Raw genomic sequence first — 71,621 nt, 5'->3', positions numbered from 1 at the left:
TGACTTGCGCCATCATTTCTTGTCCCCAAGGCTTAAAATAGCTAAGCTAAAGTCTTGTAGGCCTCATCCAGCAGGTTCTTTGTGTTTCAGCTTATCTTATTCATGTCTACTACATAGTTCCTCTAAATACTGATCAACCTTATACTTTGATAATCCTACAAATCAACTCTGATTAACACTGTATTCCTGTAATATATGTAATATAACATATTGATTAATCATTAACATCACACAATAAATGAGGAGTCTCACTCTGTTCTTTTAATGATGTTCCTTTGTGACACCTTTTGTCTGAGGATTTCACAGCACTTTACAGACATTTATTAATAATTAATTAACTAGGAGATGGGGGAAAGCCGACTGCTGCAGAGGAGCATGTGGATCGGACAGAGACTTCTCTTAGGGGAGAGTCTAATGATAGAGAATCTCCAGGTTATAGTCAGGAGCAGAGGATGGAAGAGGATAATGTAAGGGCCAGATCAGATGATAAGCATTCACATAAAAAAGAATCTGACACATCAAAAAAGGGCAGACAAATAAACAGTGACAAGTTTTTAAAGTGCTTGTACACAAATGCTAGAAGTCTAAATAATAAGAGGGGTGAACTAGAGTGCCTTGTGATAAAGGAGGATATTGATATAATAGGCATCACAGAAACCTGGTGGACTGAGAGCAATCAATGGGACACAATCATTCCGGGGTACAAAATATATCGGAAGGACAGAACAAGTCGTGCGGGGGGGGAGTGGTACTATATGTGAAAGAAAATGTAGAATCAAATGAAGTAAAAATCTTAAGTGAATCCACATGTTGTTATATCCTTGGGGCAGCCGGTGTAGGAAGCAATCACTTGAGGCCAGAGAGCAGGCAGCTAACCAAAACCTCCATTTTATTTACAGATATACAGAGAGCTCCCTCAGCCGGTTGAAACCGGCTGAGCTATCCCTTAATAGTCTAACTCAGTTGCCATAGTAACAAAACCCATGACAACCAAATACACAACATATTCCTCCCCCCCCAATAAGAGCATCCCCTAAATAAAACACACACTAAACTAGAGAAGGAGGGTAGACTGCCTCCATTCCCGGCTAAACCCTGGGGATTATTTTGCCCCATACCCGTGGGTTCACCCGTGGGTTCATCCAGCCGATGAGAAGGCCTTCTGTCTCTAGGTGGATTACGGCGAACTTCTGGTGTTGTTGCACCTGAAAGTACTAGGGGCTCAAGGTCCGCAGCACGAATAGGTGAGGAGGTGGTATCAGCTCGTGCTGGGCAAAGGGGTGTCTCAGCTGCCGGCAGTAATGGAGGAGAACAGTCAGGAACAGGTGACTCATGATTCGGTGTCTCACCAGGAGGGGTGAAGTCAGACCCCTCAACTGCAGATGGGTCCTGAAGACTGGCATGACCTGGCAACAGCTGATCTACATGTCGCCGCCAGGTAAGATTCTCTGCAGTCCAGACTGTATAGGAAACAGGTCCTGTTTGAGTGATGACTGTGGCCGGGACCCATTTAGCTCTGGAAGTATAATTCCGAGCCAAAACTGGCTGTCCTGGGCTAAAGGTTCGGTCTTTTGCTCTGGGTGCCCGTCTGATGACTTGATATTGCTGCTGACGTTGCACAGTTTGTCTGGGTTCAGAAGGTTTCAGCAGATCAAAGCAAGTGCGCAGCTGTCGTCCCATCATTAGAAAGGCTGGGGAAGCCTGGGTCGTAGCATGAGGTGTGTTTCTATAGGAAAGTAAGAAGGTATCCAGACGCTTTTGAATGGAGTGTTGTCCCTTTGCTGATTTCAAAGCGTTTTTCATTGTCTGCACAAATCTTTCAGCTAATCCGTTGGTGGACGGATGATATGGTGCTGACGTGATGTGGTGTATCCCATTTGCCTTCATAAAATTTTGAAACTCCTGAGAGACGAACTGCGGTCCGTTGTCACTCACAAGTTGTTCTGGCAGACCAAAACGACTAAAGAGTCCTTGTAGTTTTTGGATAGTACTCTCTGCAGTAGTGGACTGCATTATAGAGACTTCTGGCCATTTAGAATGGGCATCTACTGCCACCAAGAACATGCTTCCTTCAAGGGGGCCAGCAAAGTCAACGTGAATAGGTTGCCACGGGTTTTCAGGCCAGTCCCATGGGTGTAGGGGTGCCCACTGGGGTGCATTTCTTACACCCTGACATGACATACAAGCTTTTGCCTTCTCTTCAATAGCACTGTCCAATCTAGGCCACCAAAAATAGCTTCGTGCAATTTCCTTCATGCGCACTATTCCACAGTGACCGGAATGTAGCTGTTCTAACATCTGTGATCTCAGTGGTGGTGGAATAATGACACGCCTCCCCCACAACAAACAACCAGATTGGACCGATAACTCCGTCCACCTGGACATGTAGGGAACAAGGTCGGGTGAGACCGGAGAGGTTTGTCGAGATTTTCCATGCATCACCAGGTCCATAACTTGGGATAATACTGGGTCAACGCGGGTTGCCTTCTTTATCTGAGTAGCAGTGATGGGTGTATTCTCTACCTGTTCAAAGTAGAAGATTTCCTTTTGGGCACTACCTTGATGTTTGACCGGTAAAGGCAACCTTGAGAGGCCATCTGCATTGCCGTGCAGAGTGGATTTCCGATATTTGATTTCATATGTGTGTGCAGAAAGTATCAATGCCCAACGTTGCATACGACTAGCAGCTAATGGGGGAATGCCTGTGTAGGGTCCAAAAATTGATGTCAGAGGTCGATGGTCTGTAAGAAGAGTAAACTTTCGCCCAAACAGGTACTGATGAAACTTCCTAATTCCAAAAACAATTCCTAATGCCTCACGTTCGATTTGGGCGTAGTTAGTTTCTGCTTTGCTTAGAGTGCGTGAAGCAAAAGCAATAGGTCTTTCTTCTCCCGAAGGCATAATGTGTGACACGACCGCTCCCACTCCATAAGGGAAGCATCGCAGGCCAATTGCAGGGTAAGGATGGATCAAAGTGCGTTAGAACTTCAGAATTTAACAATGCATCCTTAGCTTTGTTAAATGCAACATCACAGGCTTCAGTCCACTTCCAGGCCTTGTTCTGCCCAAGGAGCTCATGAAGTGGTTTTAGCAGTGTGGCTAACTGTGAGATGAACTTCCCGTAATAGTTCAGTAGTCCTAGAAATGAGCGCAGCTGGCTTACATTTCGAGGTGGGGGAGCCTCCACAATAGCTTTAACTTTTGCAGGGGCCTTATGAAGACCTGCAGAATCGATGATGTGTCCCAAATATTCAACAGAGGGCTTGAAGAATTCACACTTGTCTTTGCGAACTCGTAGGCCATACTCTTCCAGTCTTTGTAGGGTAGCCTCTAAATTCTTTAAGTGATCCTCTTCATTTCTTCCAGTGACCAGGATATCATCCAGATAGCACTGAACTCCTGACAAGCCACACAAGATCTGGTCCGTAGCCCTCTGGAACAGGGCGGGAGCCGATGTGATTCCGAAGGGTAGGCGACAGTATCGATAAAGCCCCTTATGAGTCACAATAGTCAACAGCTCTTGGGACTTTTCATCGACGTGCATCTGTAAATATGCTTGACTCAGATCAATCTTACTGAACTTTTGTCCCCCAGCCAGGCCTGCGAAGAGGTCATCGATGCGGGGAAGCGGGTATTGCTCTGCACACAACACTGGGTTGACAGTGACTTTAAAATCACCGCAAATCCGGAGAGAGCCATCTTTCTTCACGATTGGAACGATAGGAGTGGCCCATGAGCTATGGGTAACTGGTATTAGGACTCCATTGGTGACCAGGCGCTCCAGGTCTGCTTCAACTTTTGGCCTGATGGCATATGGCACAGTTCGGGCTTTCAGATATTTTGGAGGACTGCCAGGTTTAATGTTCAATGTCACACTTCATACTTCCCAAATCATCTCCAAAAACAGCAGCATGTTTCCTTAGTATAGGGGTTAGACTGGTTTCTTCTTTAGTCATCCGGTGCACTTCTGCCCAGTTCAGCTGAATCTTCCCAAGCCAAGACCTACCCATTAAGGCTGGGTAGTCACCTCTCACCACAAACAGTGGCAATTTAGCCGCCTGTCCATTGAGCTCCACCTTAACATCAATAGTGCCCAACATGGGTACAGCTTCACCTGTATACATCTTCAGAACAGTTTTTGTTGCCTTAAGCGGAAGATGCTGTAGCTTTTCCTTATACACAGTCTCAGGAACCAGCGAGACAGCTGCACCGGTGTCTAGTTCCATGCGTATAGGTTTGCCCTCCAATAAGGGGGTTACCCAGTATTCATGTGAGCCCGCTGCCAAAGACAAAACATGCAGTGCCACTTCCTCTTGTGAGGAGGTGTCACCTTGATCATCCTGGGTCTGCTCTAGGGTATGCAAGGTTCCTCTTTTTGTCGGCCAGACCACAGGCCTCTTTTTCTTTTGTTTACAGGCATACTCAATGTGTCCCTTTTTGCCACAGTGTCGACACACCAGGTCCTTACACCAGCATTCTGATGCCTGGTGACCCAGCTTACCACAGCGGTAACATTCTTGACTCTGCACCGTTTTGTGGGTCAGTTCTTGTGACACTTTTTGCACCCTAGGGGATACACCGATGTATTGTGCCTCCCTTGTAGCCAGTTCCATGGAGACAGCAATATCAACAGCCTTCTGTAAGGTAAGCTGAGCCTCTGTCAGTAGGCGCTTCTGTATAGCTTCACTGCAGAGGCCACACACTAACCTGTCACGCAGGGCATCATTTAACATCTCTTTAAATTCACAGTGTTCTGCTAGCTTTTTTAAAATGGCTACAAATTGTACAACTGTTTCATCTTCCTTTTGGTCTCTTTTGTGGAACCTATATCTTTCAGCAATTACCAGTGGTTTGGGGGAGAAATGAGACCCCAGGATTTCCACAATGTCACTGTAAGATTTAGTCTCAGGCTTAACAGGGTGCAGTAAGCTGCGTAGCAGAGAGTAGGTTTTAGCCCCTACAACAGTTAAGAATATTGGCACCTTCTTCGCTTCTGTAATGTCATTTGCAATACCAAAAAGCTCAAAACGCTCAGTATACACATGCCACTGCTCTGTATTCTCATCAAAAGGCTCCAGGGGCCTGGTCAGAGTAGCCATGATTTTTAGTTTCACTTTCACTGTCAGTGCAAAAAAGCAGCTTTTTTTCTTTGTTTGTTCTTTACCTTAACTTCTACTTCCTTCTGTTACTGGAGCAGCACCGGAGTCTCACCCTCGTCGCCAGTGTGATATCCTTGGGGCAGCCGGTGTAGGAAGCAATCACTTGAGGCCAGAGAGCAGGCAGCTAACCAAAACCTCCATTTTATTTACAGATATACAGAGAGCTCCCTCAGCCCGGCTGAGCTATCCCTTAATAGTCTAACTCAGTTGCCATAGTAACAAAACCCATGACAACCAAATACACAACACATGTTCCATAGAATCTCTATGGATAGAAATTTCATGCTCTAATAAGAATATAACATTAGGGATCTATTATCAACCACCTGACCAGGACAGTGATGGTGATGATGAAATGCTATGGGAAATTGGAGAGGCTATCAAAATTAAGAACTTAATAATAGTGGGGGATTTCAATTATCCCCATATTGACTGGGAACATTTCACTTCAGGAAGAAATGCAGAGATAAAATTTCTCAATACTTTAAATGACTGCTTCATGGAGCAGCTGGTATGGGAACTCACCACGGGAGAGGCAACTCTAGATTTAATCCTGAGTGGAGCACAGGAGCTGGTCCAACAGGTAACTATAACAGGACCGCTTGGAAATAGTGACCATAATACAATAGCATTCAACATCCCTGTGGTGGGAAGAACATCTCAACAGCCCAATACTGTGGCATTTAATTTCAAAAGGGGGAACTATGCAAAAATCAGGGGGTTAGTTAAACAGAAGTTAAAAGGTACAGTGATTAAAGTGAAATCCCTGCAAGCTGCATGGGTGCTTTTTAAAGACACCATAATAGAGGCCCAACTTCAATGTATACCCCAAATTAAGAAACACAGTAAAAGAACTAAAAAAGAGCCACTGTGGCTTAATAACCATGTAAAAGAAGCAGTGAGAGAAAAAAAGACTTCCTTTAAAAAGTGGAAGTCAAATCCTAGTGTTAGTGAGGCAAATAGAAAGGAGCATAAACACTGCCAAATTAAGTGCAAGAGTGTAACAAGAAAAACCAAAGAGGAGTTTGAAGAACAGCTAGCCAAAAACTCCAACGGTAATAACAAAATGTTTTTTAAGTACATCAGAAGCAGGAAGCCTGCTAAACAACCTGTGGGGCCCCTTGATGATTGAGATAAAAAAGGAGAGCTTAAAGACGATAAAGTCATTGCAGAGAAACTAAATGGATTCTTTGCTTCAGTCTTCATGGCTGAGGATGTTAGGAAGATTCCCAAACCTGAGCCAGCTTTTGTAGGTGACATATCTGAGGAACTGTCACAGATTGAAGTGTCACTAGAGGAGGTTTTGGAATTAATTGATAAAATCAACATTAACAAGTCACCGGGACCAGATGGCATTCACCCAAGAGTTCTGAAAGGACTCAAATGTGAAGTTGCAGAACTATTAACTAAGGTTTGTAACCAGTCCTTTAAATCAGCTTCGGTACCCAATGACTGGAAGTTAGCTAATGTAACATCAATATTTAAAAAGGGCTCTAGAGGTGATCCCGGCAATTACAGACCAGTAAGTCTAATGTCGGTACCGGGCAAATTAGTTGAAACAATAGTTAAGAATAAAATTGTCAGACACATAGAAAAACATAAACTGTTGAGCAATAGTCAACATGGTTTCTGTAAAGGGAAATCGTGTCTTACTAATCTATTAGAGTTCTTTGAAGGGGTCAGCAAACATGTGGACAAGGGGGATCCAGTGGACATAGTGTACTAAGATTTCCAGAAAGCCTTTGACAAGGACCCTCAGCAAAGGCTGTTACGTAAATTAAGCTGTCATGCGATAAAAGGGAAGGTCCTTTCATGGATTGAGAACTGGTTAAAAGACAGGGAACAAAGGGTAGGAATTAATGGTAAATTCTCAGAATGGAGAGGGATAACTAGTGGTGTTCCCTGATAGTCAGTCCTCAGACCAATCCTATTCAACTTATTCATAAATGATCTGGAGAAAGGGATAAACAGTGAGGTGGCAAAGTTTGCAGATGATACTAAACTGCTCAAGATAGTTAAGACCAAAGCAGACTGTGAAGAACTTCAAAAAGATCTCACAAAACTAAGTGATTGAGCAACAAAATGGCAAATGAAATTTAATGTGGATAAATGTAAAGTAATGCACATTGGAAAAAATAACCCCAACTATACATACAATATGATGGGGGCTAATTTAGCTACAACGAGTCAGGAAAAAGATCTTGGAGTCATCGTGGATAGTTCTCTGAAGATGTCCACACAGTGTGCAGCGGCGGTCAAAAAAGCAAACAGGATGTTAGGAATCATTAAAAAGAGGACTGAAAATAAGATTGAGAATATATTATTGCCCTTATATAAATCAATGGTATGCCCACATCTCAAATACTGTGTACAGATGTGGTCTCCTCATCTCAAAAAAGATATACTGGCACTAGAAAAGGTTCAGAAAAGGGCAACTAAAATGATTAGGGGGTTGGAGAGGGTCCCATATGAGGAAAGATTAAAGAGGCTAGGACTCTTCAGCTTGGAAAAGAGGAGACTAAGGGGGGATACGATAGAGGTATATAACATCATGAGTGATGTGGAGAAAGTGGATAAGAAAAAGTTATTTACTTATTCCCTTAATACAAGAACTAGGGGTCACCAGATGAAATTAATAGGCGGCAGGTTTAAAACAAATAAAAGGAAGTTCTTCTTCACGCAGTGCACAGTCAACTTGTGGAACTCCTTGCCTGAGGAGGTTGTGAACGCTAGGACTATAACAGCGTTTAAAAGAGAACTGGATAAATTCATGGTGGTTAAGTCCATAAATGGCTATTAGCCAGGATAGGTAAGGAATGGTGTCCCTAGCCTATGTTTGTCAGAGGATGGAGATGGATGGCACGAGAGAGAGCACTTGATCATTGCCTGTTAGGTTCACTCCCTCTGGGGCACCTGGCATTGGCCACTGTCGGTAGACAGGATACTGGGCTGGATGGACCTTTGGTCTGACCCGGTACAGCCATTCTTATGTTCTTATGTTAATAAATCACCATGTCGCTTGTGTGAGGGGGGTATTATTATCATCATCATTTCATTAATAGGGAAACTGAGGTACAAAGCAAGACCATAGTCTGCTCACAATCACACTGCACATCAGTGGAAGAGCTGGGAACAGAACTCAGATTTCCTGCCTATTTGAGATCCCCCTGCTCATTTTCTCCTCCACCTCACATGGTGTGAAGAATGTGAAACCGGCACTGAGCCAAAGTATGACCAGGTTGAGACAGGCAGAATCCAAGGCCCCTTACACAAAATGGTTGTGCGCATGCATGTGCAAAGTTCACTGCCCGGTCTAGAGCTCAACCAGCAACTTTACTAACCCCCCTTACTCCTTAAGGTATTCAAAGAGCTGTGGGAGAATTTCCCCTCCCTGTCACTTTAGCATTGCAAATTGGAGCAGGTGCATTTTAGTGCCCTTTGCAACTTCCTCTAAAGCATCCACATTGCCAGTGTGTGTGATGCTAGAGAGGTCTCAGATACAGTTGGTATGCACCCCTGCACCAATCATACCAGCACCTCTCTGAAGTTACTGTCTTGTTCTCCAGAATCTCTGCTTCCATTTTTTAACAAAAGGTAAGACTCTCAGAGATTTTCTTTACAACCATAACTGCTAAAAAGAACCAAGTGCAACTGATGCAGAGACATCTGTGTCTGCAGAGAACATGGAAGAACAGCTCTGAAGGGGTGAATTGCCCCATTCATGATGGTGAGGTGTTAATTTTGAGGCCTGGATATGTACATCAGTGCACACCGTACCCACCACAGTCTGCGTCCATGTTTCAACCCTAGAACAGGAATTCATAATTAAAGAAAACTTTGTTAATAATCAGTGTTCCATTAAATTTATTTTAAAACGTGTGTTGGAAGGGGGGAAACCTGGAGAACGGGGTATGTAACCGCAGATCGAAGTCAACAGTCACTGAAACAGGCTCAGGTTCAGCTTCTCTGTAAATCAAGTGGACAGTCATAGGTTACCCTGCTCTCCGAGGAACCTAGCTTTCAAAGCCTCCCGGATGCACAGCGCTTCCCGCTGGGATCTTCTATCGCCACGGCTGTCTGGCTGAGCGTAATCAGCAGCCAGGCGATTTGCCTCAACCTCCCATCCCGCCATAAAGGTCTCCCCCTTGCTCTCACAGAGATCGTGGAGCACACAGCAAGCAGCAATAACAACGGGGATATTTTTTTCGCTGAGGTCCGAGCGAGTCAGTAAGCTCCGCCATCTCCCCTTGAGACGTCCGAAAGCACACTCCACCACCATTCTGCACTTGCTCAGCCGGTAGTTGAAGAGTTCCTTCTCACTGTCCAAGGCGCTTGTATAGGGCTTCATGAGCCAGGGCATTAGCGGGTAGGCTGGGTCCCCGAGGATCACTGTAGGCATCTGCACATCCCCAACCATTATTTTGTGGTCCGGGAAGAAACTACCTGCCTGGAGGCGTTTAAACAGACCAGAGTTCCTGAACACACGCGCGTCATGAACCTTGCCCGGCCACCCGACGTAGATGTTGGTAAAACGTCCCCTATGGTCCACCAGTGCTTGCAGCACCAGAGAAAAGTAGCCCTTTCAGTTAATGTACTGGCTGGCCTGGTGGGCTGGTCCCAGGATAGGGATGTGAGTCCCATCTATAGCCCCACTGCAGTTTGGGAATCCCATCGTGGCGAAGCCATCTCTGACGACCTGGACGTTTCCTAGAGTCACTACCTTTGAGAGCAGTTGCTCAACGATTGCGTGGGCTACTTGAATCACAGCAAGCCCTACGGTAGATTTGCCCACGCCAAAGTGGTTCGCTACTGACCGGTAGCTGTCTGGCGTTGCAAGTTTCCAGAGGGCTATGGCCACTCGCTTCTGCACAGTCAGGGCTGCTCGCATCCGGGTGTCCTGGCGCTTCAGGGCAGGGGACAGCAAGTCACAGAGTTCAAGGAAAGTGCCCTTACGCATCCTGAAGTTTCGCAGCCACTGTGATTCATCCCAGACCTGCAGCACTATGCGGTCCCACCAGTCCGTGCTTGTTTCCCGGGCCCAGAATCGCCGTTCCACACCATGAACTTGACCCATTGCCACCATGATCTCCACTGCGCGTCGTACCCGTGCTTTGTGAGAGGTCTGCGCCACTCTGTGACTTCCTGTCCTCACCGCGCTGACGGAGCCTCCTCACCCGATTTCTCAGCAGCTGACTGTGGAAGAGGAGGACGATAAGGTGCGAGGAGTTGACAATGGCCATAAGTGCAGCGATGATCGCAGCGGGCTCCATGCTCGCAGTGCTGTGGCGTCCGCGCTGTAACCGACCAGAGAAGGGCGCGAACAGATTTCCCGCCGGCGCTTTCAGGGAGGGAGGGCGTGATTGACGGTTCAATGATGACAGTTACCCAAAACCACCCTCGACACATTTTTTCCCCCAGCAGGCATTGGGGGCTCTACCCAGCATTGCAATGGGCAGCGGGGAGTGCAGGAACTGTGGGATAGCTTCCCACAGTGCACCGCTTCCAAAGTCGACGCTGGCCCCGTTACTGTGGACTCAGACAGTCGAATTAGTGTATTTAGTGTGGATACACAAATTCGACTTCATAAGGTCGATTCCACAAATTCGAGTTAAGTAGATTCGAAATAGTCTTGTAGTGTAGACGTACCCTAATTCGCCCTACGTCCTTCTGGGTCAGTATCACTATAATCACACTGCAGTGAAGCACCGAGGGACTGATTCTGATCTCACTCAAGAATGGTGTAATACCTGATTACATCAGTATGAATGAGAGCAGAATCTGGACCAAAGAGGTAAAGCGACTTGTCCATGGTCACACATAACAAAGTGTCAGAGCTGAGAATTGAACCCAAGAGCCCTGACTCTCAATCCCCTGCTCTAACCACCAGAGATAGCTTCACTGTAGTTTTGTATTACCAATACCAGGGCCGCCCGGGGGGGGAGGCGGCAAGTGAGGCAATTTGCCCCAGGCCCCAGGCTCCGCAGGGGCCCCCACGAGAATGGCTGAGGCTCCCTCCCCAGCCCCGTCTCTGCTCCTCACCCGCAGCCTCAGCGCATCCAGCAGCGTCCCTGGACATCGCTGCAGCCGCATGGCTCCAGCGGGGCCTGAGCCTCTCCCCGCTCAGAGCCCTGTGATAAGGGGGTGAGGCTGCGAGCTCGGGACAGTGCCACTGTTGAGGATCTGGGTGAGGGGGGAGCCAGGGGTAAGGGGCCAGGGCCTGGGGGGTTGGAAAAGGGGCAGGGAGTCCCGGGGACAGTCATGGGACAGGAAGGGACAGGGAGGGGGGCAGAGGTTGGAAGGGGCAATCGGAGGGCAGTCAGGGGACAGGGAATTGGGGGGTTGGATCGTGGGCATTCTGGGGGTCTGTAAGGACTCAGCGGGGGTGTGGATAGGGGTCGGGGCAGTCAGGGGACAGGGAGTGGGGAGGGTCCTGGGGGTGGGGAGTCTCTGTGGGACAGTGAAGGGACAAGGAGCAGGATGGGTCGGGATTCTGAGGGGGCAGGCAGTTGGGGGCAGGAAGTGGGTGGGGTTGGATAGGGGGCAGGGCCAGGCTGTTTGAGAGGCACAGCCTTCCCTACCCTAAAGCTCATTCAGCAGTTTGAGGCTTACAGAAGAGCCAAGCTGTTAGCTTTTCCATTAGGGCTACCATCCCTTTAATTTCTCAAATGCCAAATTATAGTCTCTATTTAATTTCAGTGCCATAGGGAGATTCATGTCAGGGGAGGGTAGCTTCATTTAAAATTAGCCACTGGGGAGGGATCACATGAGAAGAGCAATATCCTACACCACCTACCTCCTTCCCAACCCTACCAAGGGAGATCCCTCCTCCCCTGCATTCCCTGAGGCTTCAGAGGGGTTAATTCAGTGGTTCTCAAACTTTTATACTGGTGACCCCTTTCACATAGCAAACCTCTGAGTGCGACACCCCCCCTATAAATGAAAAACACTTTTTAATATATTTAACGCTATTATAAATGCTGGGGGCAAAGCAGGGTTTGAGGTGGAGGCTGACAGCTCGCAACCCCCAGTAATAACCTCATGACCCCCAGTTTGAGAACCCCTGGGTTAATTTAATTTTAGCACCCTGTGTCCATTCACATGCATGTGCTATTTTGAGCATTTCAGTTTTCACAACATAGGTTCATCCCAGATTCTGGAACAAGCTCAAATCGTGGAGTATGTATATAAGCTATACTAAAGACAAACCCACAGTAACCATCTCCAGTTTGTGAGGGACCTCATGGAGTCAGTCTCTAGGAAACAGATAAATGCATGGCGCTTAAGTCCATTAATGGCTGTTAGCCAGGATGGGTAAGGAATGGTGTCCCTAGCCTCTGTTTGTCAGAGGGTGGAGATGGATGGCAGGAGAGAGATCACTTGATCATTACCTGTTAGGTTCACTCCCTCTGGGGCAGCTGGCATTGGCCACTGTCGGTAGACAGAATACTGGGCTAGATGATGGACCTTTGGTCTGACTCAGTATGGCCATTCTTATGTTCTAACCTAAATGAACCCAAAGTTATGGAGACAGATATGAGTCAAGGAAGCCAGCAGAGTATCAGAAACCTGGAAAAATCTCTGACTGGAGGAGCTCAGGCGTTTGGTCACAAGCTGAGGTGGTTCAAAAGTTTTGGATTTTTTTTTAAGCAGAATTGTTTTATTGTTTCTTTAAACAATCAAACACAGCCAGCAGCAAATATTTGGCCACACACTTCTGAAACCCCAAACCATATTCAAGTTTTGGCAGACTAATTTCAGCTTTTCAATTAAAAAAGCCACAACAATTTTTGAAGGAAAGCAGACAATGTCCGTGATTTTTTTCTGCTTTTTAAAAACCCCTAGTTTTTGATCCAAAAAAAGTTTTGATGGAAAATATTTGTCCAACCCTTTTAATGAACTTTAGTGCCTTTTAGCACTAGCTGATGCTGAGAACCAGTGATACTTTGTAAAGAAGTCTTCTCAAAACTGGGTTTGTGCTGAGATGCAGAAGCTTTATTTTTCCTGTGGAGGGGAGGGGAGAGCAAGTGGGGCAATTTGCACTGGGCTCCGCAGGGGCCCCCACAAGAATATAGTATTGTATAGTATTGCATTTTTTTTTGGAAGGGACCCCCGAAATTGCTTTGCCCCAGGCCCCCTCAATCCTCTGGGCAGCCCTGACCAATACTATAATAGACAGTATGTTCTATTAGTTGGGGGATGGGGTCTGGGAGTCAGGGCTGTATTTCTATTTCTCTCACTGACTTATTGGATGACCTTAGGAAAACTGAGGCTCAGAGGGGGAAATTATTTATCTTTAAAGTGGGTATAATGACACTTCCCCTTTGAGAAGCATTTTATAAAGATCCTCAGATGAAAAGCATTCCCTAAGAGCATAGTATCTTTATTAAGTATTTTGTAATATTGTTAATGTTCCAGCCTTACCAGTGGCACTCAGAGCTGCATTGTGCTCTGACTGCTAGATCGCACACCCAATAAGTGAAGCTTGCACTGTGCTCCCAATGAATCGCTACCTGAGAATTTTTTAGAGGGGGCTCATTGAATTTTTTCCATGATAATGTCAGGTGTCCAGGGGGAGGCAGCATATTCTCTGGGCCATTCTAGACTGGAGCTCTTGCAATGGATGGTGTGTTAATGCTGCACTTGCCAGTTCACAAGGGCATGGTTGGAAAATGAGTCATAAGGAAGAATGAAATAGAAAAGAGATTTTTTGTTTTCATGCAAAATGACTGCAGCAAATGCTGAGGGAGGAGAGAGACTGCAATTTCAAGCAAAATCTAACCCCTGTGCTGAGTGCCTTTTAGGACTTCATGTGGATTTGAATGCAGTGTAAACTCTAGAGTGACCAGTGGGAAGAGAGAGAGGAGGAGGAAAGAAGTGAGAAAGTCAGTGTGAAAGGGGTGTGGGGCGGGGGGAACAATTGTGAATGGGGGAAGAATATAAAAAGAGAGTGAAACTAGCACAAAAGAAAGACTTTGAAAAGAGGAAGAGACAAAAGGACAGTAAGAAAGGGAAGAATAAGAAAAGATGAAGCAAAGGAGGAGACAAAATGCCATCCTAGAGAAAGGGGACAAAACAAAAGGAAATGGAAGATTTTTCTCGAGCATGTGAAGGGTTCACAATGTCATAGTCAAAACTGTGAAAGCAGCCTCTGATTTTGGGGGTCTCAGCTTAATACTGAGATACGGTTGGGTTCCAAATAACACAGTCACTCAACATTAGTGGGCCTTTCCGAAAAATGTGGCTGTGCTGGCCATCATTGCAATGGAACAGTGTTCTTGTGTCCAAGAGCATCACCATGTGGTAAGCAGTAAAATATGCTGCCTTTTGGTGCAGTAAGTTCAGCAGAATGGAAATCTACACAGAACAGTTCTTCATGTAGCGCCCTTCACACGTTGCTCCTGAACCTTACTGCCATGAGAGGTAAAATAATACATATGGTCTGCATGGCTAAACGACAGCAATGGTCTCATACACACAACAAGGGAAGATGGCTCCACTCAAAGGGAGAGGAATTGGGGGGAACAGAGTGCATGTGACAGTGAGGGGGTAGAAGGGCAGGAAAGAGGGGGGGGAAGGTGGTGGGGTCAGCATGATAGTGAGGGGGAAAAGAGAGGAGCAGGAATGGGGGAGGAATGAAGGAGGGCATAGAAAGGAGCTGTTGGTGGATATTCAATCAATGCATTCAGAGAATGAACCTTGAAAGACAGTTTAGAGAGCCAGAAAGACAGTTCCGAGCTGAACTCCTAGATGAAGATTTCCCACTTCCTGGCATCAAACAGTCATCTGGCTGCATTATTCCTGACTCCCTGAGGTTTACTGGCATGGATTTTTAAGAATACAATAGAGAAAATTATGAACAGATCAGGAAGTGATTACCATGTGAATACAGATTTCAGCAAAGGGAAGAATAAAGGGAGACTGATTTGTGCATGTGTTTTAGATTTGGGGATAGGAGTTTGACAGAGGATGCCCAAGTGGGTGGGAAAAAAATGATTAAGGTCAGGACTCTAGACCTGTTGAGCAAATTTAAAATCTTAGGGGAGTGCTAAGCTGGCGATAATGCCCAGCAGTTATCTATCAGTTTTCATTCATAGATCTCAAAGCACTTTAAAAAGATGGGTGAGTATCATTAGCTCTATGTTACAAATGGGGAAACTGAGGCACAGGGTGACAGGTGACTTGCCTGAGGCCACACAATAGGTCAGTGGCAGAGGCACCTGGGTTGCAGGCTGGTGCCCTGTGTATGGAGTTCATTCTGTGACATGCTGAGTAGCAGGAAGTTACAGTGTAGCCAGGAGATGAGGGAGTCCAGGCAGACAGACAGCTGTCAGATGGAGGGATTAGTGAGCTGAGGGAGATGTGGATAGCCCAAGATGAGGCTATCAGTCCAAAACACCAGGGTGAGAAGCTAGAAGCAGGAATATGCTAATGACAGAGCCACATAAAGGGAGAGGCAAGGGGTACATGCAAATTCTCTGTCAAACTGCACTGAATAAATAGCAGCCAAAAAAGGCATGATTCTCACCAGGAGGCCAGAGAGCTAGAGAAGTCTGGAGGAAGGCTGAAGTGATCAGTAGCACTGAGAGCCACAGTGAGGTGGAGGCAGGATGAGGAGGATGAACACTAGAAAAAGTAAAGGGGAGGTCACTAACCACAGAAGAAAAGTGAGTAGATGGACAGCATTTTACTGACACATGCTTGTTCTTACAAAATGGAGACTCTGATTTCTGTTGGGCAGTATCTCAGGTTCTGCCTATTATTGTCAGAAAATAGCATTACCCCATTTAAATATGGTTCTGGAGACCAGTCTGAACCAACCCTCTGTGAACTTTGAGGGTGGCTGAATCCCAACCTCACCCTGTGTCTGTATTTTTCAAATGACTCTACTTTATATATGTCTGAACCAAAAGCTTGGCTCTGAACACTCCTCAGACTTTGAGGAGGAGGGCTCAAAATTCAGATGGAAATTATGCCACTTGAGCCCATCTGTAATACCAATGAATTTTATGCCATAATGTCCTGGGTAATGTGGTAGTTTCCAAAACACCATCGTATGCCTCGAGTGCTTCTCTGCATGTCCCATTAACCAGAACACCCTTCCAGCTCACAGCTGTTTCAGACTAGTGCTGAGGTCTGAGCTGGGGGAGCAAGCAAACAGAAAATTTCAGCATGTGCTTGCACAGGGGGGTGCTTTTCTCCAGTGGGTTTGGGAACCTGTTTGAAATGCAGAAATAAACCAGCCAGCTATTTCCTCTCATTGAAATTCATTAAAGCAAGCTGGGAAACAGAGTCTAAATTTCCCATCACACATTTTGCTGCCTCTTCCCATCACATCTGTTCCATACAGTACCAGTAACTCTACCCGCCCTCCTCTTCTGTTGTTAAGATTAATTATTAAAGAGAGAGGCTGAGGAAGCCTGGTTTGGGTTTTGCTACCCAAAGACCAATGGCAGGGTTGAGTTTGACTGGAGTCCTGTTTTATTTGGATGACTAAAGTATAGGTTCAAATAAAAGGTTCTGGATTTGTTCTTGCTATATCAAAATCTGATGGAAGTGAATAGGAGCGAGCAAATGCAGTACATATTTGTGAACTTAGAGGGAGCTCACATAAGGAAATGGAGAAAGGAGAAAAAGAGAGTGAGTGGCAGTGTGCGGGGGGGAGGGGACTGCTACAAGCATTGTGAATTTGCTGGAGAATCCAAAACCTGATTGCTTCTTACTCCTGTTAAAACCCAACATCCATCTCTGATTCATAGTAGTCAAAATCATGTATATAGCACAACAAACTTTACACGTTTCACACACACACAGCAAAACTCAAGTGTTGTTTTGAAAAGCTGGCAGGGGTTTGGTAGGGTGCAGGCTTGGAGTGGAGCTCATCAAGCAGTGTTCTGGGGTGTGTGGGGGTGATGAGGCTCAGTGGGAGGGTCTGGGTATAAGGGGGTCTGGATGCACGGGGGTTGGGCGGATGGGGGAGCAGCTCCCTGCACATGGATCCTTCCCCCTGTAGCTTAGGAGCTATGGGTGCAGGAAGCACTGCAAGTGAGGCGTGGGGGTGGGGGACAGTTTGCAGAGCTGCATATAGCCGGGGAGAGAAAACTGGCACAATCCCAGATGCCGTGCAGGGAAAGAGGAAATCCCATCCTCCCTAGCCCAGCCAAGGACTAGCAGCTGAGCCCGATGCAGGGTAGGAACCACCAGCCAGGTCTTCCCCAGTCCTACCCCCTGCCTCACAGTAATTTCTCTCTCTGCCAGCTACCGTGGGCAACCAAAATATACTTTCGGGGAAAGTCGCATGACCGCTGTTGTGGCTTCCCTTTGCTTCCTCATCAGAAAGTCATTTCTGCAGGGGACATAAATTCTGAGCATGTAGACTATCCATGGATGACCGAGGAAGGTAAAGAAAATAATGCAGGAAAAATGGATGTCAATTTTGAGGATCCAGGAAGCAGGGAACAATGCTGTAATTAATTTAGTTGGGGCATGTGTGGTTCAAACTCATTTAAAGAAACAATTGATGCTTAATCTGGCCCACTTCCTTAAAAAAGTTGTTATAGATCTGAGCTTGGCACATATCTCGGTGATAGAACCCCATGGCGGGAAGTTTGTCCAGCCGTTATTTCTTCCCAACATAGGAGGACACAGACTGATGTTGGTGGATTAGGAGGACACAGACTGATGTTAGGAGGACACAGACTGATGTTGGTGGATTTTTCTTTTGTAAAAATACATTAATTTAAATGCAGATACAGGTCCAAATCCATAGCCCCATGCTGGCTAATTTCTAAAGTACAGACCTAGTATGGCAGTTGGCAGCAGATTTAGATCCAGTTTAGATTCCAAATTCCCCAGTAAGGCCAGTTCCTTAAAGACTGAGCACTCACCAGATTATCAGAATCTTTGGAAAGCAATAGTGCTGGTGATCCAGTCTCAAATCAGGCCCTGTCTGTATGGTTGTGCTGTGGGGAGGGGCAGTTGTACCAATGTAGGTGTAATATTAAAACCCTCTATGGCTTGTCTAGACTAGAGTTTTTGGCCCAGTGGTAGCTCACATTAATTATTTGTCAGTCAATTTGAGTTAACTAATACAGCTATATATGCAAACGTGGATGCTCCACAAATCTTTGTTCCTGCTGGCCTGGTTCAATCTTGTTTGAATCCTAGGACCAAACCATCTTATGTAGACATGCATAAATATACTATTATGTTAATCAGGTTACCTGATTGCTAATTATAGGACCAAAATACAGGACCAAGCACTCAAGTCTACATAAAGCACTAATGTAAGGCATTTACCCTGGGATTGCCACTGGGCTATTATAGCGTATTCTGGGGTGTGACTTGTTCAATCTCCCTTGTTGAAGCTGTTCCACTTTGTATCAAATAATTAAATACTCACAGGGCCAGAGAGAATGAAAACAACCCTATAGCCTGATGGTTAGGGCATTCACCTGGGAGGGGTTGACTTGAATTCCAGTCCATGCACCAGTTAATATTAAATTACTTCTTTCATCCTAAGATATGGGAGACTGCGATGGAACTACTTGTGTAACTGCTCATCAGTGTAAGGGGCTCATTATCTGGCCCTAAGTTACCTAATGCTACAGCATTTAGATATGGGAGCAAACAGTGGCTGTGCCTGCCAGAGTCAAGATCACAAAATAGTTTCCATTATAACCTACCTGTTCTTAGAACTTTTCTAAACATTTCCCTTTAACAGCTGAAATTTTCCATGCTTGGTCTCTGCCCAGAGCTGAATTTTTTGGAAGGCTTAATTAATTATGAGAAGACATAAAAATGCACATTGTCCTATTGTTAAGAACTATTCAGTTCAATCTGCTTATCATGAGTCTTTAAGACATGAAACAGTGGATGAATAACCTTTTTGACTTGTACATACTTTACTAAGTTTCTAAAAGTATGGTGGTAAAATGCCAATATTTTGAAAACTCTGCCACATGAATAAACAGAAGTAAATTCTACTATGCCCCCTAATTATGTTACCATAAATATATGTTTTGTAATACACTTTAATACTTTGAGTTAGATGTGTTTCTGAATTTTCATGGCAACACATGGGGGAACAACTAAGTTAGACATAAAAATAATGATAGAATAGTATCATCCAATAATCTGAAAATTTGAGAATTTTAATTAATTAATTACACAAAACACATGTTCACACATACATGGAATATTTATTTGCGGTAGGGGTATTCCTCAGAAAAACTTTCAACACAGCTGCACTACTTTTCCCTTCAGAGAGGTGTGTGTGTCCAAAGGATAAAAAAAATCTGCTTGTACTTATTATTAAATCTACAAATTATTAGACTTTTTATATTTAAAAAATGTTTTTTATAACTTTAACTCACTAAAGGTATTGAAATCATAAACTCCAGAACATTTATATTGTCCTGTCATTGTAATGACATACAGCTGACGTTATACATATAAACAAAGAAAATAAAATAAACAAAGAAAAATACATTGAAAAAATATATACAAGGTAAAGAGAATAGTAACAACAGAACCTTATGGGGGAAATTAGCAGTGTAAATACTATAAATAATTTGTAAAACAAGGCCTAATTTTACACCCATGAGAAAATGAAGAGATCCTCTTTTCGCTAACCAGCTGGCACTCGCTGATGGCTGCATACAAACTGTCAGTGGGGTTCTGTGTTGGTTTTATTGCCATTGCTCATCAAAGGAAAATTATTTTTAAAATGAAAGCTGAGGGCTTTCAGTCTTCTTAGACTCCTGATCCTTCCCAACTGCAGACAGTTGATTTGGAATGGTTTCTTACCCTAAGCATTAATCATCCTCAGCAGCTAGACTCAACTGGCTGGCCATATAAACTCAATCACAGTGATCAATGTCTGACAGCCACCTTACTCTCATTTATCCCTCACTAGTCTTAGAAGGGTCCCAACAGAGTAATTAGTAGATTCATATACTGACCCGTGATCTACACTTAACATTTAGATCAGTCATACTTCTGAGCACAATAGGTAAACCGACCTACCCCTGTGTTTAGGAAGACCTACCCCTGTGTTTGGGGGGAGGGATAGCTCAGTGGTTTGACCATTGGCCTGCTAAAGCCAGGGTTGTGAGTTCAATCCTTGAGGAGGCCACTTAGGGATCTGGGGCAAAAATTGGTCCAGCTAGTGAAGGCTGGGGGCTGGACTTGATGACCTTTCAAGGTCCCTTCCAGTTCTAGGAGATTGGTATATCTCCAATTATTACCTAATTCTTCCACCAACCCAGCTACCACTGCTAGGGCAGGCAGATTACCTATGTCAATGGAAAAACTGCTTCTGTCAATGTAGGAAGCCTCTACTCTATGGTGATCCAGCTGGAGAGCTGCCACTGTAGCACCCATAGCATAGACATGCCCTCACTCAGAAACCTAAGATTCCATTCCTACCTAGCTCACAGCTGGATAGGAACCTGCCTACCTTAAACTTTACTGCTGGACTGGAATAGCCCTTTCAACTGTTTCCCCAGCACATGTTCTTTGGGTGTGAAAGTGACCCTAGTAGATGCCCCTGAACCAAACCTTGTGCTACAAACTTGTGTGGTCTCAGGAATTATTTGAATCACATCCTCTGGTTGGAAAGTGACTCTCAGTAGTAGTATTAATTATTTGTATTGCAATAATGCCTAAAGATAATGGCCCCATTGTAGTAGGCATTGCACAAACATAACAAAAAGATGGTTTGATCTAGCTAGCCAAGGAGCTTAGACTCTAAGGGCAGATTGCAATCAGAAATGAGACTGCAGCAAGCATAGACATACTTGAGGTAGCTTTGATCTAACTAGGTTGTATAACAATAGCACTGAAGCTGTAGCAGTACAGGCTAGCAGCTCAACTGCATACCCAAGGTCCCCAACAGGATTGTACAGCCCATGCTGCTGTGGCTGCATTGCTATTGTAATTTGAGCTAGCTAGATCAAAGCTAACTCGGGTATGTCTACACGTGCTGCAGTCACACTTCTGCTTGCAGTGTAGACATACCCTCACTATAGGATGAGAAACAACAGGTGGATACACCAAAGAGATTGGGGGAAGGGGAGAGCACAAGGAATCAATGAGATGAGATGAGACTGACAAGCAGCATTCACAGCAAACCAGTGGCTGAGTTCTCAGTTCATGGCTAATAGATCTTTCTCCTTCTTTTCTGAACCCCGGTGGGGTGGTTGTGGGTTAGTGTTTTGGGGAAGAAATTTTGCTAATCTACAGTTGTTAGTGCTTTGAAATGTATGTAAATGTACTGAGGCTACATTGCATTTATAGCTTTCAAGATGTTGTTGATATAACAGACTGACAAGTTCCTGCAATATCCTGAAGGAACTTTATTGAAATAAGCTAGACCATATTGAAATAGGTGAATACCTTTGGGGTCCACTGTATTAAGATGTAACTGTGTCTGTATTACTGTGGAATTGTATGCGTTTCCATGGAAGGATAAATAAGAGAACAGCAGGGGGTAATTAGGCACATTCACTCAGGTTGTAATATCTCCAGAGAGACACCATCACCTCAAGAAGTGCACCTCCACTAGTTCAAACTGGACTCTCCAGGGACCAACAGACAAAAAAGATTTTTGGATAAATAGCCTGATTTTCAACCAGCTTTACGGCCTTCTTCCTGATCCAGGAAACAGACAGGACCTCTGGTAGGGTTGGAAGGACTGGCCCTAGTGAGCTTGTTCTGAACTGAAGCTGTGATGAACTTGTAACCAAATCCATTGGGTAGGGGGATGGAAGAACTGCTCCTGTCAGAATCCATGTTAGGGTGAACTCTGGGAAGCTTAGTAGCATGTGTGTAGTGTCTTTTATTGTTTTAATGCTTTCTCTGTAATGATTTTTACTGTAAGAATAAAGTGAGCTGTCATAGGAAGTGCTGTGTGGTATCTTGTAACTGTAGCAATTACACCTGCTAACTGTCTCAGAGGAGAAAGCAAGCAGGTGTCCTTGGGCAACCTGTCTGTGCTGGGAACAACACAGTAAAGGCAGGGAACTGTGCAGCCTTGGAAATACCCCAGTCAGAAGGGAGAGAGATGCAGCAAGCCTGAGACTAGGTGCCCTTGCTGGGTCACTGAGGGGAAGTACAGGTGCAGTTGTCCTGAACTGTGACAATTGAACCCTGGGTCTTACATTAATTGGCTGAGTGAGTGCTAAGAGGTTTTTTTACAGACCCAACCCCTGGTTAATGAGCATCCAGAACTGGAGACCCCATCTGATTCAATATAGGCACATTCTCCAGAACCCTTTACTGCCAACCTGCAAGAGAGAATGAAAGAAACTGTTACCTTGAAATTTACCATCAAATAATTCCACTGAACAAGGGAACCCTCTGGTGGTAAAACAAACTCTTGAGAGACCCCAGTGTTTCACCCTAATTCCCTACATGACATTTATTGCAAAGAGGAAGATGGGCATTTACTTAATATAAAAGAGTTTATGTATTTAATTTCCAGACAGAAAGCTTAATTAACATGGAGTTACTACTAATTTCAGCAAATACCATTTTACAAGAATTCTGTAACAAACTAAATATCTGGAAATTCACAGTTACTGTTACACTTCTTAAAAAGCTGTGGGGCTGAATCTCCTCCTCACTCATGCTACTTTTACACTGGTGCAATTCCACTGACTTCAGTGGAGTTACACCAGTGCAAGTGACTGCAGAAGCAGATCCTGAGAACACAAAAACTCTCCAGTTCAGGTCTCCCACACAAGTTTTCCTTAACCTTTACAAAGTCTTCTTTCATTTTTGATCTATGACATGAATAGCCTGGGTTTGCAATCAGCACATTGGGCTATTTATATATGGGTATTCCTCCATTCCTGTCTGACAGCCCCAAGGAGGTGTTTCTGGGTGCTTGCTCATCTGCCCAGATGGGTCATTTAAGGGGAATTCCTTTTCCAGTTCAGCACAGGTGTATGGGTTCTCAGAGAGACAGGGGGTGGTCTGGGATGTGATGTCATCAATATGCAGATGCTACACAAAGTCTTTCCTCATGTGTCCCAAATGGTGCACACTCCTTTGGTTTTTCCAATGTCTGGCTGAGCTTGGGACTAGAGTGAGCAAAATGGCTAATAGTCGGGTAAAATGGAGACAATAATAGAAGGATGCATTGGGATGCTTCAGGGTATTGGGGGGATGGGTTCCACACCATTAAGGAGGGAATCTGTCACTATTTGTCAAAGAGGATTACAGCCTGGGGGTGATTATAGATCCCCATTTGCTACTGGGAATCTGACACACCTCAAGAACCTCAAAGTATTGTTTTCAGCTGGGTAGGCTGTGCCCCATTTTTCTCAGATGTGGCCCTTTTCACAGTTCTCCAGACACCTGTGACCTCCAGACTGGATAAATGCATTGAGCTGTTTGTGGGGCTACCCATGAATGCTTTATGTTAGTTAGGACAGCTGCAGAAATGGAAATCAGTACACCATAATACACCAATCCTTTGTTAACTGCACTAGCTCACTATTTGCTTTTGGGTAATATTTTAGCTGTTGACTCTATGACTAAAGCCCTTTATGGCTTGAGTCCTGGCCAGTGTTCCCTCTCATTTTTCCCACACATGTGCAGAATTAATTTTGTTATGTGCACGAATATGGAGGTGATGTGTGACATCATCCATATTGGTACACATAAAAAATATCATGTGGCAGGGGTGGGGCCGAGAGGGTACAGTGTGTGGGAGTGGGGATCAGGGCTAGGGCAAAAGGTTGGGAGTGAGGGCTCCGGCTAGGGGTGCTGGGTCTGCAGTGGAGCTGGGGATGCGGGATTTGGGATGCAGCCTGCTATGGGGCTATGGCGGGGAGAGAGGACTCCTCCCAGCTCTCTCTCCCGACAGCAGCACCTGGGCTGCGGGGGGGAAAGGAGCCTCTCCCCACCACGGGAGGTCCGATCTGGGTTAGGGTTGGGGCCAGGGGAGGGGCACCCCTCCCCTGGCTGCAGCAGGTCTGAGCCGGAGCTGGGTTGGGGGTGGGCGCCTCTCCTCCACCTATGACAGGTCAGGGCCAGGGGAGAGGCGACTGCCCCCCCCCCCCAGCTGCAGCAGATCCGGGGATGGGTTGGGGCTGCAGCAGGTCCGCAGCTGGCTTGGGGCCAGGGCAGGGGCGCTTCTCCCCACCACGGCAGGTCCAGGGTTGGGGAAGAGTCATTTCTCCACGCCGCAGCCCTGAGCACCTGCGCAGCTGCGCAGCTGAGAGGGAACTTGGGACCTGGCTACCTAACAGCTCGCCCTTCTCCTCACCTGCAGTTACACAGAAATGGAAATCAAGTCACACAGTCACACTAACAGTCTCCAGAATTAAACATCAGGTGGTTGGTTAGGTTTGCCAACTTTCTAATTGCACAAAACTGAACACCCTTGTCCAGCCCCTCCCCCGTCCCTCCCCCAAGGCCTGCCCTTTCTCTGAGGCCCCACCTCCCACTCTCTCCCTCCCTCTCCCTCCAACACTCACTCTCCCCCACCCTCACTCACTTTCACTGGGTTGGAATGCAGGAGGGGATGAGGGCTCCAGCTGGGGGAGCGGGCTCTGGGGTGGGGCCGGGATGAGGGGTTTGTAGTAGAGGACGGGTCTCCGCACTGGAGGCAAGAGGGTTGAAGTCCGGGACCAGTATCAGGGCTGGGCAGGAGGTTGGGGTGTGGGAGGGGGTGCAGGCTCTGGGGTGGGGCCAGGGATGAGGGGTTTGGGGTTCAGGGTTTTGGGGCTAGGGCCAAGGGTTTTGGAGCACGGGAGTGGGCTCAGGGCTGGGGAAGGGGTTTAGGGTGTGGGCTCTGGAAGGGAGTTAGTGTGCAGGAGGTCCAACCTGAGGCCAGGGGTTGGGGTGCAGGTGGGGGTTTGGGCTCCAGCTGGGCAGCACTTACCTCAGGCAGCTCCTGGTTAGTGGTGCAGCAGGGCTAAGGCAGGCTCCCTGCCTGCCCTGGCGCCATGTGGCTCCTAGAAGCGGCTGACACATCTGCCTCCCAGGTGCAGGGACGGCCAGTCAGCTCTGTGCGGTGCTCTAACATAACCTGCGCTCTGAGATGCCGCCCCTCCAGCTCCCATTGGCAGCAGTTCCTAGCGAATGGGAGCTACAGAGCCGGTGCTTGGGGCAGTGGCAGCATGCGGAGCCTTCCTGATCACAGCTGTGCCTAGGGGCCGCAGGGAAATGCTGGCTGCTTCTGGGAGCCAAGGCAGGCAGGGAGCCTGCCTTAGCCATGCTACACTGCTAAAGAGGAGCCAGCTGAGGTAAGTGCTGCCCAACATGATATATTTCTGTCTTATTATCTATCCCTTTTTTAATGATTCCCAACATTCTGTTTGCCTTTTTGACTGCCACTGCACATTGAGTGGATGTTTCCAGAGAACTATCCACAATGACTCCAAGATCTCTTTCTTGAGTGGTAACAGCTCATTTAGACCCCATCATTTTATATGTATAGTAGGGACTATATTTTGCCATGTGCATTACTTTGCATTTAGCAACACTGAATTTCATCTGCCATTTTGTCGCCTACTCACCCAGTTTTGTGAGACTCCTTTGTAACTATTTGCAGTCTGCTTTGGACTTAACTATTTTGAGTAGTCTTGTATCAGCTGCAAATTTTGCCACCTCACTTTTTACCCCTTTTCCCAAATGGTGAAGCATTGCTTAGGCAAGTAACTCCACCTGCACTCTTACCCTACACAGCTCTCTACATGCCCAAGCAGTTCCTTCCTTGTCTACACTGCCATCTTTAGCAGTGTCCCACTACCAGTGACTTTCCCTGCCACAGGGAGAGTCTCCAGCAGGAGGAAAATTCAATGGTGGGGAAAGGCACTGGGGAAAAGCTCCAGTAAAAGGGATTCCCTGCCATAATGAAAGACCCTGGCAAAAGTGAAAGGCTCTAATAGAGGGGGAGCAGTGGGGAAGGCTCCTGCAAGTCCCCGCTGCCAAAGCCTTTCTCCACTGCCACCCCCCAACCAGAGCTTTTCACGGCTGTGTGTGACTGCACACCACCACAGGGCGGACACAGCCTGATTTTCCCCGGCAGCATGCAGCTACACACACCCTACACACTGCCACCAGTGGTGTGCCGTGGAGATGTACCTTAAGATATGCTGTCTGCTTCTGCTGCCTTGGCCTTCTCTCCTTAGTCCCCTTCAGATCATTCAAAAAATTCTGCTTATTCCAGGGACCCTTCATTAACCCTTCTGTTATCATGTATCCAGGGCAATACAAGTCAATATCAACTTACAGATTTCTAGCCAATGGAGTCCCGTTTACCCAATGGAATTCTTCTCCTGTCTTGTGAAGTCCAATCCACGGATCTTGCTTTGTTATTTTCATTATAAAGTTCTGTAGGAAAAAAAACCACAAGGAGCAATCTTTGTCCCAGACTAGAAAATGAAAGGATGATCTTTCCCTTCTCCCAGACAACTATGGTTTAATGTACCAGTCTTTCACCTCTTGAGAGCTGACATCAAAATCATAAGTGTGGATCCTGTGATATCCACATAAAGTTGCATCCGACGAAGTGGGTATTCACCCACGAAAGCTCATGCTCCCAAACGTATGTTAGTCTATAAGGTGCCACAAGACTCTTTGCTGCTTTCACATAAAGAAAAGCACCCCAAAATTCAGCCTGATTGGAAGTCTTTGCTCAAAAGACTGCCATAGACTAATATTAAGCATTTACAGAGCCATGGAGGCGCTCTGACACTGTAGTGACGTATAGAGTCTACTATAAGAACCTGGATGAACATAGACAATTATTAAGTATACACATAGACGCAGGAGCACAGGACTGTACAAAATAGAGAATAAGTTATGTCCCTGTGCTGAACAGCTGCAGTGTGACATCAACAGAACAGTGGATAACAGTTTAAGGAAAGCAGGTTGGAGAAATCATTGGTGTAGAGACCAGAAGAAGGATTCCTGGATGAAGTAGGTTTTATAGAGGGAAGTGAATGAAGAGAGAGGAATTGTTCCAAGCGTTGGAAGCAAGAAAACAGATGGTGCCAAACCAAGCATGGAAGAAGATGAAGGGAGCAGTGAGGCAACAAGACTGGAAGGAGCATACAGAGCAAGGTGGGAAGTAGGAGTAAATGAGAGCAGAGATACAGTCAGCAGCCAGATTATAGAGAGTCTTGAAAGTGAAAATAAGGAGCTTCAGTACAGTGCAAAGTTTCCTGTAGTGAAGGTGTAGGGTGGGAGTATGTACTGCCCATCTAGGAGCCACCGCACACCCAGGTGCAGTCTGGACAGAGTGGAGAAAAAAGGGAAGCAAACATCTGTGGTGGCTAGGGCCAGTGTGACCCTTAGCACAACTAAGTGCAGCCGAAAAGCCTACTCTAATTCAGAACAGACCTTCCTGGGTTGGTTCTGTGCAGCTTTGCAACATGGAGCTGCCCAGAACCCACAGAGCAGCTTGTTCTCTGCAGACTTCCCTTCTGCCCCCAGTATGACCACTATGCTGAGATTAGGGATGGGGGCTCTGCAGTGCTCCCTTCAGCTGAGGCAATTCTCTTCTGGCTGGCTATGGAGCTTTTTTGGGCCCTGTGTACTGCTGCAGCTCCATTTAAGGGACAGACCAGGGAAAGGAGAGAATCTCTTCCTATATCTCAGAGCTGGGCTGGAGTGGGACCACTTCTAACATCCCAGCACTGAAATTTAAAATTCAAGAGAAATGGCAAATCTCAGTGGAAGAGAATTGTTACCTCACTCCCAACCTGGGGCTAACACAAATATCCAGGCTAGTTGTCCTTGGTGGGTCCTGGTAACTCGGACAGCATTTATGTCTGGTTACAGATAAGAAAGATGGGACATTGTTTTCACAGACAGTCGCCCCAAACACCAGCATTTGTGAATCTGGTCAATCCAAAGGTTAAATGAGGCATTCCATGGGCAACTTCTAAAACATTAACTACCAGGGTTGAAGATGGCAGCTCCAGAGGAGTTCTATTCATTCCCTCTGGGGCACCTGGCACTGGCCACTGTCGGAAGACAGGATACTGGGCTAGATGGATCTTTGGTCTGACCCAGAACATGGCCATTCTTATGTTCATGTATTTCTGTGCACTGCGCCTTTTCACACTCCTTGCACTGGATTTACAGCAATTCAGATGAGAGAGCAGAATGAGAGAGAGGGGAATCACATAGATCCCAGGAGATGGGAGGGGATGAAACTATCATATGTCATTCCCTTACCAGTTCCTGCTGGTTTTCAATTACGGTTAGGGAGCTGTTGTGTGAGGAACAAAAGCTCTGACTGGAGTCCCAGTCCTTTTCTGTCTCAGATAAGTAGTAACATTTCCTTTGGTGGTACAGCCAGTCGGCAGGGCATGGTTCTGGAGGAGGAGAGCCTGAAGAACCTTTCCCTGATGAGCTATTTACTGCTAAAAAACAACAATAAACCATCACATTTCTGCCAGTCAGATCTCTCAGAGCAGGCTTCCTGGAGCTATCTAACTCAGCCCTAGATAGAATATCAAGGAGGTCATCTAGTCCAACCCCCTGCTCAAAGCAGGACCAATCCCCAGACAGATTTTTGCCCCAGATCCCTAAATGGCCTCCTCAAGGATTGAGCTCATAACCCTGGGTTTAGCAGGCCAATGCCCAAACCACTGAGTTATCTCCTCCCCTTCCCTCCCCTATAGACAAGACCTCAGAACATTTGAAAATATTACAGTAAATCAAATATAACATTGGGCTGAGATTTAAATTTAATGAACTTGTATTATTTATATGTTTCCTAGAGGGTGCTAGATGCTGAACAACCTCATAAAATAGACCTGGTCTAAAGAGATTACAGTCTAATTATACCCACGAGACAGTTTGTGAAAGCAACAGACCAAATTACCAAATTAAAAAATAATCTCCCCAACCTCTGATAACTTCAGTGTTCGACTGAGCCAGCCTTGACTGTTATGCCAGAGCAGCATTTTTTGGCAGTCTCATCAGTTTCTGCATTAATTTAGCTTTCATTTTTTTTAAAGAGTCAGGGCCAGAAATTAAAGAGTTAGGGCCACGGAAATCTGCCTGAGAACTGAAGGAGTGTTTTCATGAATCTGGAAATAGACAAGTTCGCTCATTCACAAGTCACATGTAAACCAGGACTACATATGGCCATTTCTACTGCTATGGGTTTCACCCAGAGGTGAAAGTAAGCCGGTATCGCCTGGTACAGCATACCGGCAAGAGCCAGTACGCCGTGCCGGACCAGACCAGCTGGTGATTTAAAGGGCCCAGGGCTCCCTGCAGCAGCCGGAGCCCCAGGCTCTTTAAATCGCTTCCTGAGCCTTGCTGCCAGAGCCCTGGGGCAGTGATTTAAAGGGCCCAGGGCTCCACTGTGGCAGCGGTGGGAGGCCTGGGCCCTTTAAATTGCCCCTGAGCTCTGGGGCCTTTAAATCTTGATTTAAAGAGCCTGGGAAATTTAAAGACCCTACCGCTTCTGACTGAGGCCACGGCCCCTGCTCAGGACTCCAGAGTACCAGTAAGTCCTTTAAGTTACATTCACCCCTGGTTTCACCTCTCCAGTCTTGAAACTGAGTCTTAAAATGAAGTGTCTCTCTCAAGGAACACCTATTCTACTCTCAGATAATCGGAGTTATGAACAAGCTAAATTTGGTTTTGGTTTCTATATGAAAATCTGGAGTTCTCTTGACTGTAGAGGAAAATAATACTTTATTTTAAAATTACTTAAATACTTACCAAGGTGAATACACAAGATCACAACTATAACAACAGCAAGAATCCCTGTAGTGCACCTCCAGAGCCAGATATTTGAGCAGAGCCCTGAAAACAATCATGTAATTATAAGTTTGAGAACATTAAAAGAAATCCATGTACTAGAATGGGGTTTAGGATGCAATGACTGGTTGTGGTCTTTAAACTAGTCCCAAAGCACATGAAAAGAAGGATAGGAGCAGAGCTGGAGATCTGGAAAAGTTGACAGTTAACCTAGCAAAGCCCAGCTGTAGAAATTTCTGCATTCAACAACCACAATGAAAAAACAACAAAAGGCTACTGAAACTAGGAGAAGAAAAGACTAAACATCCACTACAAACAACTGTGTGCAATGCCAGTACTCAGCACTCATAAGAATAGTGACAGAGAGAGAGATGGAACATGAGGAGAGGGGACTGAGCTGAGAGAGAAGAGAGAGGAATAAAAAGATTAAGGAGCAGAGCTTATGGATAAGACATTGAAAGTTTCATGATGTGTGTAAGGGAACTAGGGACTGACATTGTTTATTGCCCTCTGAGCCCAGAACTTCTGCTGCTGGAATGTCCAATCTCCTCCCACAAAGACTCCCTCTCTTTCCCCCACTCCCTGCCACCAACTTCAAGAGACTGAGCTCTATTTGCTACCAGGAGGGACCCAACTATCTGTCTGTTGTAGTTTGCTGTTTCAAATCCCAAGGGGCTAGTGGACAGGGGACCAAGTACTTCCAGGAAACTGCTCCCCCAGGGAGAGTGCAAAACAAACAAGGTTGAGAATGAGTGTTAGATGGGGGTATTTCTTGCTCTTTTCTCTGCTGCTTCATGCAGTTTCTGTGCTATTTTACACTTTGCTGCTCTGGCTGGAAAGTTCTCTGCTGTTCCTCTGTGCCCAGAGCACAAAGAGGCATAATTATTTTGCATTTATACAATAAGTACTCCTGGGGGAATTCTGCACCACTGCAGAATTTTGCAGAAATTAATGTTGTGCACACAGAATTTCCTTTTTTTCCCCCCACAGAAATGGGCGGCAGAGATGTTGGCTACCATTAGGGGCCACTGAATCTGGCAGAGTTCAGCTCACAAATAGAAGACAAGACTCGGGGAGGGAACTGGAAGGTTCCCAGCACACCCCAAAGGCAGGCGGCGTGGGCGTGCAGGAAAATCCTTGCAACCCCAGGACTAAGTATCAGGCTGTTTCTCCCTCTGGATCCCTGGGCTCGGGTGGAAGATAGGGTGTGAGTGTCTGGGCTGGGGTGGGGGGTACATCTGGGCTCTAGGGGGTAGGGGGAGTTTGTGTCTGGGTTGGGGATGGGGGGCCTTGCAGCTGGCCTCTGGGGCATAGAGGGTGTGAGTTTCTGGCCACCAGGCTGGGCTCTGGGGGGCAGGGGGCAGAGAAAAAGGAACTTGGTTGTCATAGGAGTTTCTTTAACTCTCTAATCCTGGGGGAAATTTTGTGTGTGTCTATATTGTTACAAACAACCTTGCTGACAGGTATTTTTTAAATAAATTACCAAAATAGTTGGAAGTGGCATGATTATATAGTGTTATTTTGACAAATAAAATTTACAGAATTTTAAAATATTATGCGCAGAATTTTTAATTTTTTGGCACAGAATTTCCCCAGGAGTAAACAAGGCAAGTGTACGTAATGCCTTAAGCTTACGATTGGAAAAGATACAGAGCCAGATCCGCTAGTATAAATCAGTGTAGCTCCATTCTAGTCACTGGAGCTACCCAAACTTAAAGCAGGTGGGCATCTGTCCCACAGCATCTTTCCAAAGCTGAGCTAAACAGAGCTGAGCTGAGATTCTGTGGGAACCAGTTACAGACTGTGAGATGTATAGTATTGCCCATTGCAGGAGGGAGGCAGAGCAACTCCATCAGGGGCCACATATGGAACTACATGGGGCTCTCTCCACTAGGCTCTCCTGGTTATGTTAAGTAAGGCACCACTCAGTGCATTAGATCAGAGCACAGTGGGAAAAGGGCCATTACATGTGTAACTTCCTCCTGCTGTCACGACAGTGTGGAAGTTTCATACCTGCAGTCTGAGCCAGGCAGCACTTCCTATCCATCCCTCACGCTGCCCCTGAAATGGCCAATTGGGCTTTCTGATGGGAAGCCTCATACAGTGGGGAGACGTGGAGCATCCCACCAGACCCAGCCCAGCACATGCAGCATCTTTGGGCAATAGTTACACAGACCCTTTTTACACAGACCGATGCAATTGGCTGCACGGCTCAACATGTGCAGAGGGACGCGGTGGTCTGGTCTACACTACAGAGTTAAGTCAACGACCTAACCCTGTAAGCATCTAAAATGCTAAAATGTAGCTCCCACCAATGTAAGTTGTCCACTACATCACCTTAATAACTCCACCTCCAGGAGAGGCATAGTGCTTAGGTTGATGTAGTTAGGGCAATGCAGTGTCTGTGCAGACACTGTGTTACTTGCATCATCTGCTGGCTGTCAGCCCGGTGCTGGGCTCACAGCTGGAGCCCTCTGTCCCCAGGGGCTGACAGCCTGAGCCAGAGAGGAAATGAGAAATAACAGCAGTTATAAAACTGACAATGTCAATTTCACTGCTGGTAGGTTTCCTGCCTGCAGATGGGCTCCCAGGGCTGCTGCTGCAGTGTGGAGAACCTGTCAGCCCTCAGAATCCTATCTCCAGCTGGACACTCGCAGGCCGGCTGCTGTGTTGCAGGGAACCTGCTAGCTGCACACTCCAGCTGTGTGAGCCCCATGCCAGGCCCACAGCTCAGGCTGTCCCCAGGGTCAGGGACTCCAGCTATGATTGCCTCACAATGCCCCACTTCAGTGAATAGACACACTCCTGCTGAGGACACGCACCACAGACAGAAGAAGCAAAGGAGTGTGGATGTGGTAGCTGTAGGTCGACTTAACTTAAGTCATCATAGGCCTTGGCTACACTGGCGCTTTACAGCGCTGCAACTTTCTCTCTCAGGGGTGTGAAAAACACCCCCCTGAGCGCAGCAAGTTACAGCTGTAAAGCACCAGTGTAAACAGTGCCCCAGCGGTGGGAGCATGGCCCCCAGCACTGTAAGCTCTCTCCCAGCGCTGCCCCCCCCCCCCCCGCACTTCAAAGTGCTGCCATAGGGTAGCCAGACCCTTAATTCTGTAGTGCAGGCAAGGCCGGTTTTATCTGCTGCCCCCTGGTGGGAGGAGGTCCCAGACTTCCCTTGCATCGCAGTCACGGGATTTCCCAGAAACAGGGTGGGGCCGGGCAGGCTCTGGCCCTCTGCCCTCAAGGGGGGGCTGGCTCCCTCAGGGAAATGCACGAGGAAGTGTCTGTCCTGATGTACATGAGTCCAGACCCAGGGCACCAGCCATTGCACTGGGATTCCCCGTCTCAGGGGCTGCGCGCTCCCTGGCCCGCTAGGATCCTCTCGGGGCAGCCCTGGCTGCTGCTCCCACACGGCTCAGGATTATTTTCCCTGTCCGGGCTGGGCTCGGGCCGGGGCAGCCCATTCACTAGCCCCTTCATTACCTCCAGGGCATGGGCTGGGCTCTTCACCTGCCGCTACAGCGGGTTGTGCGGGATCCGCCTGAGCCCTTCCCCAAAGGAGCCGCCTCCCCGCCCACACAGGTCCGCTCGCCCCCGCTTCATTCCGCTGGTGCTGGACTCGCTGGAGCTGCTCCCAGCAAGGGGATGAGCCCATCCTTTGCCCGGTCCCTCCCCGCGCCATTGGACATTGCTCTGTCTCCAGCACTGTCCCCTCCTCCAGCGCCGCCCCACTGCGGCCGGAGAAGCAGAGGGGGCCCCAAGCGGCTGCTGCAGACCCCGGCGGTTGGCTCCCGCAGGCATATTTACCTGGGAGGCACCCAGGGGAAGCGGGGGGCGACCCCCCTCCTATTACTGCATCTCCCCTGCTTCGGCTCATTTAGCCTAGTTTCCGCTTTCCTGCCTCCTTCTGCATGGCGTCCTCAGGGCAGAGGCCAGGGGGCGGATACTAGTGGATAAGGGAAGCTGGAGTACTGATCATTCAAATACAGTGACAATATATGGAACATGGAGCAGGGCTGCGTCCCGCATCCCAACTGCAAGCGCTTTGGGGGAAGGGGCTTCCTAGCTACTCTCACAACTCTGCACACAAAGGAGGGATCGTAGCTGTAAAACCCTGGGGTCCTGTAAATTCTGACACGGGCCCTTCACCTCCGGCACCGGTAGTTTCTCAACCGGTGTATGGGGGAATGGTGATCTGCCTCTCGAAGAGCTGGGAAGCTTGGTCAGTGAGTGTATATGAAGCACTCTGAAGCCAAGACACGTTATGTAAACGTTCAGTGTTGTTGTCTCACCTGGAAACGGAACTGAAGTTGGATATAAACACCATCTTGGGTTGATGGTCCATCTCCCTATGGCAATGGAACAGGACGCATGGCGAGGAGGTCCCCCAATGAGATGGTCAGTTCTTAGGTGTGAAAGAGAGAGGAAAAGCATGTTAATTAAAATCGTGATGTTACTATATGGTGGAGAGTCACAAATGTAATTGGGGGCGGAGAAACAAAGAGCTGCAGAGAAGTTAGAATATGCTGTGCATTACAGGTCCCCTGCCCTGCGCTCCTCCAGTGCAGGGCCATCTGCTCCTGCTGTGTAAATTGACCTTAGTCTGAGACAGAATAAGACCAAGGACCCTCTCCCCCCAAGCAAATAACACTCCCCCCCCAAGTACTTATATCAACCCCATCACCTCTAGTGATTTCAAACATCCTCTCCCCCCACCCAATTTTTTCTGTTTGTCTAATTTGGATTGTAAGCTCTTGTGGGGCAGGGACCAGCCACTTTCATTTTTCTAAAGCAATAAGCACACTATAGTAATAAGAATTAGAAATCTGCTGCATGATAGCTCTGAAAGGAAGGGCCTCACCCTGCTCAGAACCTAAAGAGCAACTTAAGTTGGGACCAAGTACTGTGCGGTGTACTCGGGGTTCCAGCCAAGGGAGACAGTGGAACAGAAGCAGGGATAAGAATTAGGCTATGGAGGGAATTCTTGCTGCCCTTCCCATTACTTTGCAGTGAACTTTTGGGTTGTTTTATGCTGTACAACCCTAAAGAGGGACCTTTCTGTTTTCATTAGTGCCCATAACGCCAAATTACTGTAATAATGTAACATTTATGCAGCACTGTAAATATACACGTGGAAAATTTTCATACAAGTACAGTACCTGCTATTTCCACTGTGAACAATATCAGATACTGTATACAACAGAAGAGGAGTTTGAGGAGTTTGAGGATTTATCCAAGTGGCTTTTGTGGAAGAGAAGCATTTATATCAGAGAAACGCAGAGCATCAGCAAAGACTCAACAATAACTAAACAGAAACCATTATATAAATGTACCAGGAGAAAGGACAATATCTCTCTGTACTCCACATGCAACAGCATAATGCTATTAGTGGCTTGGACAACAAACCCCAAATACCTCTTGATTTGTTGGTCATGGCGAGAAAGTGCTTTGAGTAGTTTTGTGAGTGGTTACTGGTTTAAAGATGTAAAGTGTTGCCAAGGTGTATGAAGAACAACATAAACAATTAATACTATAAATGGGTGTAAATATAAACTGACTTGCTGTTTACTTTAGGCTTTGCTGCTGCAGCAGCTGGTGCTGAGCTGAGCCACAGATGGGGAGCCATAGACAGGCTAGGAGACCACAGAACGAGTCTGGGAGGAGGCATGGATGTAGATGTAGATGACTAGAAGGGACATATACTGGGGAACATAGAGAGGTGGCAAGGAGCTGTGTGCACTCCCTGGCCTCAGAACATGGGGACTCTTTGGAAAGCTGGAGCAGGGGACAGGGCAGGGAACTCAAGTCCATAGAAGAGTGAGGATGGATTGTAGAGGCAGAGGATAGATGGCATGATCAAGGGAGAATTAAGGGTTGTCCTGGATATTGGAGGAGGCATGGACTGAGGTACATACAGGGTCAGGTTAGGGCATTTACTGGGGGTGATAGAGAGGTGCATATAAAATACACTGATTTCAGTGAAATAGCCCCAAATCACCAGCCAATACACTGAAGCTGTGTGCAGCATAAACAGCCTGGGGAACTACACCTTCTCCAACCCTTTGTCTCCGCATTTTGTGCTTTTAAAGGCTGAAAAACAATCCTTTAAAGGTGACTGGATCTGCTACAATCTAGAAAGTTCCCCTGTTACTAAGAACAGAGAAATAATTGGTTATTTCCCCACTAAATGGGACTGTGCAAAACCAGTGGACAGTGGAGTTACTGACTCAAAATCATTCACCATGCACAGAAATCCTCCCAACTGTCACCAGCCACTAGCACACAGGGCAGCCTCAGCTTGATCACTTTCTTTTGTTTAAAAAGAAAAACACTGAAACCCCATAATGTCTCCAATACTGAATCATTAGACTCTTCAGCCTGATACCAGTAATGATAACCCCAAGGGGCTTCCTATAATGGTGCCCTGAGCTAACCAAGAGCTTGGACTTTCAGCTTCACAGATTATTTTATCCCAGGCACCTGTCAAGGCAGCCTCTCCTTGTTATCAGAGTAAGCAGTGAGGCCCTGCAGGCCAGGTGTTCAAATGCTCCCCCCCCCCACCCCCATAAAGGAGGGAGAGCAGAGGGTGAAGCTGTAACTATTGGTTTGAGATAAGATTGGACCAGTCAGATTGAATATTCATGGAATAATAATATTTAATGGGCTTTAGAGAAGAGAGCAGGGGTGGATTAATCTCTGGATGCCTGGGCCTGAGGGAGCACTGTATGCTTTGGGAGTTCCTCTCCTAGAAACAAGTCAAGACAGCCATAAATGGAAATTGCCTGAGTGTCCTGTATTTTAAGTGGAAGCTACACTACTGTTGCCGGCCCAAAAAGGCCTGAGGCAGCAAACAGTGGTTCGTTGCCCGGTGTGCGTCGCACTAATTATCACACCAGGGTGGAGAATGCAGAAAAAGTTTATTTGAGCTCAAGTAAGGTGCCAGGGAGGTATTTACAATCTCAAATCCTGCACACACAGATACAAGCTGTGTGTGTCTTCTTATACATGACTTCAACAAGGCATCCTTATTACCCCCCACTAGTCTCCTCCCCACTCCTATATAGTACATATAGTGTATAATTAACAATTACATTAAACAGGTTAAATCATTCTTGACAGCAAACAATTTATCTTGTAACTTTTCAAGGCTGTTACCTTGGTTTACTTCTGAATTTATTACCTTGTCTCCCCTCCCCTCTTTCTAAACTAAACAGGAGATAGTAAAAAGGGGCCCTATCTTCTGGTGTCTTACACTGATAAGAAGCTGTTACACATTCCATTCTCAATACTAGCCTGGGAGTTCAATCAGAGTTTAGACATGGAGGCACTATGGACAAACATAAAATAACTTTGGTCCATTCAGGCCTGGTACAGAAAAGCTTCATTAACACTGTGTTTTTCTACCCTCCTGAGTTATCTAGGGATATGCCTAATGGCACCAACACTACCGAGTCTGTCAGTGGCCACCCTGCCAGGGCTGACCCTGGGAAGAATTCATCCCTTCTCCCGTGCAGAGCCCAGTACATGGACTGCAAGCGGGGAGTTTTTTCACTCCCACACCACCCCTGTTTGCTGACATCAGGATGAGCCCCCAACACTGGTTAGCTCTGAGTGCAGCCCTTGTGCCCTGGTTAGCCCTTGTGCCTAGCTGCCCAAGGGCCTTATGGGCCCTATGTCAGTTGTGGAATAGCCAGGGCTAAGGATGACCCTGGCTATATCTTCTTCTACCCCTGTAATGCCCCCTGCACTGAGGGCACTTGCAGAGAGAGTGTCAGCTCTGTGCCTGCCAGAGAGGCCCTTTACTGTGTTTTGTCCACAGTAGGGAGGAGGTTGGGGGTTTGGCCATTTGGCTTTACAGCCTCTTTGCACCTGCTGGCACAAAAGGCTGCAGGGTAACCGAATCAGGCCCCTCTGAGCAATGCAGGGCAGGGAAATATCAGACATTCCATGAGGTGTCACTCACGCTAACAGACATCTCCAGGCTCCTGGGGGGATGAAGCACCAGTGTCCTTGGCACCTACAAGAAAACATGGGTGGAGATTTTTTAAAGACTCTGGAGCAGCCTGAGAGGAACAAGGAACAAGCTGGCATCTCTCAACTAAATGAAGGGGGAGGATTCAGAGCCTGGAATTTACCTGATAAAGATTCTTGAACACATGGGAATTGGGGGCTCAGCTTCGGAGGCAGAAGAGATCTGCATGTACGAAGGGAAAGGGGTTTGTTAGGGACTGAAAGTAACTTGTGTCTCACAGTCCACGAACCCCATCTTGCATTCTCATATGTGTGCTCCTTGTTCAGTTGATTAAGGCTTGTAAAATGAGGCACGAAAGACTCTTTGTTCACCTAGGAAATAGCCTGTTTTCCTCTCCTTGAAATGTGCCTGAGTATTCGCAAAACGAGTCACTCTTCTGGGACATCAGAGCAGAGCTGCCCGTATGTATGGCCCAGTCTAACATTGTGCTGAGTACTTTGTGCAAGTTGCTGTGTGTCCTCAGCTCCCATAGAAAGTCATTGCAGTTGAAGGTGCTGAGTAGAGTTGGTCAGAAAAAGGGAAAGAATTAATTTCACAAAAATTTCATTTCCCCCCAAGGGTTTGATTTTTTCATGAAACTTTCTATTGAAACTTTTCCCATATTCTCAAAAGAAAATTAAAAATGATAGGAAAAGAAAACAGGATTTCAGCCATTTTAAAAACAAAAATGACCAAAGAAAGAGGAAAATAGTTCACCAACAGCCAAAAACAGAAAACACTCAAAAAGCCCAAAAAGAATGAAAAAAATCAAAAATGTCTTTGTGAACACTTTCTATGAAAAAGAAGGACATTTTTCAGTGAAAAACTTTTCATTGTAAACATTTTGATGAACTTTAGCGCTGAGCACCTTACAGATTTGGTCCACATGCTCTAATATTTTGAACCCTGGCTTGTCCAATCAATTAGGTTCCAGCCACAACCTTTTTATTCATTTATTTATTTTTAGAAACCAACGTTATCTTTTCTGAGTATCCACCAATGTTTTATCTGAGAAGAAATAGCTTCATATTATTAGTGCAGGGCAAAAGTGCAACAGACTAGATCACAGCAGTCCCTTCTGGCCTGATAACGGATCTGTAAACATGCTTGAGGCATAAGTGGGCACTTATGTCCTGATCCAGCTCCAACAGCATTCAATGGGAAGACTCCAGCAGTTTTTGGTTTGGGCTCTGAGCTCAGTGAAGATGTTGACTTTCTGATACTGATGGGTATTTTTGGAAATTCTGGTTGGTTGTTATATGCTAGTCCACTATCTATATGAGTGTTACTATCCTGGAGTACAATCCAACTCCTATTGAAATCACTGGGAGTCTTTGCATTGACTGCAATGAGAGTTGGATCAGGTTCAGGGGTGAAAGTAGGTCGTTACAGGCCAGTACAGGGTACTGGTAAGAAGCTGGTACCGGCCCACACGCAGCCGACAGCGCTTTAATGTCGCTGACCATTTTGCACCCCCTGTTGGCGGGGAAGGGGGCCAAAGGGGCAACGACGTTAAAGCACTTTGGCAGCACTTTAACACCGTTGCCCCTTTTGCCCCCCCGGGCCACTGACAGAGGGTGGACAAAAGGGGCAGCTGCCCTGGGGCCGGTGATTTAAAAGGGCCCAGGGCTCCAGCTGCTGCCACAGTAGCAGTGGCCAGAGCCCCAGGCCCTTTTAAATCGCAGCCAGAGCACTGGGCAGCATGGGCCAGGCCACGCAGATAGGTTGGCTGGGGGAGACTGACTCCCAGCCCCAGCCCTTCCACCCTAGGCCCCATCCTGGTAAGTGTTTAATATTACTTTCACCCCGGAACAGGTTATAATGATACTGTATCTTGTCATGTTACTTCTTGAATTTTAGAAGGTTACTAATCATCAGTATCCCCACTGTCACAGCCTGCTCCTTGATTTGCATTTGTAAGAGATCAATTATACTTATGAAACAACCTCCCAAACAAAACCTACCCTATGCCATAAGAGCTCTTTTTCTAAATGCAAGGAAGATATTAAAGGTTATTTTCACTCTCATGCTACTGTCTGTCCCTCAGATATCACTGGTACTCAGTGCTGGTTTTATATTTTATGTTCAGTAGGACAAATATATATGAACAGTCTCTTTTCTTAGTATTTGTAAAAGAAAATATGTTCCTGGTCCTGGGCCTATTGTTATTGTTTTGTAACACTATAAATCTGCACAATGTTTTAGTGACATAAGGAAAACAAGATCCCTGCACCAAAAAAACTTCAAATCTTAGGCCTCAGGGCTGCAAATGTTTATGCACATATTTAACTTTAAGCATGTGAGTACTCCTACCGCATTCCATGGGGCTGGCTCACATAAGTAAGCATGGGCAGGATCGGGGCCTTAAACAATGACAGATGAAACAGAGGGATGGGAAGCAGGAGGCTACGACATAAAATCATGCAATGTGAATTAGCTAGCAGATGCTCTGTTCTGGTTAGCAGAATTTAGAACCATTAAAAAGTCAGTGTCCTTTAAAAGCATTTGAAAGTAACATTGAAAATATCTGATGCAGCAAATTAAGGGCCAGATCCTGTGAGATGCTGAGCATCGCCACATCCCAAAGAAGCCATTAAGAATTGAGGGTGCACCTCAGAGAATCGGATTCTGTGTGTCAAAACAGATAAACCTCAGAGCTACAGAGAAAGTGTATAAAGCCCTAGCATCTGGAAAACAGTTCCCCTACAGCAGAGGCCAGCAACCTTTTGGAAGTGGTGTGCCAAATCTTCATTTATTCACTCTGATTTAAGGTTTCGTGTGCCAGTAATACATTTTAACATTTTTAGAAGATCTCTTTTAGAAGTCTATAATATATAACTAAACTATTGTTGTATGTAAAGTAAATAAGGTTTTTTAAATGTTTAAGAAGCTTAATTTAAAATTAAATTCAAACACAGAGCCCCCTGGACCAGTGGCCAGGGCCCAGGCACTGTGCGTGCCACTGAAAATCAGCTCATGTGCCGCCTTCGGCACACGTGCCATAGGTTGCCTACCCCTGCCCTACAGTATTGTGTGAGACACAGCTGGGCAAGTGTTCCAGCTGTACTGTGACCTGGCGTTTAAATACTGTTAATGATTCCAACATTCATTATTATTGTTACTTATTTCTCTTTAGCACTCAGAAGTATGCGAGGTGCTTAACAGAAGACATGCTCCCCTCTCAGATCAAGGACAATCTCACTGGTAGATGTTAAATATGTGATTCACAGATTTCCAGGCCAAAAGGGACCATTCTGATTCTGTAGCAGTCTGATCTCCTGTATAACACAGGCCAAAGAACTTCCTAGAATCATCCCTGGAACAGATCCTTTAGAAAAACATCTGCCTTGATTTAAAAATGGTCAGTGATGGAGAATCTACTATGCCCCTTGGTGAGAGTGAGGGTAAAAAGAAATAGGGAGAGGATGGGGTGAGGAAGAACAGGAGATATAGCAATACAATGACATGGAGAAGATGAAGATAAATAAGATTAAAATAACATAATACAAATCAGTGAGAGCAGGGGCGGCTCTATGTTTTTGGGCGCCCCAAGCAGTCATGCGCGGGAGGCGCCGCGGGAGCAGCGGACCTCCCGCGGGCATGACTGCAGAGGGACCGCTGGTCCCGCGTGGCTCGGCTGGACGGCTCGCGGGTCCGGCGGCTCCGCTTGAGCTGCCGCAGTCATGCCTGCGGGAGGTCCAGCTGAGCCGCGGGACGAGCGCCCCCTCCGCAGTCATGCCTGCGGCAGGTCCAGTCGTCCTGGGGCTCCAGTGGACCTCCCGCAGGCATGACTGCGGCAGGTCCGCCGGCCCAGCCTCCCGCCCCCCCCCGGCCGCAGGGGACGCCCCCTAGATTTTGCCGCCCTAGGCACCAGCTTGTTTTGCTGGTGCCTAGAGCCGCCCCTGAGTGAGAGATAGAGAGATAAGATATCAGGGGCAGGATCCTCAGCTGATATAAGAGGACACAGCTCATCTGACTTCCTTTATACCAGCTGAGGATCTGGCTCTAGATACAGACTAGATGTATTTGGCAGGGGTGACCAAACTTACTGGCCCTCTGAGCCACATGCGACAATCTTCAGAAGTTCGAGATCCAGGGCAGACCTGCCAGGGGCCGGGAGTTGGGACTTCAGTCCTGCGGGAGGCCCCTGACAGGGCTGGGGCTGAAGCTCCGCCCCGCTCCTCCTGAAGCCCCGAGCCCTGGAAGGAGCACTCCGCAGAGCTGAAGCCCCAAGACCCACTTCCTCAATGGGCAGAAGCCCCTATTGTACCACCCCGCTGCAAGGCAGAGGTCTCAAGCTCCACTACCCCAAGTCTGGAAGATGAAGAATGGGCGGGGGCTCCACAAGCCACACTTTAACAGTAAGAGCCACAGTTTGGCCACCCCTGCTATATGGTGCTCCAACATTTCCACCTTCCCGGGGGAGTACAGTATTTTCCTTAAGGCTGATCAGCCTGAAGAGCTACTCACAGTTTGAAGATTTTGCAGCCAAGAGCCCAGTGAGGTTTCTTGTTCTGTGAGTCAGAGTCACAGTCAGAGTCATAGCCAGGTGAACCTGGCCTCCATACTGGTGACTCTGGTCGGTACATTTTCTAAGGAGATATCTGTAGCCTGTGCATCTGCACCAGAAAACAGCTTAATGGTTGGGATGGAATGAGGCTGCACAGTTGCCTCATCAGCCAATGCCATCATCTGCTACATGTCCCAGGAAGCCAGACCTCAGTCATAGCGAAGATCAGAACCAGTTTCCTAGTTTGCACGGTGGATTTGTATCACTCTGGGGTTAGGAAGCTATGAAATCACTATGACATCACTTCGACATCTTCAAACCACAGTTTCCTGTTTAGCACTGGGTTTAGTCTTACACCAACAGCAAAAGAATGCTGAGCTGAACAGCTGCCACCAAAGGAGCTTCATAAAAACATTGTGCTCTCTTGTCTGCCGAGTGAGAGAGGTTTATTTTTCAGATACAGTGAATTTTAACTGCTCACCTGCCTACCTTGCCAACGATGGAACTGAGAGATACGGCACTGAAAGGAAAGATACTGGCCTAGCAGTTTGTGCAGAGTTTAGGACCAAATGTGGGAGGGAGGCAGAAGGTCATTTGTGAAGTGCATTAACAGAATGGTGTGGGGTAGAGGAGAATAAGGGGATCAGAGAGTTTTGTGGTAGTGGAGCAGCTTGTGTTTGCACAGAGGGGAGGGTGAATACAAAGGGATTCCCGATCAGGCAGTTATACACTCAGTAAACAAAGATTACTTAAATTGAAAAAAAGAAAATAAAGAAGAAAAATGGCATCAAACAATGGCTCAGGTAAGCAGAGTTTGAGGATCTGTCTTCCAGGCTGCCCTCCAGTCCAGTCACCACAGAGGACTGACTGACCACATGTTTTGAACTCTGCATCAGAGAGTGTTGCAGATCTTAAAAGTGCAGTCACCCAATACCATTCAGTCCATTTTTAAAAATCTCTATGCACTACAGGAAATGACTGTGTCTATTTAAGGTGCTGTGGTTAAGGCCTTCTGTGACTTCAGATTTTGATCTGAAGGGGAAAGTATTTTCTTTTAGTAAAGTTCCTTTCCCTAAAATAAAGTTACATAAAATGGCGGGGAAGAATATCAGTCACTGTCTAATCCAATTTACCTTTTTTTATTTCACCATCATCATGGTGTGAAGCAGATTTATTGTTTGAAAGGATATATGAGGTGGTAGCAGATGTCAAAAGGTCATTCCAAGGCTAGTAGCTGCTGAGCTGAACAGAGAACTGCAGGTTGCAGCTAGGGATGGGCTCTGTATCCTGCCCTGTTAGAAGTATATAAAGTAAAATAAAATGGTGCAATCATTGAGTACAAGCTCTCCTTGCTTTAGTAAGATAGAGAACACTGAATGTCTATGTCATGGAGTGTATGGGAGTCAGGGCTGTGCACCCCCCACTTTCTGCAATTCACTGTGACTCTTAGCCCAGCCAGTAAAACAGGTTTATTAGATGACAGGAACACAGTCCAAAACAGAGCTTGTAGGTACAGAAAACTGGACCCCTCAGTCAGGTCCATCTTGGGGGGTAGGGAGCCCAGACCCCAGTGCTGGGCCTCCCTCTATTGCCCCAGCCAGCTCCAACCTGAAAACCCCTCCAGCCCCTCCTCTGGCCTTTGTCTCTTTCCTGGGCAAGGAGACCACCTGATCTCTTTGTCCTCAAACACCTTTAGTTGGCACCTTGCAGAGGAGGGGCCCAGGCCATCAGTTGCCAGGAGACAGAGTGTCAGACATTCTTTGTGTAGACCCCTGCACACCTGTGCCCCCTCTAGGGCTCTGCAACAATCACACGCCCTTATCCCACCACCTAGATACTTAAGAAATGCATAGGGGGAAATGAGGCACCCACACAGTATTCAGAGAAAATATTAAGAACATTCCCACTTTATCAGAGTCTATGGGGAACAAGTAGCCCCCCAAAATGCTTTTACACCCTTTCTCATTTTCACTTTTTTCTTTAGTTCTATTCTTCCCACACTGTCTCCCCATAAACACAGGATGAGGAAGCACCTGTAAGTACTCCTCCAGTGTTGGAGACATAGGGCCTGATTCACCACTTGCATGCTAATATAATCCCTTTGATTTCAATGGAGTTACGCCAGTGTAATGCGGTGGTGAATTAGGCCTCTGAACTAATCAGACCAACAGAGAATGTAAGGGGCCAGAACTAATTTTTCCTGCTCCTTCTCTAGAAGCCACAAGAGTGCAAGCTGATGGTATTACTCTCTTGCTACAATCTTTAGAACTGGAAATTTTGGAACATAGTGAACGGGATGAACAAAGCGCAACATCAAGCTGATGTCCAGATCACATACATTAGAATGGATAAAGTTCCCATTAACACAACAATATTCAAAATGAGAGTGAGCTAACAAGCATGCGGGGATGCACATGCATGAATGCAGACACATTGATCTGCAGCTGCTCAAAACTCTTGCACTCCACTGCGATCTAAATTCCTATGCTCCCTAAACATTTGATCAGTACATATTGGATCTCCCACAATCCACATCTCCTGAACAGTTATACAAAGGTACAAATATTAAAAGGTAAATCCCTCATCCCAAATTCTTCTTGCACTAGGATGACCCCTCTCCTCCAAAATAAAATGCCCTTTCAGAAGCTGAGATTCATCCCCAACTGCAGCTGCAAACGGCAAATAAAGAGTGAAAGCTGCTGGACAAGAGGGGGCGGAGAGCAGGGGTGCCAAAGAATTTGTATTAAACAGGAAGACAGTGAGTGCCAGCAAACCTGAACTGTCCCACTCCGCAGCTTGTGCTGCATTAGATTAGAGGAATGCAGTTCCATTTGCCTGGTCCCTGACTGCTGAGCAGATGTTGGGGCTTATAATGAAGGAGCAATGGAGGAGAGCAGCTGCTGGAAAAAGTGAAAGTAGAAGGCATGTAACTGACAGGAACACAGCCTGTTTGTAGGTGGGGGAGGGAAATGCAGGGCAGAGCATGTGTGTGTGAGGCTGGGCCTGGAGGGGTAGAACACAGGGTGTGTGCATGGGGCAGGGAGGCATCTAGAGCAGGTTGGATGTGGGGAGCTGGCTTGGGTGGGGATCAAGAGCAGATGGTGTGTGTTGGGGTGGTGGGATGAGCACATTATTTAGTGTTTGTGTCACAGTAGGGTTTAGAGGGCACCAGAGGCGATGGGTATAATAGGCCAGAGAAGGCTAAACCTTCCCTGGCACAGCCGCTGCAGTGGGATGCGGTTTGCAGGATTTTACTTATTATTATGCTCTATGCAGGTTCTGGGGCAGCTGAGGGAGCTGTATTTGGTATTCAGCTTCCCAGGTTCTCTATACTCACTACTTATAATCACTTAAAATCTATCTTTCTGTAATTAATGAATCTGTGTTATATTTTACATAAAGTAGTGTGTTTTGCTTGAAGTGCTTGGGGAATCTGCTCAGGTTACAAAGGCTGAGGCACATCCATTTTTCTTTGTAGAAACGGTTAACTTAATGACAGTATAGTTCTGGGGTGCAAGGCTGGGGAACTGAGGAGAATTGGTTGGAGCCTCTCTATTGTTGGTTTATGAGTGGCTGGAAGAAGCATTCATGTAACTCAGTGGATGTGTCCCTGCCTGTGGATGTCTATGTAAGAGCAATACCTGATAGAGGTTTGTGGTTTAGCACAGAGATTTGTGGGATAGAGGCTGAGTGGTCCCACAGTTCAGGTTGCACCCTGGCAAAACCTGTCACAATGTGTTTCTGAATTCTCATGGCAATAGATGCGGAAAAACTGTTCAGATATAAAGAATGATAGAACTGTTTCATCCAACAATCTGAAAGTTATGTGAATTTTAATTAAGACAACTTGACATGTTCATATTGTGACAGACCCAGACCAGTGGGGTCCAGGAGTCTGGTAGAGGGCAAATGGGGTGTATGGGGTTGTCAGGGAGGGGTAGTACCTCTGATAGGGGAGCAGTCGTACTCCTAGGAGTAGCTCATCCACTTTGGTCCCCGCTTGACACCCAACTCTCACCTGTGGCTCCAAGTAGCTGTCAGCGGCCACACCCCGGAAACCATCTCGACTGGTGGGCTAAACCAGGTGAGAGTAGCCGATGAGTCTAAGACCCTCAGTGAGTTAGGGCCTGTCTACCCATTGCATGCGAAGGCTGGATCCATCTGACTGAGGAAACCTGGTTCAATGGTCAGGAAGGCGGTGACAGCAAGCGTTGTGGAACGCTCAAGAGCACGACAAGACACATAGGCATCCTGGTCATCCACTGCACCCTGCCCTATCTCCAGCAGTCTCGACTCTTGTCCTGCCACTGGATACAGATAGGAACTGGGAAGAGAGAGTGAGGTTGACGTTGCGCAACTCTCCCTCACTTTAATCCAATTCACGCGCAAGTCTCGACATCATATCATATCATATCACATCATATCAAGTCCTGTGGCGATGGGCGAGCGACGAAGCAGCAGGTGTGGATACACTGGGAGCTGTAGCCGCGGACCTGCACACAGGCGGCTCTGGTATAATGGTCGTTCCTCACTGACCGAAGCAGCGGTGGAGCTCGGCATCTTCTTGAGCGACTGAGCAACCCTATTCAGGATTGCACTGCTCACCTCTGTAGAACGAGGAGGGGGCTAGAAAAGGTGCCCTAAACATTGCCTGCTTCACCTTACCCTGGCCAGCATATGGCGGGGATCCCATAATAGCTGTCGAACTAAAACAAAACTTAGATTGACACCGATCTCCATTGGCACATGGAATGTGCGACGCTACTGAATAACATCATGGCAGACAGACCAGAGAGAAGAACAGCACTTGTCGCCAGAGAGCTCGCACGCTACAACATTAACATTGCAGCCCTTAGCAAAACTCGCCTTGCTAATGAAGGACAGCTGTCCGAGTCAGGCGGAGGCTATACATTCTTCTGGAGTGGCCGCAGCGGTGATGAGCGTCGCGCATCTGGAGTTGGCTTCGCCATCAAGAACCATCTTGTTCGGAAACTTGCCAGCCTCCCCAAGGGTGTGAATGATCGTCTCATGACAATGCAGCTTCCGCTTCAAAATGGAAAACAAGCTACTTTGATCAGTGCATACGCTCCCACAATGACCAACCCAGAGGATGTGAAGGATAAATTCTACGAAGAACTAGATGCTCTGCTATCATCAGTTCACCGCACAGACAAGCTGATCCTGCTTGGCGATTTTAATGCAAGAGTCGGATGCGATGCTGCAGCCTGGGAAGGAGTCATCGGGAAAAATGGAGTGGGAAAGTGTAACAGAAATGGTCTGTTACTGCTGGAAACTTGTGCAGCACATGACCTTCTGATCACCAATATGGTCTTCTGCCTCCCTACCCGTAATAGGACTTCGTGGATGCATCCCCGTTCCAAGCACTGGCATCTGATTGACTATGTCATCATCAGGAGAAGGGACAGACAAGATGTCAGGGTTACAAAACTATGTGCGGCGCTGACTGCTGGATGGATCACAGACTCATAGTATCTAAAATGAAGCTCCGTATCATGCCGAAGAGACGACCACAAGGCTGTAAGGCTCTCAAAAGGATCAACGTGTTGAAGCTGAAGAACAGCCGCATCACTGAAAATCTAGAAGAAGACCTAGTGAACGAGCTTGCTGATCTTTGTATTGAGAATGACGCTGAGAGAGACTGGGAGCGATTCCGCAACACTGTCCATACAGCTGCATCGAAGGTATTGGGGCCCTCCACACGCAGGCGGCAAGACTGGTTTGATGAAAATGATGCAGAAATCCAGGCCTTACTTGCTGAGAAGCACCGCCTGCATCGCGCATATCAGAACAATCCATCCTCAGAGGCACAGAAGACTACCTTTATCAACGCTCGCAGAACAGTACAGAACCGACTGCGCAAAATGCGGGACTTGTGGCTGAGCGCCAAAGCAGATGAAATACAGGCGTACGCGGACAGGAACGACTATAAGCAGTTCTATGAAGCCCTCAACACGCTCTATGGTCCACAGGCTTCTGGGAGCTTTCCCCTCCTGAACTCTGATGGCACTGTGCTCCTTACAGAGAAGACGCAGATTCTCCAGAGATGGGCTGAACATTTTGAAGCAGTTCTCAACTGCCCCTCAGTCATCAATGATGAGGCCATCGACAAGATGTCCCAGGTTGCAGTCAATGACTCCATGGATGCTTCACCAGAAGAGGACGAAGTGAAGAAAGCCATCAACCAGCTGTCAAGTGGCAAATCCCCAGGGTCAGATGCCATACCAGCAGAGGTGTACAAAGTTGGTGGACCAGTGCTGCTACGGAAACTCACTGAGCTGTTTCAGTCCTTCTGGAAGCAGGGATCCATTCCACAGGAATTTAGAGACGCGTCCATCGTGCACCTCTATAAGAGGAAGGGCAATCGCCAGGTATGCGACAACCACCGTGGAATCTCGCTGCTCTCTACAGAGGGGAAAGTTCTTGCACGGGTTTTGTTGAACCGACTGATCACTCACCTGGAGCAGGGCTTACTGCCAGAATCACAGTGCGGCTTCCGCAAGGGGCGTGGGACTATTGACATGATCTTCACTGCACATCAGCTACAGGAGAAATGTCAAGAGCAGAACCGTGAACTCTACACAACTTTTGTGGACCTCACGAAAGCATTCGACTCTGTCAGTCGCCAGGGCCTGTGGAGGATCATGTCGAAATTCGGCTGTCCAGACCGATTCATACAAATGGTACGTCAATTTCATCACGGTATGATGGCTCGTGTCCTGGATAATGGTGAAACATCTGAGGCCTTCCCAGTCACCAACGGCGTCAAGCAAGGGTGTGTTTTAGCACCCACTTTGTTTAGCATGATATTCTCTGCCACTCTGACTGATGCCTTTCAACACTGCACTGAAGGAGTAGGCCTGAAGTACAGAACCGATGGGAAATTATTCAATCTGAGGCGACTGCGTGCCATCACCAAGGTGAAGGAAACTGTACTTCGAGACTGTCTCTTTGCCGATGATTGTGCTCTGAATGCTAGTACAGAGCCAGAAATGCAAGCCAGTATGGACAAGTTTTCATCTGCATGCAACAGCTTCGGCCTCACCATTAACATCAAGAAGACTGAGGTCATGCACCAGCCAGCTCCCCACACTCTGTACTCAGAACCGTCCATCACTGTAAATGGACAGAGACTTCAGGCAGTGGACCACTTCACGTACCTGGGCAGTACCCTTTCTCGAGCAGTGTAAATCGATGAAGAAGTAAAGTGCAGAATTGCTAAAGCCAGCCCTGCATTTGGCCGATTGCGCTCCAATGTCTGGGAACGTCGAGGGATCAGCCTACCAACGAGGCTGAAGGTCTACCGCAGGGCCGCCCAGAGGATTCCGGGGGCCCGGGTCTTCGGCGGGGCCCTTCCGTTCGGGACCCGCCGCCAAAGTGCCCGAAGACCAGCGCGGGAGCCCCCCGCCGAAATGGGACCCGCCGCAGCCGCAGCGCAGCCCGGTCTGCGGCGGTAACTCGGCGGCGGGGGCGGCCCCCGCCGCGGGCCTTCGGGGCACCTCGGCCGCGGGTCCCGGAACAGAAGGCCCCGCCGCAAGACCGGCTGCGCCGCGGCGGCGGCGGGTCCCGCTTCCCCGCCCGCCCAGGCGGGTCCCGCTTCCCCCGGCCCGGTCGCGGGTCCCGCTTCCCGCCCCTGGCCCCGGTGGGTCTCGCTTCCCCCCCCGCCCCCGGCCCCGGCCCCGGCCCCGGCCCCAGCGGGTCCCGCTTCCCCCCCCGGCCCCGGCCCCGGCGGGTCCTGCTTCCCTTCCCCCGGCCCGGCCCCGGCGGGTCCCGCTTCCCCCCCCCCGGCCCCAGTCCCGGCGGGTCCCGCGTCCCACCCCCGGCCCCGGCCCCGGTCCCGGCCCCGGTGGGTCCCGCTTCCCCCCCCCGGCCCTGGTCCCGGCGGGTCCCGCTTCCCGGCCCCGGCCCCGGTCCCGCCCCGGCGGGTCCCGCTTTCCGCCCCGGCCCCGGCCCCGGCGGGTCCCGCTTCCCACCCCGGCCCCGGCGGGTCCCGCTCCGTCCCCCGGCCCCGGCGGGTCCCGCTTCCCCCCCAGCCTCGGCCTCTTACCTGAGCGCATCTCCGGCGGGGCCTGAGCTCCGTCCCGCTCAGAGCCACGTGGTGAGGGGGCGGGGCTGTGAGCTCCACGCCGAGCAGAGGCAGCTGTCCCGCCCCCTCCCCACGCCACTTTGAGCGGGGCGGGGCTCAGGCCCCGTTGGAGCTCCCAGCCCCGCCCCCTCACCACGCGGCTCGGCTCGGGTCGGGGCTCAGGGGCTCAGCCGGAGTCTCAGCGCTTGATGCGCTGAGGCTCCAGGAGAGGGGCGGAGGCGGGAGCCTCCACTCTTCTCTTGGGGGCCCCTGCGGAGCCCGGGGCCCAGGGCAAATTGCCCCCTTTGCCCCCCCCTCTGGGCGGCCCTGGTCTACCGAGCAGTGGTGCTTCCAACTCTGCTGTACGCCTGCGAGACGTGGACTGTCTATCGGAGTCATGCACGAAGGCTCAATCACTTCCACACTTCCTGTCTGCGAAAGCTTCTAAAAATCAGATGGCAGGACAAAGTGCCCGATACTGAAGTCCTTATCAGAGCCAGTCTGCCGTCAGTTCACACACTGCTGATGAGAGCCCAGACCAGATGGGCTGGACATGTTGTGAGAATGTCAGACGAGCGCATTCCTAAACAGCTCTTCTACGGAGAACTCGCCCAGGGAAAGCGCTGCCATGGAGGACAAAAGAAGCGGTTCAAGGACACGCTGAAGACCTCTCTGAAGTCCTTTGAGATTAACACCGCCACATGGGAAACCCTCGCACTGAACCGTCCAGCATGGCGCAGCCTCATTCACACAGGCAGTAATACCTCTGAGGCGAGGCGTACTGCTGAGGCTGAAAGAAAGTGTGAGCTGCGCAAGTCCGGAGCTGCCCGCACATCATCGACAGTGCCATCACATGTCTGCCCAACGTGTGACAGGACATTCCATGCCCGAGTCGGACTGATCAGTCATCTTCGGACACACAGAGTCCGGTCATCGAAAGAATGAGTTGTTGAGGTCTTCATCAACAACGATGGACGAACATCATCAGAGGGCAAATATACTGGTCACTGGATGAGTAGTTTTCTGTTCCCTGAGTGACCAGAGCAGGGGCTGCACTAGAGTAATCAGGAACCTGCTAGAGCCAATTAAGGCAGACGGACTGATTAGATCACCTGCAGCCAATCAAGGCAGGCTAATCAGAGCACCTGGGTTTAAAAAGGAGCTCACTCCAGTCAGGTGAGAAGGAGCCAGAGGAGAGGAAGTGTGTGTGAGGAGCTGGGAGGAAGAGGCGTAAGGAGCTGAGAGTGAGAGGGTGTGCTGCTGGAGGACTAAGGAGTACAAGCATTATCAGACACCAGGAGGAAGGTCCTGTGGTGAGGATAAAGAAAGTGTTTGAAGGAGGCCATGGGGAAGTAGCCCAGGGAGTTGTAGCTGTCATGCAGCTGTTACAAGAGGCACTATAGACAGCTGCAATCCACAGGGCCCTGGGCTGGAACCTGGAGTAGAGGGCGGGCCCGGGTTCCCCCCAAACCTCCCAACTCCTAGTCAGACATGGGAGGAGTTGATCCAGACTGTGGGGAAGATCATTGAGGTGAGCAAATCTGCCAATAAGCGCAGGACCCACCAAGGTAGAGGAGGAACTTTGTCATAACTGGTGTCGGGGTGGGATTTGGTGTGCACAGCGCGGCAGAAGAAGGAGGGTGATTTTTAAAAAAAAAAAAAGGAGAGGGTTTATTTTTTCCACCACAATGGATGACTTAGTGCGGGTATTGATACAAGCTACGGCGGCCCAGCAGGAGGCTACCCGTGTCCAGGCAGCTGCCCAACAGGAGGCAGTGTGGCTGCAGCAAGAGACTAATCGCCTGCTGATGGACCAGGCTTCTCAAGACCAGGCTATGTTGCGGGAACTGGTAAACCAGGTAAAGACCCTTACAGAGCTGAATCGCGGCCATGATGGGATACAGATCATATGGGCCAGCCATTGGCTGCAGAAAATGACGTGGGAGGATGATGTAGAGGCATACAGGAGGTCTGGCCTCGAGATCAGTGGTCTGGCATCCTTGCCCCATTCCTGTGTGGGGAGGCCCAGAAGGCTTACTATGATCTGCCTGAAGAGGCTGCAGCAGACTACCCCCAGCTGAAAGCAGAGATCCTGGCCAGATCTGGGCTAACGACTGCAGTGCGGGCCCAGCGGTATCACGACTGGAGGTACCAGGAAAACAAAACCCCGCGGTCCCAATTGTATGACCTCATCCATCTCGCACGAAAGTGGTTGCGAACGGAATCCCGGAGTCCGGAAGAGATACTAGAGGTTCTGGTCATCGACCGATACATGAGGGGATGACCGCCAGACCTTCGTGCCTGATTAAGCCAGAACGAACCCTCCACCTATGATGAGGTTGTTGCACTGGTAGAGAGGCGAAGGATGGCGAGGGAGCTGACCCGACCAGTTAAGGAAGAGGCACCCCGGGTTAAATTAGCAGCACCAAGCCCTAGAGCTCGGGTGACTGGGCCACCAAGAGGGCCCAGGTGGAAAAAGAGAGGGGCTGAAGGATCACCAGAAGCCACAAAGAGTCGGAGCACTGAGGGAGAAGAGGATCATGATGTTAGATTGCCCAAACCAAGAGACCAGGGAATGCCTAGGGCCCCATACAGATGTTATGCCTGCAGGGAGTGGGGACATATAGCTGCACAGTGTCCCAATGCTGAGGAGCCGATGCAGTGTAACCTGGGGAACTGGGCAGACCCATGCTCCCTAATCCACCTTGTGGGGGTCTCACTAACCCCACATATGTACACCAGACCAGTAAAGCTAAATGGGGAAAGACCACTGCACTGGATGATTCGGGGAGTGCTATCACGCTTGTCTTGGGGAAGCTTATGAAGTGTAGTCAGCTGCTGCGGGCTAAGCATACGGGGATAACATGCGTCCATGGGACAGTTGTTTATTACCCCACCATCCCAGTAAAACTCGAGATTCAGGGGAACACTACTGAGGTAGCAGCAGGTGTAGTCCCTAAACTCCCATACCCGGTGCTCATAGGGAGGGACTTCCCAGGGTTTGGAAACTTACTCCCAGTAGGAGGATTGGAGAAAGAGGGGAACCCTGAAGTTAGTGAGGCCTCCACAGTAGACTGTCAACCCCCAGTCTTCTCTGAAATATCCCCAGATTTATTTTCCATTCCCAGACAGGGTAGAAAGTTGAAAAGGGAAAGGAGGGCTGCTAAAGCCTTGGGAACCTGAATACTGACTCAAAGCCAGAGGGTCGCTCTCGTAGGTAGGCGGACCCGAGCAGCTGAAAAGGAGACCACCCAGGAGGAGAAGCACCCGAGTCTGACCCCCACCCTAACGCTTCTGAACCAGTAGAGATAACAGAGACTGGGCCCCTAGATCGTGGGCAGATTAGCCCCGGGAGAGGAAATTTTGGATGGGACCAGGCTGAAGACCCAAGGTACGACAACATTAGGAAGGAGGTGACTGAAATAGATGGGGTCCCCGTGGAAGGGAAAAGCCAGGGACCAGGACCCTACTTCATAATGAAGAAGAATCTCTTATACCGGGTTGCACCAGTACAGGGCCAGGAGGTACAGCAGATCCTAGTACCTCAAAAACACCAGAATGCTGTATTAAGTCTTGCTCATAGTCATCTTTTTGGGGGGCACTTGGGGGTAGAGAAGACCCTGGCACGAGTCCTACGACAGTTCTTCTGGCCCGGAGTACATGAAGAAGTGCGGAGGTACTGTGCATCCTGCCCAGAGTGTCAGCTGCACAGTCCCCGAACCCACCTGAGGGCACCTTTAGTACCCCTTCCCATCATAGAGGTCCCCTTTGAGTGAATAGCCATGGACCTAGTGGGACCCCTGGAGAAGACGGCTCAGGGCCACCAATATATACTTGTTGTTTTGGACTATGCTACTCGCTACCCAGAAGCTGTCCCCCTGCAGAACACAGCCTCTAAAACGATAGCCAAAGAGCTGGTGGGGATCTTTGCCCGAGTGGGGCTACCAAAGGAGATATTAACAGACAAAGGAACCCCATTTATGTCAAAACTAATGAAGGACCTCTGTACGCTGCTCCATATACATACCCTGAGAACTTCAGTCTACCATCCGCAGACTGATGGGTTGGTAGAAAGGTTTAACCAAACCCTCAAGGCTATGATAAGGAAGGTGGTAAGTCGGGACGGGAAGGATTGGGACACCCTACTACCCTACCTTATGTTTGCTATCTGGGAGGTACCTCAGGCCTCAACTGGGTTTTCCCGCTTTGAGTTATTATACGGGCGTCACCCCCGTGGCATACTAGATATCGCCAAAGAGATTTGGGAAGAGGAACCCAGTGAGGGGAGAAATATAATAGAACATGTAATACAGATGCGAGACCGGATAGCCCGGGTCACCCCTATTGTATGGGAACATTTGGAAAAGGCCCAGGAGGCCCAGAGAACCTATTACAATCACCAGGCAAAAGTCCGACAGTTCCAACCAGGGGATTGGGTGATGGTGTTGGTACCCACGGCAGAAAGCAAGCTTCTGGCCCAATGGCAGGGCCCCTATGAGGTGGTTGAACCCGTGGGGGAAGTAACTTACAAGGTGCGGCAGCCAGGACGCCGAAAACAAGAACAGATTTATCACATCAACCTTCTGAAACCCTGGCATGCACAAGAGGCATGCATAACTGTCCAAAAAGACCTAACCCAGGAAAACAAGCCTTCCAAACAGGTGAGAGTGTCTCCCGATTTAACACCAGACCAGAAGAATGAGGTGTCTGAGATGATCTTCCGGAACCAAGATGTGTTCTCGACAAAACCGGGTCGAACAACTGAGACATATCACCACATCGTCATGAACCCTGGGGCCAGAATAACAATGAGGCCCTATCAGATACCAGCGGCCAAAAGGGAGGAAATAAAAGCAGAAGTAAAAAAAATGCTGGAGTTGGGGATCATTGAAGAAGCCCACAGTCAGTGGTCCAGCCCAATCGTGCTGGTGCCCACACCTGATGGCACCACAAGGTTTTGCAACCTTTCCGGCGACTAAACAAAGTATCCCAGTTCGACGCGTACCCCATACCTCGCATAGATGAGCTAGTGGACCATCTGGATAATACCCGGTACTTGACTACCCTAGACTTGACAAAGGGGTACTGGCAGATTCCCCTTGCGGAAGACGCAAAGGAAAAGACTGCGTTCTCTACACCAGAGGGTCTTTTTCAATATACTGTCCTCCCTTTTGGACTACATGGGGCCCCAGCTACTTTCCAGCATTTCATGGACAAGCTATTACGCCCGCATAATAGTTATGCTGCTGCCTACTTGGATGATGTGGTCATTCATAGCCCAGACTGGGAAACCCACCTAGAGAAGGTGGAGGCAGTCCTTGATATTTTCAGGCGGGCTGGCTTTACAGCAAACCCTGCCAAGTGCGCTGTAAGGTTTACGGAGGCCAAATATCTTGGCTACATTGTGGGAAAAGGTCTGGTGAAACCCCAAGTGAACAAGTTGGAGGCCATCCAAAATTGGCCCCTACCACGTCGCAAGAAACAAGTCCGGGCATTCCTAGGTGTAGTGGGGTATTACCGACGATTTATCCCCCACTTTGCCACAAGGGCAAGCCCCCTGACAGACCTAGTAAAAGCCTGTGGACCTGATCTGGTGAGATGGTCTGAAGCAACAGAGGAAGCATTCACAGACCTACGGACTGCTCTCTGCAGTATCCCTGTACTGATAGCCCCTGATTTCACCAAGGAATTTATCCTGTAGACGGATGCATTGGAAGTAGGGTTGGGGGGCGTTCTATCACAGATGGTCAGGGAGGAGGAACACCCAATTCTCTACCTCAGTGGGAAACTCCTTCTGAGGGAACAAAAATATGCAGTGGTGGAGAGAGACTATGCCTCGCCGTACAATGGGCCATGGAAGCATTGCGCTACTAGTTGCTCGGGCGCAGATTTGTCCTCATGACCGACCATGCCCCTCTTCAAGGGATGCAGTGGAACAAGGAGAAGAACACAAGGGTGACCAGATGGTTCTTATCCCTCCAACCTATCCAGTTCCATGTGCAACACAGAGCAGGGAGCCGTCATGGCAATGCCGATGGCTTGTCACGTGTGCGCTGTCTGACATCCCAAGCTGCCCAACCCCTTGGTGTTGAGCAGGGGGGAGGGATATGTGACAGACCCAGACCAGTGGGGTCCAGGAGTCTGGTAGAGGGCAAATATACTGGTCACTGGATGAGTAGTTTTCTGTTCCCTGAGTGACCAAAGTAGGGGCTGCACTAGAGTAATCAGGAACCTGCTAGAACCAATTAAGGCAGACAGGCTGATTAGAACACCTGCAGCCAATCAAGGCAGGCTAATCAGGGCACCTGGGTTTAAAAAGGAGCTCACTCCAGTCAGGCGAGGAGGAGCCAGAGGAGAGGAAGTGCGCGTGAGGAGCTGGGAGGAAGAGGCGTAAGGAGCTGAGAGTGAGAGGGTGTGCTGCTTGAGGACTAAGGAGTACAAGCGTTATCAGACACCAGGAGGAAGGTCCTGTGGTGAGGATAAAGAAGGTGTTGGAGGAGGCCATGGGGAAGTAGCCCAAGGAGTTGTAGCTGTTACAAGAGGCACTATAGACAGCTGCAATCCACAGGGTCCTGGGCTGGAACCCGAAGTAGAGGGCAGGCCTGGTTTCCCCCCAAACCTCCCAACTCCTAGTCAGACACAGGAGGAGTTGATCCAGACTGTGGGGAAGATCACTGAGGTGAGCAAATCTGCCAATAAGCGCAGGACCCACCAAGGTAGAGGAGGAACTTTGTCACAATATATATATGGAATGTATCAATATCTACTCGCTATAGGGGTATTCTTTCAGTACAGCTGTACTACTTTACCCTTCATAGGGGTATGTGTGTCCAAAAGGTTAAAATATTCTGCTTTTATTTATTATTAAATCTACAAAATATTAAATTTATAAAAAAATTATCATATAGAAAGTTTTAGTCACTAAAGGTATTGGAATCATAACTCCAGAACATTTATATTGTCTTGTTATTGTAAAGGCCCGACCATACTGCCAACATTATACATAAGATGGACAAAACCAAAGAGCAAATAAACTTTAAGAAAAATACATTGAAGTAAAATATATAAGGCAAAATGAATAGTAAAAACAGACCATTATGGGGAAAAAATTGCAGTCTAATACTGTAAGTAAACAATTTATGAAACCAAGCACAATTTTACAGCCATCGAAAAACAGATACACTTTGGACAAATGAGAATATCATGAGAACCTCTTATTTCTAAATAGCAGGTGGTCTCTAGTGGCTGCATATGAACTTCTCCCTCCAAAAACTCTCAAGTCCCTGGTGTCACAAATCACGAAGACCAACCCCATGCCTATGGAGGTGGGTAGAGAGAACCCTGAAGGACACATGAAGCCAGAGCCTCTGCTGATGTGATTTGGCACATCTTCCCTTGAGTCAATGGAGTTATTCGCATTAGCTGAAGAGCTGGGTCTGTGATCTTTAGGGGAAAAAATCACTGTGATAAACTCTGTGCCCATGGGGATCTGTGTTGGTTCCATTGCCACTGCTCATCAAAGGAAAATTATATTTAAATGAAAGCTGATATTTTTCTTCAGACCTCTCTCACATCAGAGGGCTTCCAGTCCTCTCAGATTTATTGTAACTCCTGATCCTTCCCAACTGCAGACAGCTGATTTGGAATGGTTTCTTATCCTTAGGGTATGTCTACACTACGAAATTAGGTTGATTTAATAGAAGTCGATTTTTTAGAAATCGATTTGATACAGTCAATTGTGTGTGTCCCCACTAAGCGCATTAAGTCGGCGGTGTGCGTTCACAGTATCGAGGCTAGCGTCGACTTTCGGAGCATTGCACTGTGGTAGCTATCCCACAGTTCCTGCAGCCTCCGCTGCCCATTGGAATTCTCGATTGCGCTCCCAGTGCCTGATGGGGCAAAAACATTGTCACGGGTGGTTCTGGGTACATGTCATCCGGCCCCCTTCCCTCCCTCCATCCCTCCCTCTGTGAAATCAATGGCAAAAAATGTGCCTTTGGATGTTTAAAAGCTTGCTGGTGCTGACTCGGTTAGTTCCTCACCTTTTTTCCTGGGTTACCCATGCACATGACATACCATGGCAAGCATGGAGCCCGCTCAGCTCACTGTCACCGTATGTCTCCTGGGTGCTGCTGGCAGACTCGGTACTGCAGTACTACACAGCAGCATCCCCTTGCCTTGCCTTGCCTTGCCTTGCCTTGCGGACAGCAGATGGTGCAATACAAGTGCTAACCATTATCGTCGTCCCATGGGTGCTCCTGGCCGACCTCGGTGAGGTTGGTTGGGGGCGCCTGGACAGACATGGGTGCTCCTGGCCAGCCTCGGTGAGGTCAGTCAGGGGTGCCTGGACAAAAATGGGAGTAACTCCAGGTCATTCTCTTCTTTAAGTTTCATCTAATGGAGATTCAGTCCTGCCTGGAGTATCATGCTAGCTGGAGGCTTCTGCCTCAGGCTGCTCTCAGCAGCACCACGCGGTCGCACCTACCCCAGCCCACCCCTTGCTCCCATGGCTTATGAAGCCTGGACAGTAGTAAGGAGCAGTTCAAATGTAGGCTGATTAAGTGCAGAATGGTGGTAGAATGTGCCTTTGGGTGTTTAAAAGCTTGCTGGTGCTGACTCGGTTAGACCTCAGCGAAACCAATATGCCTATCATTATTACTGCTTGCTGTGTGCTCCACAATACCTGTGAGAGTAAGGGGGAGATGTTTATGGTGGGGTGGGAGGTTGAGGCAATTTGCCTGGCCACTGATTATGCACAGCCAGACACCAGGGCAGTTAGAAGATCAGAGAAGCTTTGAAAACTAGTTTCATGACTGGCCAGGCTACGATGTGAAAGTTCTGTTTGTTTCTCCTTGATGAAAACCCGCCTCCCTCCTCTCCCCCCTTTGATCTCCGCTTGCAGAGGCAATAAAGTCATTGTTGTTTCAAATTCATGCATTCTTTATTAATTCATCACACAAATGGGGGAGGATAACTGCCGAGGTAGCCGGGGGGGGGGGGAAGAGGGAAGCACAGGGGTGGGGTAGTTGTAGGGGTACCCCCTAGAATGGCATGCAGCTCATCATAGAAGCGGCATGTCTGGGGCTCTGACCTGGAGTGGCCATTTGCCTCTCTGGTTCTTTGGTAGGCTTGCCTGACCTCCTTAAGTTTCACGCAGCACTGCTGCGGGTCCCTGTTATAACCTCTGTCCTTCATGTCCTTGGAGATTTTTTCAAATATTCCAGCATTTCATCTTTTGGAACGGAGCTCTGATAGCACAGATTCTTCTCCCATACAGCGATCAGATCCAGTACCTCCTGTACGGTCCCTGCTGGATCTCTTATGCGATTCTGGGACTCCATGGTCACCTGTGCTGATGAGCTCTGCATGGTCACCCATGCTGATCAGCTCGCCACACTGGCCAAACAGGAAATGTAATTAAAAAGTTCACGGGGCTTTTCCTGTCTACCTGGCCAGTGCATCTGAGTTGAGAGTTCTGTCCAGAGCAGTCACAATGGAGCACTCTGGGATAGCTCCCAGAGGCCAACACCGTCGAATTGCATCAACACTATCCCAAATTCGACCAGGGTCAATGTCAGCGCTAATCCCCTCGTCGGGGAGCAGTACAGAAATCGATTTTAAGAGCCCTTTAAGTCGACAAAAATGGCTTCTTCGTGTGGACGGGTGCAAGGTTAAATTGAGGTAACGCTGCTAAATTTGACCTAAACTCGTAGTCTAGACCAGGGCTAAGAATCAGAAGTAACCAGCAGCTAGAATCAATTGGCTGGGCCAATAAACACAGTGGTCATTGTTCCACAGCCACCTTGCTCTCGTTTATCCCTCACTATTCCTTAGAACAATCTCAACAGAGAAATTAGTAGATTCATATACCGAGCCATGATCTACACTTAACATTTAGATCAACCTAGCTATAGCCAGAGTGGATAAAAATCAATGATTTTTAAAAAGAAATTTGAAAAAGGGATTTTTTTATTTAAATCATTTTTTTTATTTAAATCAGTTTTTTGAGGCAAAGATAGTTTTAATTAAGATACATTATAGCTCAAAGATATCTAATGGAATAGGGATTATAAAGTCTACTTCTATAGTATGAGACAATATATTCATGTAATCTTTAAGAAAAGTTTTATAAATGAGTTCCAATAGTTCATGGACTAGGGACCCAATCTTATGGGGTTCCACAGGCTTCGATATAGATTATTTAGGTTAATCTTTCTATCTACCCAATGGGACTCAGTGCTCAGTCTAGAAGATACCATCAGAGATGCTTAGTTCTGCAGTTCTCAAATTGTGGATTTGTGTCTCCAGTGGTAACATACTTGTTAACAGCAAAAACGTTTTTAAATAAATAATATATAGATGTGAGAAATAATAGACCTCAACTCTATTGTCCCTCTGCAAATTTGTGTACACAGAGTCAATCCCTTACCTCTCTCTAAAAGTGCAAAGTTTCAAAAAGTTCAATGAATAGAACATTGTTGGGGGCCCAACAGATCTGGACAAGGAGAAGAAGTCTGGAGATAAATGTGAGAAGCAGGGAACATATGCTTATTTTGTTAAAACATTATATGTTTGCTGTTGAAGAAAAAATCTAGAATACTTAACATTGTTGTTTTAGTTAAATAGAACAATTTAAATGTCTGTCTGGTGATGTTCTCCTCCTAAAACAGCATGGCAAGAAAATCCTCCAAATATTAATGATTAACCTGTTGAATTGGAGATAGTTCACCTCCCAATGACTTCATAAATATCTGCTTCAGTTACCTTTGGTAAATGAAATAACCAGACAATCTGATTTCTGATATAGCTGTAAAACTAATCTGTAAAAGTTTTCAGAAGAAATCACTGTTTAAAAATGTATAGTGTGTAACTTCTAAAAATGAAACTTACATCTATCTCTGAGTTGTGAAGAATATGTATTAAGGTTATAACAACCAACAAGAATTTATGTAGAAAACCAAGATTAAATCGAGTCTTCCTGACTAGTGATTTAAATGATGATTTAAACCATGATTTAAATCAAATCCACCCTGGCTATAGTGCTGAGGGGTGTGACAAATTAATGTTTCCAAGTACCATAGTTAAGCCAACCTAATCCCTGGTGCTTGGAAAGAATTCTTCCATCAACCTAGCTACTGCTGCTCGGGGAGGCAGATTACCTACGTTAATGGAAAAACTGCTTCTGTCCATGTAGGAAGCCTCTACTCTATGGTGATCCAGCAGCTTAACCTAGCATAACATAGACATGCCCTCACTCAGAAACCTAAGATTCCATTCGTAGGTAGCTCAAGGTTGGATGGCAATTTACCTTGACTCACCGAAACTTTACTGCTGGACTGGAATAGCTCTTCGGACTGTTTCCCCAGAATATATTCTTTGAGAGTGAAAGGAAAGTGGCCCTAGTAGATGCCCCTGAACCAAATCTTGTGCTACAAACTTATTTGATCCCAATGCCCCCCAAAATTATTTAAATCCAATCCTCTGATCATCTTAGTGACTACCACTATTAATTATTGGCATTGTGATAACACCTAGTGGTCAGGTTCCCATTGTGGTAGGCAGTGCACAAACATATGGCACAGACAATAGGTGGATACAACACGGAAATGGGGGGCTCTGGGGAGGAAGCACAAGGAATCTATGAGATGGGTCTGATCAGCAGGGCAATTAGCACTCACAGCACACCAGCTTGCTTGAGTTTTCATTTCATTGCTGTAGATCTTTCTTCTTCCTTACTGAACTCATGTGGAGGGATTGTGAGTTAGTGTTTTGGGGAAGAGATTTTGCTAATCTATAGTTGTTAATGCTTTGAAATTTATATACATCTATTGCGACTACATTGCATTATAGCTTTCAAGATTATGTTAAAACCTGGGTCTTATATTAATCGGGTGAGTGAAGTGACATCTAAAACTGAAATGGGGAACACACAGAACCCTTGATATCTGGTTAGCAGAGCTAGCAGCAAAAACTGTTTTTTTTTAAAGAGTCTGGTTTTGTGATGGGCTGGAACAGAACTGCAAGCTGAGCTTATAGCGATACTTTGGGGGTGGTGTGTAGTATGGGATGCTAAATTGGATAGTGATAGAATTGGATTAGGCAACCTTCCATGCTTTTCCATTTCTTATATAATTCTACTAACTAGAGCGCTGCTATCAGGGATCATTATAATAAATAAAATCAAGCCATTTGTAGCTAATGGTTAATAAGCATCTAATAGTACAGAAAATGGCCAAGTCAAGCTGTGTCCTGTGTGTATGAGCACAAAAAGCTAAGGGCTCTTTTTACAGACTCAGCCTGTGATTAATGAGCATCCAGAACTGGAGACCACATCTGAATCAATATAAGCACATTCTCAAGAAAGTTTTGCTGCCAACCTGCAAGAGAGAATGAAAGAAACTGTTACCTTGAAATTTGCCATCAAATAATTCCATGGAACAGGGAATCCTCTGGTGGTAGCAGAACCTCTTGGGAGACCTCTGTGTTTTCATCCTAATTCACTACATCACAAAAGGAAGAAAGGAGAGCAACAGAATATGGACCCTGGATTTCAGAAAAGCAGATTTTGACTCCCTCGGGGAACTGATAGGATCCCCTGGGAGGCTAATATGAGGGGGAAAGGAGTCCAGGAGAGCTGGCTGTATTTTAAAGAAGCCTTATTGAGGGTGCAGGAACAAACCATCCCGATGTTCAGAAAGAATAGCAAATATAGCTGGTGACCAGCTTGGCTTAACAGAGAAATCTTTGGTGAGCTTAAACACAAAAAGGAAGCTTACAAGAAGTGGAAACTTGGACAGATGACTAGGGACGAGTATACAAATATTGCTCGAGCATGCAGGGGTATAATCAGGAAGGCCATAGCACAATTGGAATTGCAGCTAGCAAGGGATGTGAAGGGTAACAAGAAGGGTTTCTACAGGTATTGTGACAAAGCTCTGTCCTTGTCTCTGTGTGTCCCGCATTTCCTGGTGGATTTCACTAACCTCAGAGGCTCACTGTGACCCTCCACTTAACGCTTCTCTCTCTAGAGACAAGGGTCACAGTCTACTGAGCCATTTTCATCATAAGCCAGCAAGGGAGGTAATAAGAAGCTATCCTCCCTTGCATAGTCTCTGTTATCTCCCAGTGTCAATGATTAATCAAGGGGCAAAGAGGGGGATGGGAGAGCCCAGGCCTGCCCTCTACTCCAGGCTCCAGCCCAGAGACCCTAATAGTATCAGCTATGGTAGCTGACCTTTTAGGAACAGGACACGTACAATTCTCTGGGCTACTTCCCCACAGCAGCCCCCACTTCCTCAAGCTCCACTTCACCCTTACCTCAGGGCCTCCTTCCTTGTGCCTAGTATGGTGTGTACAGCCTCACCCTGGAAAAATCATGGAGCAGGTCCTCAAGGAATCCATGAAGCACTTGGAGGAGAGGAAGGTGATCAGGAACAGTCAACATGGATTCACCAAGGGCAAGTCATACCTGACCAACCTGATTGTCGTCTATGATGAGATAACTGGCTCTGTGGATGAGGGGAAAGCTGTGGATGTGTTATTCCTTGACTTTAACAAAGCTTTTGATATAGTCTCCCACAGTATTCTTGCCAGCAAGTTAAAAAAGTATGGATTGGATTAATGGACTATAAGGTGGATAGAAAGCTGGCTAGATCATCAGGCTCAACAAGTAATGATCAACAGCTCAATATCTAGTTGGCAGCCGGTATCAAGCGGAGTGCCCCAGGGGTTGGTCCTGGGGCTGGTTTCGTTCAACATCTTTATTAATGATCTGGATGATGGGATGAATTGCACCCTCAGCAAGTTTGCAGATGACTCTAAGATGGGGGGAGAGGTAGATACGCTGGAGGGAAGGGATAGGGTCCAGAGCAACCTAGACAAATTGGAGGATTGGGCCAAAAGAAATCTGATGAGGTTCAACAAGGACACATACAGACTCCTGCACTTAGGAAGAATCCCAGACTGGGGACTGACTGGCTAAGCAGCAGTTCTGCAGAAAAAGACCTGGGGATTACAGTAGATGAGAAGCTGGATATGAGTCAACAGTGTGTTTTTGTTGCCAAGAAGGCTAACAGCATATTGGGCTGCATTAGAAGAAGCATTGCCAGCAGACCGAGGGAAGTGATTATTCCCCTCTATTCAGCACTAGTGAGGCCACATCTGGAGTACTGCGTCCAGTTTTGGGCCCCCCACTACTGAAAGGATGTGGACAAATTGGACAGAGTCCAGCGGAGGGCAATGAAAATAATTAAGGGGCTGGGGCACATGACTTAGTTATGAGGAGAGGCTGGGGGAACTGGGGTTATTTAGTCTGTAGAAGAGAAGAGTGAGGGGGGATTTGATAGCAGCCTTCAACTACTTGAAGGGGAGTTCCAAAGAGGATAGAGCCCGGCTGTTCTCAGTGGTGGCAGATGGCAGAACAAGGAGTAATGGTCTCAAGTTGCAGTGGGGGAGGTTTAGGTTGGATATTAGAAAATACTATTTCACTAGGAGGGTGGTGAAGCACTGGAATGGGTTACCTAGGGAGGTGGTGGAATCTCCATCCTTAGAGGTTTTTAAGGCCTGGCTTGACAAAGTCCTGGCTGGGATGATTTAGTTGATGTTGGTCCTGCTTTGAGCAAGGGGTTGGACTAGATCTAGTATGGTGTGTACAGCTCAGTCTCTCCAACAACACAACTTCCTCTCACAGCTCCTGACATGTGCCCCCACCTGACTAACTGGGAGGCTTTTAACTAGTTTCAGCCAGCCCCTGATTGGCTTCAGGTTTCCCTATCAGCCTAGCATCCTCCCTGCCTTCTGGAAAGCTCTTAATTGGCCCCCAGTGTCTTAATTGACCTGGAGCAGCTGCCATTTACTTATTCTGGTGCCAGGGATTTGTTTAGCCTGGGGCTAATATATCTATCTCCCACTACTTTTCTGTCAGAGCTTCAGTTCCCTTCCCACCTATCTGCCTCCTCCATGGTCACCATTAGGTCTACTGGAAGCAGGGCAGGGAGCAAGGAGTGCAGCTAACAGCTCAGCTAAAGCACTTGCACTCTGTGCCAGCCATCAAATACTCTGCTGTCCACAAAATTCCAATGCAAGGGCTAATTTTTCTATTTTGAATTGCAGACCTTGTTACTGGTACCATGCAATGGTTCTGAGCAGGAGGAGTCTAGTGATATGTTTCATGTGTCTCCTGTCTCATTTTTTCCTGGAGGCCTTTGTAAAAATACATTTGAATTTTTCAATTATGAAAACAACACACTTTTTAGGACATTCAGTTTCTGGAAGACCTTGTTTAAATTACTTAACTTTTTTCCTCACAAACTTTACTCAAGACCTTGACCTGACCTATTAATTTTCAGGTTGATATGACTTGTCTGTAGATTGTAGAAAGGATGCAAAATTCTGTGTTAAGCAGAAACTAATCCACAGCTGAGAGCTGGGGCCAGGAGCAAGGCTGAGCCACCCCCAGGAGCAGAGGCCAGGGCTGAGAATGGGGGCAGAGACCTCAGCTGGGGCTTGGGGCTTAGGGTTTGGGCTGGAGTGGAGCTGGGCCTGGCCCATTCCCCCCGGACATTCCTCCATGCCCCCCTAAGTGGGGCACGCCCCACAGTTTGGGGACCACTGATCTAGCCATTCATTTATATGGATTCCTTCACCATAATATCACACATATTCACTTTACAACATCCATGGCTGCTAAGATTCCCCTTTTTACAGGCAAGGAACTGAGGTACAGATTAATGAAGTCACTTGCCCATTCACACAGGAAATCTATGGCATAGCTAGTAATTGAACACAGGACTCCCAAAGCCAGTCCAGTACTAAATTAATCATGCCCCAGGAAGAAGGGACACAAAATGTGGATGGAGGGGAAGCAAACTCTATGAGGTAGCATTATGAATTATATTAAATACACATTTGTCATGTACTGTCATTCCAGTCTAGACTTCATAAGAACCTGACACCAATCAGGAAGGAAGTCTGGGCCAGCCAGCTTTCACTGTTTAGTGGTAGAGGGGCTGAAGAAACACTTTACCTCTAGAACCATAGGATCGTCAGAAGTAATGTAAGGAGGAGAGAAACTCGCTGACAGGGCCCAGGTGTACTTGATGCCTCCTCATTAAATGACCATCTCCTGCTGAGGATTGTTGGTCAGTGGCCTTTCAGGAAAATAGGAAAGGTAGGAAGAGAAATGAGAGAAAGACTATGTGCATGACCTAAATCCACAGTAAAATTCACAATTAACTGCTTTTTCCCAACAGCAGCAGGTTGCTGAGTTCCAAGTTCATAGGGTTCCTGTCTTTTGGGTAGAAAACTAAGGACACTTAATTGTACCTGTGAAAATGTATGCAAATTATTAAATGAGCAAATTTTGTAGAGTTGTAAATAACTTCATGTAATCATAAATTTCAGGGCTTTTTTTTTAAAGGGTTTAGATTGTGTGCCATTTCCTCTCCAGTGATTATTAAACAAATTCTCATCATAAAGAAAGTTGCAGTTAATACACCCAAAATCTCAGTCAATTAGCACATGCATGTGTGAGCAACAATACCATGCCAATGGCTCACTGTCATTGCTGGACATTCACTCTCCATTCAGCCCATCACAGTCACTCTCCTCCCAACCGACACACAGACACACACAGTCTCCTCGGCACAGACACAGAGGCAGACACACTCTCCCTCAAACAAGCCACACAGAGAGTTGTTACTATGGGCTCCTTTCCAGTGGGGTCTTTTTTGGCGCCAGTACAGACGGCAACTGTGTGGTTGAACAGAATCCACTTCGTAAGAGTTTTGAATGCTCAGGGAAGAGAGAAAGAGCAACATTAGAAAAAGTAGAGCACTAGGCCCAGTTCTAACCCTAATGATAATAATAATGGTCATTATAATAAATAGTTACTAACACTAAGTATCTTAAAACTGTAATAAAAAGATGAACAATAATTCATATTTATAGTAATACTATTATTAAAGCTATTGATAATAAATTGTTCATAAAACATTATAGAATACAGCCAGTTATATATAATAGGGTAAACTATTATAATAAATCAGAGCTCTACTTCTAGTGTTAATAACTACAGTAATAAACAGTAACTAATTCTTAACTAAAGGAATAAATAATAAAGGGTGAGGTCACCCTGGCTGTGAGTGGCTCCCCCTATCCTCACTTAAGTCTCTACAGGGCTAGCAAAGAAACAAAGCAAGACACTGACCCAGCAGCTGCTGGGACTCACTTGCTGCATGCACTGTGGCCTTGGAGGCTCATGCTCTGATACACTGGAGAGTTACAGGGGCCAGAGAATTGATTCCCCCAATAATGGGTTATATTTGTGGCTTTTCATATGGGGTAATGGTCTCTCTTAGACAGATGTTGGAAATTTTTCCCTTAGTGATATCTGTAGGGCCAGCTCTGGCACCCTCTGGAGCCCCACTCTTATATGTGTAAGTGGGGGAATGGTCCCGCTATTGTGGGAAACTTTCCTGGGTTTTACACTACCCAGGTGAAGTGGGCTAGCGAAAGGATCTGAGTTCTCGCTCCCACTTCCTTTACCTAGAGGCCTGCTGATTTCAAGTGCTCCCCTTCCACGCTCCTGTGTGGCAGAGTCCTTGTAACCCCAACAAGACTGGGCCCAGGATTCCTGGGGGGCTTAACCCCCAACTTTGTTGTGGTCACTTAGGGCAGGGGGTAGAGTGTCCCCACTCAGGGGTGCTCTCTCCACACTGGGCGCTTCCCTGACCCACTGATAATTACCTACAGTTCAAATCAAATACAATTTATTAAACAGCAATCAATTAAAAAAAAAATAAAGGGAAAATGGGCAAGGTTAAAGGAAAACACGTCACCCCGCTCTGTGGCATGGGGACATCACAAACAGCCACCTCTGGAATGTAAGGGAAGTTCAGTCTCTTTCTCACACATCCCAGGCCCCTTCTCAGGCCCTGGCTGTGCTGCAGGGTTGCTGCGGGTTGGACACTTGCTCTGGCAGTGGCCATACGCTCTCAGGCTCTAGGTGGCAGTACCCTTCTTCCCAGCATCGTCCCTGTCCCAGCAGGGTTATGATCACCCTCCAAGTCTGGCCTTCAGGACCTCTTGGCTGGAGGCGTCTCTTTGTGCTGGGTCTGCTGTCCAGAGTCCCACCACTCTCCCCAGCTGCTCACCGCCAGGGGCGGCTCTAGACACCAGCGTGCCAAGCAGGCGCTTGGGGCGGCCGTTTCCCGGGGGGGCGGCATTTGGCTCAGGTTGAGCTCCCGCCGGCATGCCTGCAGCAGGTCCACCGGAGCCCGGGACGAGCGGACCTGCCGCAGGCATGACTGCGGCGGGTCCCGTCTTCCCGCGGCTCCGGTTGAGCTCCCGCAGGCATGACTGCGGCAGGTCCGCTCGTCCCGGGCTCCGGTGGACCTGCCGCAGGCATGCCGGCGGGAGCTCAACCGGAGCCGCGGGAAGAGGGGACCCGCCGCGGGACCGGGGAAGGGCGGCGCAGCGCTCCGCGCTGCTTGGGGCAGCCTACTTTCTAGAGCCGCCCCTGCTCACCGCACCCAGTTCTGGACTGCTCCAGCCCCAGCTCCAGCTCCACTCTGCCTCAATGTTGCCACTCTACCTCCAGCTCCCTGGGCTGCTTTTTTCTAGCCCCTCTGGCTCTGGTTGCTGCAGTTCTCCTCCCAGCACAGGTCTGCTCTCTGGACTGCTTCTGTGGTTCTCTTCCTAGCACTGATCTGCTCCCTGGGCTGCTTTTATGCTTCTCTGGTTGGCACAGCTCTGCTCCCTAGCTCAGCTTGGGTCCCTTCTCTCTCCTTAGCTTGGCCCCCCTCTGTCCCAGGCAATTTCAGTTCACACAGAGGAAGGAACCGCCCTGGCCTCCTGACTCCCTGATTAGCCTGCCCACCCTGTCAATCAGACTGACCTGGAGCATTGGCCTCTCCCCATTGTTCCTTGGGACTGTCAGTCTCAGGGTCCTGATTTTCCATCAACCTTTCCCCCTTCCTTTTGATACTGGGAGTTAGCCAACCAAAAAACCCCACTGAGTTTTAGTAAGGGGCCAACAGTCCCCCTTCACAGTCAGGGCCGGCTCCTGGCACCAGCTAAGGAAGCAGGTGTTTGGGGCGGCCAATACAAAGGGGCAGCACTCCATCCGCTATTGGGGCGGCACGTCCGGGTCTTCAGCAGGAATTCAGTGGCGGGTCCCTCAGTCCCTCTCTTCCTCTTTGAGCTGCCGCCGAAGTGCCACCAAAGAGGAAGAGAGGGAATGAAGGATCTGCTGCCGAACTGCCACTGAAGAATGGTGCAGGGATCAGCTTTTTTTTTTTTTTTTCCTCACCACTTGGGGCAGCAGAAAACCTGGAGCTGGCCATGTTCTCAGTTCCTTCTCACCTTGCTCTCCCAAGTTCCCTAGTGGTTCACTGTTCTTGGATTCTCTGCGTTTTTTCTTGCAAATAGATAAAGTAGTGAATAGTTAGTTAAAGTCCCATCGGGAACATTGCTCTAGAGATGGGGCATGCCCTGGTCCCTGGATTTAAGCTGTGTGCTGCCTGTCATAAACCTATGCCTGTTAGTAACCCACACAAAAACTGTCTTAAGTGCCTTGGGGAGGCACACATTAAAGAGAAGTGCATGATCTGTAAAAGTTTCAGACCATGCATTCTCAAGGACATTTGGCTGAAAGCTCGGCTAATGGGGGTTACCCTACACCCTATGCCAGAACCATGCCAGTCCGACTCGGCACTGAGCACATCAGCCTTGGTGCAGAGTGCTCCACCAGCACCAGGCCCTTCGGTGCCACTCCCCTTCACCCATGACCAAGAAGAGGCACATGAAGTTGCAGTTGGACAGGGGGCACTCTCCGATACCGCGGACAGCTACATGGGAGTTCCAGAACAAGCCAAGACCCGTGCCAGGCTGCTCGTCATCCCCAGAACCACGATTGGTGGCGGAGACACTGCCTAGGGTGCCAAGCCCAGTCCGGGACCTGCCACTGACTTCCAGGAGCAGTCAGGGCCCATTGCATCTACGGGCCCCTTCGACATGAGAGGCCTTTCAACCTACAAGGGACCTGATGTCTCTCCCCATGCCACCTACACTTCCAGACCAAGGCCAGACTCAGGGAGAGTCCATGAAGGCAGTCCCCTCTAAAGGGAAACTTGGTCTCTGATACAGCTCCGATCGCCATTGCGGCACCAGTCACCAGCTCAACGCTCCCCATCACTGTGGCATCATTCGCTGTCCTCCAGGACTCCGCCATCTCAGCACCGGGACTGCGCCATGTGTCTCCGGCACTGAGACACCGGTCACTGGCCTCACATCACCGCTCCCCAGTGTGGCATTGCTCTCCAGTCCACCATAGCCACCAGGAAGGAACAGCAACAGCTTCACCCTGGCCACCCCAATGGCGGTATTGGAACCCTTGGGAGTTCCTTTCCATGCCGGGACCATATTTCCAACAGGCATCCTCAGTAGTTTCTGAAGGATGGCCCTGGCTTCGACACGACCAGCACCGGAGACCAACTTGGAACTGGACCCCGGTACCAAAACCCCCACAACCTCAGTGCAGTCAGCACCAATGGTGGTGGGAGAACCAGCTGCAATGCCTGTGGTAGCCTCCTCCTCCTCTTCCCCCAATTGTAGGCCTGAGACCTGATCACCTCCCCCTTCCCCGCATATTAAACCAGCCTTGGGTGTAACTCAGGGAGTTCACTACTAACATTGAAAAAAGGAATGTTCTGCTGCTGATGAAGCACCACCTCAGAGAGTTATAACCACCCAGGTTGTAAAGACGCTGGGAAATAATGGAGGATACAGAAAGAGACTCAACAAATGGTAAAATAAGCTCTTACCAACATTTTATGCTGACCATCTGGACAAACAGAGAAGGTCACAACTAAGTTACAATTTGGGCATGAAAGATAAAATGTAAAAAACTTGGGCAGGAAGGAGGACATGTAGGTGCCAGTATGTAATTGGTTAAAAAAATTGTTATTTAGGAATATGGGATATTGTGATAGATTTAGTAAATTTGAAGGAGGTAGCTAGTTTTATCTATATAATGTAAATGAAAACAATGCTCTTTGGGAACCATTTCTGGATTGCAGTGCAAAATCAAGCTGCTAGAACTCTGACCCCTCTGCATGACCATGA

The 71,621-nt window shown here is 47.8% G+C and overlaps 1 protein-coding gene across 5 annotated transcripts; it reads right to left on the bottom strand.

The window, feature by feature from the left end:
* Positions 1-20,043: 20,043 nt before the first annotated feature.
* LOC120394230 (C-type lectin domain family 2 member L-like) lies at positions 20,044-42,659 on the bottom strand. 5 transcript variants are annotated; one of them, XM_039518481.1, is made up of 9 exons: positions 42,376-42,458; positions 38,238-38,420; positions 38,030-38,088; positions 37,858-37,911; positions 34,187-34,299; positions 29,859-29,942; positions 28,356-28,543; positions 26,404-26,504; positions 20,044-22,444 (listed from the first exon to the last, which is right to left on the bottom strand). In XM_039518481.1, the coding sequence occupies exons 3-9, from the start codon at positions 38,050-38,052 to the stop codon at positions 22,339-22,341; spliced, it is 669 nt and encodes a 222-aa protein (XP_039374415.1). In that variant the 5' UTR covers positions 38,053-38,088; positions 38,238-38,420; positions 42,376-42,458; the 3' UTR covers positions 20,044-22,338. The 5 variants fall into 5 exon arrangements, with proteins under 5 accessions (XP_039374415.1, XP_039374422.1, XP_039374393.1 ...); XM_039518488.1 differs by lacking the exon at positions 38,238-38,420 and having other exon boundaries at positions 42,376-42,465; XM_039518459.1 differs by lacking the exons at positions 38,030-38,088; positions 38,238-38,420 and having other exon boundaries at positions 42,376-42,659.
* Positions 42,660-71,621: the final 28,962 nt, after the last annotated feature.

Source organism: Mauremys reevesii, linkage group 1 (assembly GCF_016161935.1).
Source record: "Mauremys reevesii isolate NIE-2019 linkage group 1, ASM1616193v1, whole genome shotgun sequence".
In the NCBI taxonomy this organism is placed as follows: Eukaryota; Metazoa; Chordata; order Testudines; family Geoemydidae; genus Mauremys; species Mauremys reevesii.
This window is presented reverse-complemented; position numbering and strand designations above follow the sequence as displayed.

What these genes read in the sequence shown, in the direction of transcription:
- LOC120394230 (XM_039518459.1), bottom strand. Translation starts at nt 42,494, where the DNA reads ATGTACCGACCAGAGTCACCAGTATGGAGGCCAGGTTCACCTGGCTAT. An exon ending in GGCTGCAAAATCTTCAAACT is followed by an intron (nt 37,912 to 42,375) that starts GTGAGTAGCTCT and finishes GTTTTCTTGTAG; the next exon opens with GTGCCAAGGACACTGGTGCT. An exon ending in TTGAAAACCAGCAGGAACTG is followed by an intron (nt 26,505 to 28,355) that starts GTAAGGGAATGA and finishes TTTTTCCTACAG; the next exon opens with AACTTTATAATGAAAATAAC.